Below are 72089 nucleotides of genomic sequence, written 5' to 3'. Positions count from 1 at the left end.
CTTACATGACGAGCTTGTCCATGGAAAATTTTGGTAAAACATGCGGTGGCTTCTCCATGTTGTACATCTGTATGAAGGTTCAAAGGGGTGAGGAATACCAATATACTATGTCGATCAATGCCTCCATTATTGCCTGTGACATGCAAGGTGGATCCTGCTCAAATATCATTTTGTACATCAGGGTGACAAAGTGGTCTAACAACTGTGTGATAACTCTACAAAAGTTGCATTCAGAGAACAATCTACAATAAGTGTGCACAAAGGTTTCTGAAGGTGTCCATGCCCACTTCAGGCCTGTGAACTACTGACAGGGACAAATTGCATCCAGAATGTAAGCGGACATGTATATCTCTGCTTATTGACCTTTGGGTGGATGTCAGGCTTTTGTCACCTGTTCCTTCAACCTGAGAGCCAACATGTCGGACCAATTGCATGGCCTTCCTTTGTTTGCCAGTTGGTCCAATGCAATCACCCAGGTCTACCGGAAGGTCTTTATGTTCCCTTGGCTGTATAAGCGGCATGCTAAGATGACCAAGTACTGATATGCCTTCCACAGTATCTTCATCTTGTAAACTTAGCTGGGCATTGTCCTGAAATTGGCTGGCTCTTTGACCCAACTCTTCAAGATATCTCTGAGTTTTTGTTGTTGCGTGTGTTGAAGGGTTTCTCCATTGTGATCACCGGCTGTGGCAAGTGATACATCTCCTGATAGTCCTTCGCCCTGAAGGTAGCAAGCTTTGTCCCACTGACACTGCTCAACATCATCATCTCAGGATCAGTGTGCGAGACAATCCAATGTATCATGTCCGCACATGGAAACGCGAGATACTTGCATGCAATCCAGTACAAGCCAGATTTTTGGACATTGACATAGACCCTGCGGTCTTCCAAATCTTCCTCAAATGTGCCTAAGAATGTATCGTTGAGGTCCCGCCATTTCATCTTGATGTCTCTGCCTATGAATAGCTTGGTGTCTTCGTAAATAGGCAAGCTCATAGACACTTGTTCAATTTCATCTCCAGTTTCACTTCCAGCGGTGTCCTTTGACCTTTCTCTCTTGGAGGCCATTGTACTTGTACTGCTGAGAGATGGACGAATACCTGCTATACCTGGAGACATAGCAACACTCATGGAAAGCAATCTGTCAGTTGAAAACTGTTAAACACATACACAGAAGAGGCAGAATATGAATGATAAACATTGAGTTGCATATATTATTTCCATGATATACATTTATAGTACATTGGAGTGACCGTTGGATTCCATATTCCAAGGTCTCTTGGACTTTGGTGGCTGTTCACATTCTACACCAACCCATAGAGGATTAGGTGTCCAACATTTCCCCCCATAATCCGAAGGTGTATATATGAGTCCAAGAAGAGAGTTGTAATACAAAATGTTCAAAAATGCATGGCAACACTAGGTTGAATGTGCTCTCTGAAATGTTGGTATAAGGGGTGTGCTTTAAGGATTACCACCAACACTAGAACACATTGCAATTCTTGGAACTCTTCCAAATCTAGTTTTAGTGCCTAGATTTACCTCAAGCTGAAAAGGTAGGATCCAAGGCCAACATCAAACCACACTCAGCCTAGTAGCTAGCCCTACCAGGTTAGGAGAGGGCTCTCTCCGGGTCAATCTCAGCAAATAATGATCTATGGGGCTTGAGATTACTGAAATATCTTCTGATTTTAGGCTAGATATATGTGCAAAAGATTTGATTTGATAAAATAGTGTTTTGTTGGCTCAAAGGGAAAGGCACATTTTGGGGTGCGGGGATTGAGGCTCAGTTCTGCAGAGATCTCAATGGGGCAAGGTAGGCAATCGTTTTGGCACTTAAATTTGAGTGAGATGGAAGGAGTAGATAGGTGAGGTGTTGAAGAGGGCAAGAGCAATCATGAATCCTCCCCAAACAGCTGAAAACATCAAATAACTAAAGCAAACTTCAAGTAGAGCACTGCACTTTCAATGAATTCTACTTACACTCTTGTTTGTTTAGTTCAGAAGAAATAGGATAGATCATGACATGCAATCACATAAACAAATTCACAATTACAAAGAGAATCACTGTACCAAGACACATTGCCATATGAACCCCAAAGAGTGCTGCAAATCCTGGTCTCAATTCCTTAGCCAAAATCAAAATATGAGTGTACAATGAAGCTCAATGCTTTCTCAAGAGTCCAAATTCTACCAAATTCAAACCCCTACACTATGAAATTCATAAAATATATACATTTTCTCATCCTTGTACTAAGGGATTGAGCTTAACCATTTTCTTCAAAATAGAATCAGATACATTAAACTTGGGCCGAATTTCTGAAAATAGGTGTTTAAGATGAACTCGTATCTCCTAAACCATAGCACCTGTTACAACACTAAAAGAATTTTTTGTAGATAAGGTCATTCTGGAGAAAAACCTCTCTCAAATTTGAGAAATTCGTTTCTAATTGCTCGTAATCTATTCCACAAAATCATCTCTAAAACAGAAAATCATTAAAAATTTAAATCTGTGAAAATGAGCTGTAAATATCTAGTCACATTTCCCAATCGATGACACCTGTGAATAAAATGAAAGATGTTTTTGTTATATGGCTCGTTCTTAACAAAAACCTCTTTTGGTTTCTCAAATTTACTCTCCATCTGTTGTAAAATGGCCCCGCACTAGAATGACTAAAACAGTAAAAAATATGAAAATTTTGCTTTGTTTAAATGTAGGCTCCAAATATCACTATATATCTCCCACATAGTAGCACCTGTGCATAAACTGAAGGAGGTTTTTGTTATTTGGTATGTGATGAACAAAAACCTCTTTCACTTTTGAAAAATTCCTAACCATTATTCCAGAAACTGATTTTGTACTAAACTTGTCATTGTGTGCAGCAACTGACCTCAAAACATGCATAACCAAGAATCACTCATTCATTTCTTCTAATCCAGGAACCAGTTACGAGAGTGTGATATACCGTTGGAAATATTTTTACAAGATTCTTCTGATGGACACACTTGTGACATGTTTTGTGCTGAACATCATGTGCAAAACATCTAACAAAATCAGACATAGTTAGAGCTCATGTTGATCCCTGGCGACAGGGTGCGAAGACTGGAACTAACATCTGGCATGAAGCTTCGGTCTTCTGCTAGAGGAAGTGCTCCTCATGTTTTGAAGAGGGAAACCTCAACCTTGAAAGGGAGGTCTCACCCCACATAAAAAGGTAGAACCTCAACATGAAAATGGAGGTATCAAATTGTGATGGTTTAAGGATGACCAACAACTCTGGAATGCTTAATGAAATTCCTGTAACTATTCCAAAACTGGCAAGAAGTTGAAGTCTTCTGCTAGAGGAAGTGTCCCCAATTCTTTTGAAGAGATGTCTCAACCTTGCATAGATGGTTTAAGGCTGATCATCAACTGAAGGCATGCTCAAGGCATCATTGTCTCTAGATACAACTCTGAATCTGGTATGGCGAGTTGTGGCTCAGGCTCACTTGATGTGGATTTGAAGCTTGTAGATGACCATCACTTCCCCCTTGTAAGATATAAGGTGAGACGATGGAGAAAACTCAACTGCAAGACCTTCTAATTTTCTAGAATAAGTTTTGACATATGACTGAAATATCTTCTTGGTTGTTGAAACCCATTGCCAAGAAGCGATCCATCCAAGATGAATCTTTGTTCTTACAGGAGGCTTGCTTTTGAAGCATCTATTTGAAAAATGACTGGTTTTATGACATTGCTTACATGGATGAAGATAAAAACAATGAACTTTCACATGGCCAACTCTATCACAATGTTGGCATTTAACAATCTGTTGTGGCTATTGTGGAAGAGGACCAGAATCTGAAATAGTTGAAGGTGAACTGTCATGAAGAAATACAACACTCTGAAACTAGATGGGTAATTTGGAATGTGAAAGGAAACCTCCTTATCATATCCAAGACCTCTTATTTTCTTGTTATGGACAAGCTCTTCCCAAGGTTTGATGATTGGCTTGGGAAGTGCAGGTTGAATTTTTGCTTTTGCATGCAATTTTGTTGCTTCAGTGGGCACTAGATCTTAATCAACTGTAACATTATTGTCTTAATATTTATGGGATTTTGTTTCAATGTTCTGATCAGAAACAAGTTCAGAATGATGAATCCAATGTTGTAATTCTTCTTGTTGTAGCTTTGTCTCAAGATGCAAAAACTCAATTTTGTCATGTGCATTTTGCAGACAAGTCTGAATTTTTGAGAGAGAGTCGTTATTGATTTGGAATGTGTCATCAGCTGTATATTGCATCAAATTTTTAAAGAAATCTAATACTTCATAAATTTTGGCCATTTAATCCAATTCAAGTAACATAATAGGAAATATGGTGTAACTAATGAAGGTTGTCTCCCTTAGTGCTTTCTCAATTTTCCTTAGTAAAAAACTCCCTTTTTTTAAAGCAAATTTAAGTACTTGAGTTCTATGGAAAGAAATACTTAGTCACTTGCAACTATCTAGCTATTTATCAAAAAAATAGAGTCAATTATAGTGTTGGACTATTTTCCCCCAATTTATAATTTAATGTTTTTCCATTCTGGACTGTGCTTAGTGGAGTGGAAGCCTTCAATTGTTTTCTTTACCAAATTGAAATGATTTCAACAATAGTAGTATGTCTATCATGAGAGAACAATTTCCCTAGTTATCCTTTGTATGAAACAATCTCGTACCCTTTGAAATAACTGCCATAATTTTCTTTGGCATGGAGATAGACTGCAATCGTAAGAATCAACATTTCTAGACAAAATAGACCCGTGTCTTTATTGAATTTTTGGTTTATTTCCCTTACTCACTATATTTCCATCTTATCTACTAATGAAATTGTCAATGCTCATTTTCTTTTCTTACCAGATCTTGCTTCTTGTTTCGGAATTTTTGTCATGAAATTCATAAAAGCTTAACTTCACACATTAATACCAAACCTTTTAAAACACCCGATGCATTTTATATAACTTCATATGCCATAAAATGTTCAATGTGCTAAATAAAATGCCTTTCAACACACATAAGAATTGAACGTAGTCATACTATTCAACACAGAACAAACTTGGAGGCACTAGACATGGGCTCGCATCCGACCAAAACGACCCTATTATCGATGCCACGAACGAGGAGATATCTCAATTCAGATTTCACCAACACATATAATCATATCGCATATCATGACAGAAGATTCCACTCTAGACTTTAAAATATCACAGAACTCGATCATTTCAGACCTTGTCTACTAAACAAATTCAAATTTGGTTTCAATTTCAACATCAGATTCCTACTCATTCAGAGTGGCATAGGCTCAATGGACATAGATAACACACATGCTTCAACACATTTCTATTCATTCCTCCATGACTTCAACTTCATGTATTTGTTAGCAATCATCCACGACCTTCACGCAGGGAATGGATAACATAGGAGTATTGAAAATGAAGTAGATGTATCACAAATGAACTGGATGAACCAATGTACATTCAACTAGGTCATATGAATGAGTGTTCATTCAATGATAGTGAAACTAGTAAGCTGACAAACCTGTAATAGTAGCAGGACTGAAGCAAAGGATTTCTAGGACAAAGAGAGCCAAATTTAGAACAGGTCTGAGAGACAGAGAAGATGGCCGACTTGGAGCTGATAGAGAGTGGCAAGGAAAGAAATGAAAACAATGGCAAGAGTTACAACAAAAACGTTGATTTTGGGAGTTGGCTCTGACGCCTGATAGGAGAAGCAGAATGATAGAGATCTAACAACGTAGGAAACACATAGTAGGAAATGCTGGAGTTTTTTTTTAGCGACAAAATTGCACCAATATCAGGCAGAGAGAGGGATAATGTGCCTCTTCTCTTAGAAAAGTTCTAAAAGGCACAAAACCGATAAGGAGGAGTGCTCAGATCTACAAAGGCTACAAAATAATGGCTCAAATTTGAGCAGGGTAAGAGAACTCTTGCTCTGATACCATGTTAAACACATACGTGGAGGAGGTAGAATATGAACGATAAACATTGAGTTGCATATATTATTGACATGATATGCATTTATAGTACAATGGAGTGACCATTGGATTCCATATTCCAAGGTCTCTTGGACTCTGGTGGTTGTTCACATTCCACACCAACCCATAGAGGATTGGTTGTCCAACAAAAACCAAAACAAATCTAAGGACTGACATGCAACACACTTGGGTGACTTGGCAGTAAATATTGCGCAATTTTCGCCGGGAGGCTGGGAGACTGACTGCCAAAATTGCACAAGGCACAGCCCGAGCTGTCAGGAGGCTGACTCACTACTGGAATTGTGCAACGCATATTCTATCCTGCCTATAGAGGACTGAAACTACGCATTACAAAGGCATGCAAGCCCAGAGACTGCATTGTGCAATTTTTTGGGTCAGCAGGGCACTACCTCCCAGAATTGCGCAATGTAAGCTTGGAGGTCAGTGCTGGCTAGTTTTGCGCAGTTTCTAGAGGGAAGGCAGAGCCTTCACTTCTATAAATTCGCATTTTTGTCCGGGCAAGACAAGGTCCGGGCCAAAGCAGCCCAGACCCGTCGATGGGAGACTGAAAACATGAAAAGGTTTGGATACATGGCGAGACTGAGTGTAAGAAAGAATGAATGATCATGCATGCAAACAGTGAATGCAATATTCAGAAAATGGGAACGCATGCATGTGTGTGAAACAAGTTGTCGCAATGGTGACCGTTAGTGCAAAATTGTGTCATGCATGCGACAATAGTGAGATGCAAATAAAAACTGAAACAATGCTTCTACAAGCTAACATACATTAAAACGATAGCAGGCATTCAACAAAACCAAGAAAACAACATTCATATAAAGCAAAATACAAAAAGTGACAGAAAAGCAGTAAATGACATGAAAAGAAGACTTACCCAGAAAAAGTTGAGCTGAATGTGCCAAAGACTCCTAGATGTGTTGTGGGATGTCAGAGCTCCAAGATCAATGTGAGGAATGAGCTCTACAACGTCAAATAAATAAGTTTGAGGCTTATGATGTGCATGCCACAAATCTAGGAAAAAATGATACTTGGAGGGAAATTTATAAAACGGTCTTTGCATGTAACTTCTAGCTGCTAAAAATAGATCCCTAAAATATAGGGATGCTTTTTACATGTTGTTTTTTGGTATTTCAGGAAAAGCAGGCCATGCATGCAAATCAGGATTACAAAGTCTCAGAGGGAATCGGTCAACCTGAAGGCACATGAAATAGTCTGCAAGACTGGGAAAAGGATTTGCACAGTTTCTGGTCTAAGCCGAGCTCGTTGTCCCTCAAGCATTGCACAATTTTTTGGGTCAGTAGGTCACTGCCTCACAAAATTGTGCAATTTCTAGGTTGAAGCCCAGTGTCGAGCTAGATTGCATAATTTTCTGAGGGAGGGATGTCTGGTAGGATTGCGCAATTATGGAGCCTAGCAGAATTGCGCAATTCTAGAGCCTAGTAGGCAACACAGTAGGATTACGCAATTTCTAGAGGGTAGGTTGGTTACCCTCCAAAATTGTGCAAATTTCTAAGTGAACATCCCAGCCAGAAAATTAACTAAGTCCGGAATGCCATCCTGCGAGTGCGATACAAACAAGATGACATGCATAGGCTGGAAAACCGTTGAAACTCAACTGAAGCCTATGCACTTGATAGTGCAAGACATGCTGCTAAGGATGCTTGGTAGGGAGGGTCCAAAACGAAGCTAAGGAAAAATTTTGGAGGGTGGTTGTAGCCGCTACAACACTTGGCGACACACTAGTAGAACTCCAACTCTCTGAATGGACCTTGTTTCATAAAAAGAAAGTCTAACTCCTCCTAAAGTATTGTTCGGTTCTTAGATCATCTTGGTGTCCACACTAGCTTGATTGAAAGATGTAGCATCCTCCATACTCTTGGTCAGTCAACACACATTCCAAGCCAAGTCAACATAGTTGTTTCGATTGGGATGAGGGGTATATTGGTACACAAGAAATATGATATTCAAAGTTTAAGTTTCATCTCTGGTGTTGTTCCACTGCTAGCATGCCTAGACAGTACCCCGGTGGAGTCACACAGGAACACAAGCATCGCTCCACTGCCAGTGAGCCTGGTCAGTAACCCAGTGGAGTTACTTGCATCACCTCTCTATGCAGGAATCCTTTCTCTTATTTCGCCTTCTCCACTTTTCATTTTTCAAAATTTTCACATTTTCATTTTTTCATTTTTTTATAACTACGCATAGTATTTATTCATTTCAGAGGCAAAAGATGGATCCCAACTTATTAAGAGCAGAAGAGGTTTTTCCTTCAGATAAGTATTTACTATATACCTATAACATGCTTGTTAAGGTTTTCTCCCTCACCTCACTCTACTTGACTGAGCTAACAAGGGTTAACCCAAAACAACCAGCTAGAGTAGGTGATACTAGTTAGCGCGCAAGTGTTGTGTTTTTATCAAGGTTCACTTCAAACAGAATGTATTTTCCATTGGTGTATCATGGACTGAAGACAACAAGTTCAACATAAAGAGACAGGATAGCAGATAACCAAGTATTGATAACTTCACAAGTCCTCTTGCACTTTACCCTCACTTGATTCAAGAGTCATACACGGTTTCATGCTAAACTAACCTACAAATGTAAATAAGAAAACAAACAACTAAAAGAGATAAAGTGCAAAAGAAAAATGTGAAAGCAAAGCGAGTAAGAAAAAAAACAAGCAAGCCAAAAAACACATGAGGTAAGAAGAAAACATGCATGCAAGCAAACAAGACAAGAAGCAAACACTACTCCTACTCCTAAGCTAACGGTGCATGGGCTTGATCACGTGAAGTGATATTTCCAATGCAGCTACTAGTGCATTGGTCAAACCATGTTGGTGAAGGCATGGTTCGCGAACAACACATTTGTGCGAACCAGCAAACATGAAAGATATAACATTGAAGACAAACACACTCCAATTTTAAATGTGCCCACAGAAAAGAAATGAGTGAAAAAACATGACATGCAATTTGTGGACTTACCATGGTGTTGTGCTACACTACATGCAGATGTTAAGCATACGCATTCTCTTGACTATGACATGTAATCAAACATGGAAAAGGTAGACCACTTACACTGCACAAGTGTGCTTGTTGTGTAATATTCCTCCAATGCAAGAGTGATGGGATCATGTGATTTGAGTGGAGGAAGTGAAATCTTTGTGTGGAATTGATCTTCAATGCATACAGATGAGTGATGAGGAGCCTTGGGTGTTTCAACAATTTCCTGACCAGAAGTGAAACCAACCTCAGGACAGCGAGGGCCTGACATAACCATCAACTCGAGATGAAGTGCCTCGACAGTCTATAGGGTTTCGACTTCGTCGATAGATAGATCATCATAAACGGGTGGCTTGTAAAGATCAACAATGATAGAACCAATGTTTTGATCGAATACGAGAGCGAACGAATCACGACAACCACGATCAAAAAAATCAATGATTTCGCCGACATCCTCATGATCAGATAAATCAAATAGAGAGGTAGATGAGAAGAAAGAATGTTCACCCTCTGCATTTCTGGAAAAAGAAGATGAAAAATCAAGTGGATTTTCAATGAATGATTTTTCCTCTCCACTGTCAAATGATGGACTGACATCAGGTGTGATTTTTGAATGATCGGCAGTAGATACATCCATGGATGGATTTACACCATGAAAATCAGAGTTAGCAAGATCACCAAAGATCTTAGGAAAAAGCAAAGGTGGCACAGACAGAAGCAGGTCATCCTTCATCGCGGGTTGATGTTCAGGTTCCCGTCATACTCACCATGAATGATAGTGCAGGTTGGTTGTGCAACACTAACTCCATCAATGGCTTAATCCTTGTTCACAATAGGTGTAGACTCTGGAATGGAAGAACGCAAGACATTGCAATTCGGAGGATCGGTAGGACACGAAGACAGAGGTTGTGGTAACAAATGCATGTGACAACCCATGGGCTTCACAACCAAATCTGCGTGAAAATTGAGAGAAGTGACGCTGGAAGGATGTGACAGTTGAACAGACGTGTGTGAATGTTATCCCACATCATTCTGTGGTGGTGGAGTTGTTTGATGAGGTGACGGCGGACATTCACCTGTGACAATGACTGTGTTTGTCTATGATTGCGCGGCTCCACCACTGAAGTATTTTGAGTGGGATTTGAACTTCAACTTCATCTTGGGCTTGACTGATTTGTTAAGTCAATATTTGAATCTATCCCAAAGATATTAAAACTTCATCTGGATTTTCAGAGCTTTAAACTGCAATACACGGAAGTGCTGCCAAAAAGCCATGGGTGATTCTTGCGGAGTCTTTCATTGTTTTAACAGATTTTTGGTCAAGAGGTTCATGATCAAAATGATGGAAATTAGATTCAATGAGATCACGGAACTGTTGAACTGAGTGCACGCAACCATGAGGCAGGTTGTGGCACCATCATTGTGGGGATTCATGAAGTTTGTGTGAAAGTAGCAAGCCAACCTTGACTTCATCGAACTCATCTGCATCCTCAAGGAATGCAAGGAAATCATGTAAGTACTCAGGCTAGGCCACTTCACCTTCACCATTGTACGTGAATTCTGACAAGAGATCATGAAACTCCCTCGTTATGTCAATAGGTTCAGCATGAGACAGACATCGTGGAGGGAGGAGTCTAATGATATCCATCAGAGACATGTGAAGATTCAAAATAGGATGTAAGGGCTCAGGTTGTCATCTGACCCTCCTTCTAGCACCAGAAATGTTAACGGTACTAGACCCGCCAACATGTCAAGGTGATCTCCCCGATAAGAAGTCCCAACTAGACCTCAGACCATTTGGTGTAGGAGTCCCAGTAGTGGGTCGTATGGTGTTGCCTTGACTGCAGTTCCATGCAAAAGCAAGCAGGATGTCCTTGTTGGTAAAAGGGTGTGACTAGCGCAGCAAGCCAAAGAAGATGCATGAAGGGTTCTAACACACGGAAGGTGGAATAAGTGTTCCCCTTGGAAACCTGTGGAAACACGCGGCTTGGAAGGGAACACACAAGTAAAGATACATCACCAGCTAGAAGGAAGGTGAACCAACGATCCAAATACATCTCAACAATATTCATACATACATCTATGGAAAGAGTCCATACATACATGCGTAAGAAAATAGCTACATATATCATTAGCATAACCAAGACAATAGAAATAAAATAACAACATATGCATGAAATGTATCGTCTCTATTATATTAAGAAAGTGAAAGTTCTAATCATACATACAACCATGTCCAACTAATAGTCCCGAAAACGGAACATTATAGTCACTGCCACCTGCTCCTCCAAAGAGATATACTAGCTCTGCCCTATGGAGAAGCCAAGGCTCGTTATAATAAAGTCCAAGATTTCTCTAAGATGCACCTATCGGAATCTTGGCTCCTAAAAGCCTGTCAAATGAGTTATGAGGTTCTATAAATAGCAAAGGGTGGGGTGACCCTTGACATTCTCCTTTGTGACTCTTCACCTACCCTCATGACTCATCAACTACTACATGACTGTTACATTCGACCATCGACACTTGGTCTTTCACTTTTGCAAGATGTTACATTACAATCTACACATGTACCCATGTGAGACAAAATAGGCTTAAGCAAGCCATGCAAGACACTACTAAGACTCAAACAACTGTGGTAAGACCAACTCTTTGACATCCTCGTGATGGTCGATGGTGGCGAACTGATGCCAAGCTTGGTAGTCTGTGATGGTGTCCATGTGCTCAATGGTGACATCCTACTGAAAGTGAATTCTCACCTCCGTTGCATCTGGGTACACTGATTTGACACCTCTGTCCAAGGCGTCTCATAACATGCGCATCATAGTCTTGAGTGCAATCAGACCAACAACATATTGATACATAGTGTATGCGCTGATCTCCAAGTCTGTGTTGGTGGCTACACACATCAACTCATCAAAGTACATGTCCAACTCTGTTCAAAATTGGTTCTTTGATTTCACCTCGGTGAGTGTGCCAATAGATGGGATCGCGTGCATGCACACAATGACATCCATGCTTCTGAACACTCGCGCATGTCAGGCCTGCAAACTGGTGATGAGCTGCAGGAGTTCCTCATAGTTCCAGATCTAACTCTGGATGTGTGCCTTCAACTCTACCGCCTTCAACTTCATCATATTTGGCAAATTAAATGGGGATCCTTTGTATCTCATTGTCCATGTCTACATGCGGTCAACAACAATGTGCAGATTTGACAATATGTGTGCTCTCCTAGCACAGCGTTGTTGCCAACCTTTGAGATGGACAACTACCTTATGCACAGTGCCCAATCTGGAATACAACATCTGCATGACTATTTCGAGGGACGATACTTCATCTAGTATCACTCTCTTCAACTCTGTTCTGGTGGATGATGTAACATGTTCTCCTCCCTGCTTAGCCACTTGTAACTCCTTGGCCATGCACTCGTTCTCGGCTATCAAGAATCAAACGCTTGAGATGGTGGCCTCGGCATATGCTCTAGTAGCATCAACCAATTCTGCTAAATGCGTGTGGACATCAGATACAATCACTCATTCTTCAAACTGTGCAATGGATGTGTGGACATCCGGAGTAGGAATTATGCGCGACTTCACAACTCTGTGTTGCGACTCATTGAAAGATATGTTGTGCATCTCTGCTTCCGGATTTTCTTCAAGGATCTCTGTGTCTCCTTAATTGCTTGGGACTTTCTCTTCTTCTAGATCTAGTGAAGCTGGTGGGGTGACCTCTTGGTTATGAGGCATGAGGTCAATATCCTATTTGGACTTTGGTTGTACCACATATGTATCCATCTACTCTAGCATCTGTTCCATCTCTTGAGATAAGTCCTGCTCCTGCAATTGCTCACCTTGTCTACTTTGTGCCAGCTACTCGAATGAGTCTATAACCTGTATGGGCACAGTTTCATCAATCTATGCATGTTGCACCTCCTGCTATCCCTATTGTGCTTCCTTCTCTCTTCTACGTAGCTCCTATTCTTCCTGGAGTTGCTGCTTCAACTCTTGCAACTCCTTTTTTGTTTCCTCCATCCTTCGTTTCTCTCTTTTCCTTTACGTGTTCCTCTTGTCGTTTTGTTGCCTCTTAGCCTCAATCTCCAAAGTTGCTTTCATCACAAGTGGATCTGCTTTGATCTTGCGGCTTTGTTCTGCCTCTTCACTATCGACAACCTTTCTCTTGCCTTTGTTGTGCACAGGTCTACTACCCTCTATTGTTGTTGATGATGGTGCTCTCTGAGATGTTGCTTTGCGCTACTTTTCTAACCACTCCATAGCTATGGAAACTAGTTCATTGAGCCTGGAGAAGTTGTGACAATATATCCATGGGTCTTCCTCAGGCCAATGACATTCCATGTGGATCCAAGGAGCAATGCGGGTCATATGGATTGAAATTTCTGGTGCCGAAAGTGACTCTTTTGAACTCTTCCATTTCAACATCAGCATTCTTGAGATTCCATATCTCGTACAACCCGATCTGCAAAGGAAGAGTGGGCCAAGGTGCCTTCTTCTTCCTGTGCAGTCTAGCTGACAACCCTATCGAGATGTGATATGACACTTCTTGCATGACGAGCTTGTCCATGGCAAACTTCGGTAAAACATGCGGAGGCTTCTCTGTGTTGTACATTCGTATGAAGGTTCCAAGGGGTGAGGTATACCAATCTGCTACGTCGATCAATGCCTCCATTGATGCCTACGACATGCAAGGTGGATCCTGCTCAAATATCATTTTGTACACCGAGGTGACAAAGTGGTCTGACAATTGTGTTATAACTCCAGGGAATTTGCATTCGATGAACAATCTGCAATAAGTGTGCACAAAGTTTTTTGAAGGTGTCCATACCCACTTTAGGCCTGGGACTAGTTGCATGGCCTTCCTTCATTAGCTAGTTGGTCCAACGCAATCACCCAGCTTTGTAGGAAGGTCGCGGTGTTCTCTTGGCTATATAAGCGAAATGAAAAGATGACCAAGTAGTGATATGCCTTTCATAGTATCTTCATCTTGTAAACCAGGCTGGTTGTTGTCCTGAACTTGGCTAGCTTTTTCACCTAAATCTTCAAGATATCTCTAGAGTTTTCACTATTGCGTGTGCTGGAGGGTTTCTCCATTTTGATCACCGGTTATGGGAAATTATACATCTCCTGATAGTCCTTCACCCTGAAGGTAGTTATCTTTGTCCCGCTGACACTTATCAACATCATCGTCTCAGGATCAGTGTGCAAGATAATCCAATGTATCATGTCCACGCATGGAAACGCGAGATACCTGCATGCAATTTGGTACAAGCCAAATTTGTGGACATTGACATAGACCCTGTGTTCTTCTAGATGTTCCTCAAATGTGCCTGCGAATGTATGGATGATGTACTACCATTTCATCTTGATGTCTCTGTCTATGAATAGCATGGTATCTTCGTAAACAGGCAAGCTCATAGACACTTGTTCAACTGCATCTCCAATTTCACTTCCAACGATGTCCTTTGACCCTGGTCTCTTGGAGGCCATTGTACCTATCCTGGTGAGAGTTGGATGAACACTTGCTATACCTGGAGACATAGTGAAACTCATGGAAAGTGATATATCATTTTAAAACCAAAATAAATCTAAGGACTAACATGCAACACACCTGGATGACTTGGCAATAAAAATTGTGCAATTTTCACTGGGAGGCTGGGAGATTGACTGCCAAAACTGCGCAAGGCACAGTCCAGGCTAGCAAGAGGCTAACTAACTACTGGAACTGCACAATGAAAATTCCATCATGCCTGCTGAGGACTGAAACTGCACAATGTGCATTTTCAGTCAGCAAGGGCATGCAAGCCTAGAGACTGCATTGCACAATTTTCTAGGTCAACAGGGCATTGCCATCAGAATTGCACAATGCAAGCCTAGAGGTTAACATTGGCTAGGTTTGTACAGTTTCTGAAGGGAAGGCAGAGCCTTCACTTCCAGAAATGTGCATTTATGTTGGGGCAAGGCAAGGTCTGGGCCAAAGCATCTCAGACCTATCAACAGGCAACTGAAAACATGAAAAGGTTTGGATGCATGGCGATACTGAGTGTAAGAAAGAGTAAATGATCATGCATGCAAATAGTGAATGCAAGATTCAAAAAATGGGAGCGCATGCATGTGTGTGAAATGAGTTGCCACAACGATGATTGTTAGTGCAAAACAGTGTCATGCATGCGAAAATAGTGAGATGCAAATAAAAACTGAAATGATGCTTCTATAAGCTAACATACATTAAAAAGACAACAGGCGTTCAACAAAACCAAGAAAATAACATTCATACAAAGCGAAATACAAAAAGCAATAGAAAAGCAGCAAATGAAATGAAAGGTAGACTTACCCGGAAAAAGTTGAGCTGAATGTGCCAAAGACTCCTAGATGTGTTGTGGGATGTTAGAGCTCCAAGACCAATGTGAGGAATGAGCTCTGGTTTGAGGCTTATGATGTGCATGCCACAATTCTAGGAAAAAGCAAAAGTTGGAGGGAAGTTTCTAAAACGATCTTTGCATGTAACCTCCAGCTGCTAAAAATAGATACCTAAAATTTAGGGATTCTTTTTTCATGTTGCTTTTTGTTATTTCGAGAAAAGCAAGCCATGCATGCAAATAAGGATTGCACAGTCCCAGAGGAAACTGGTCAACCTGAAGGCACATGCAGTAGTCTGCAAGCCTGCGAAAGGGATTTCCACAATTTCTGGGCTGAGCAGGACTAGTTGTCCCTCAGGCATTGCGCAATTTCTGGGGTGCGCAGGTCACTACCTCCCAGAATTGCACAATTTCTGGGTTGAAGCCTAGTGTTGGGCTCGATTGCACAATTTTATGAGGGAGGGTTGCCTAGAAGGATTGTGCAATTCTAGAGCCCAGCAGTAGCCCAATAGGATTGCACAATTTCTAGAGGGAAGGTTGGTTCCCTTCCAAAATTGCGCAATTTTCTGAGTGAACATATCAGCCAGAAAATTACCTAAGTCCAAAGTGTCGGCCTGTGGGTGGGATACAAACAAGTTGACATGAACAGGCTGGCAAGCCGCAAAAACTCAGTTGAAGCCTATGTACTTGACAGTGCAAGACATGCTACTAAGGATGGTTGGTAGGGAGGCTTCAAAATGAAGCTAAGGTAAAATTTTGGAGGGTGGTTGTAGCCACTACAATAGGATGAAATGCCTTTGCAACCTCAAGTGACTCTTGAGTCATTTGACAAGTGGAGCATGTATTTCATTGGGCCCATTGACCCAGCATCAGGTCAGAAAAAGTACATAATTGTATGCACTGACAATTTGATAAAGTGGGGTCAAACCAAGGTTATCAAGGCTGCAACAAAAGAGAAAGTGGTTGAGTTCTTAAGGGAGAATGTATTTTACAAGTTTGGGTACCCTAAAGAGGTAGTCATTGATCAAGGAGCTCAATTCACATCACACTTGATTGAAAATTTGTTGGGGGAGCATAAGATCAAACATAGGAAGTCAACTGCTTATCATCCTTGGGCCAATGGAGAAGTAGAAGTTACAAACAGAGCATTGGAAGGCATTCTCACCAAGGTTGTGAGAAACAGTAAAAAATATTGGGCTGACAGGCTAATGGAGGCCACTTGGGCCTATAATACAACCTAGAAGACAACCACTAGCTTCACCCCTTATGACTTGGTATATGGGAAGAAGGCTATGCTCTCCATTGAGTTTGAGTACAACAATTTGAGAATAGTAGGATAGATGGATTTGGATGTTACAAAGGCACAACAAGAGAGGCTACTCCAGCTCAATGGTTTAGATGAATTAAGGATGCAGGCCATCCTACACGCAGAAGTTTTTCAAGTACAAAGAAAGGTTTGGCATGAAAAAAACATCAAAGACAAATTTTTTCAAGAAGGAGATTGGGCTTTGCTCTATGACTCCAAGTTCAAGGACTTCACGGAAAAATTGATGACCAAGTGGTTGGGCCCATACTTGATAGAAAAGTGCCATGACAATGTGGTTGTGCAAATAAGGACCATTGGTGAAGAAGGTATCCCCTTACTTGTCAATTGTTACAGATTGAAAGCCTATAAAATACCTCTATCAAGGGAAGAGTTCATCAATACCATCATTAAGAAAGTGAATGTGCTTCGAAGTGTCTCAGCTTCTAGCTCACCAAATTCTTGAAGACTTTTTTTATTTTTATTTTTAATGAAAAAAGAAAAAACAATAAGGGACCTAGGAGAAAACCTCTATGAGGCACCTAAGGCCAACTTTTGGGTTAAAAACCTCCTTGAGATAGCCCAAGAGTGAAAAAGGAAAATAAAAAGATCCTTGGGTGAAAACCTCCCTTAAGGTGCTCAGGGCAGGCAAACAGGTTGAAAACCTCCTTTGAGGTGACCTGTGTGTCTTTCAAAAAAAAAATGAGAGAAAAAAAAAAGCAAAATTCCATGGCAAGGACCTCAAACCTTCCCACTAATAAATTATGTGATTTTTTGCAGGTTTTTAAAGGAAACAAAGGACTCAGAGTTCAAGGGATAGAAATCCAGCATCACCCCATTCTTCCTCCATTTACTTCATATCTCCTATGCCTACTATGTCTCCATCATTCATCCTCACTTCCAGGCATCAAAAACTAGTTTTTAAGCAATTTTATGACTTCTACAGGGTTTCCTATAGTTACTACATGAGTTTCCTGTAGTACTACAGGATGTCCTGAAACACTACAGCAATGAAGTCTCGATTGGAAAATAATTATGTAGGCTTGTTTGAGGTTGAAAGAAGGGACCATACACCTCACCACCTCTCACCCAACACCATCTCATGACCATACCAACCTCTGTGTCCATCAAAAACCCCTCAGAAAAAAATGAAAAAAAGAAGAAAAATAAGGTCCAAGGGACATGCAATCATTGGCCTCACTCACATACCACTCCATCTCCTCCAATGCCATCCTTCCACTCCTACATCACCACCCATCCCTCCTCCAAGTGAAAAAATGGCAAAAAAATGATGAAAAAGACAGCTACAGGATTTTCTATAGTAACTACAGGAAACCCTGTAGCAACCTATGTTATCACAACAACAGTTTCTCTATGCATTATCCTTCACCATCCATGCAAGTAAAGAGCTCTAGCACCCCTATAGACATTATGACACCACCTCTCACCCAACAATAGTAGCAGGAACCAAGCATCTACACACAACAACAAAGAAGACAACTACATCAGCTAGAAGAATCAACAGAAAAGGGACCAAGGAAAATCACTTACCTAAACAAAAAAAGAAGCACAGCAGAGTCACCCTCCAACATGCATCCACCAAGCAAAGGAAGGCACATGTATGACACCTCACCCAAATTCTTCCCTAAGTATGATATGATAAAAGTGTAGGAGTATGAAAAAGTTTGATTTTATAAGCTGGAGGTGGCTAGTTAACTTAGCCATCCTTAGCTCGAAAAAAAAAGTGAACTCCTAGTCATCTTGCCACATTACAATGTCACATCAAGGAGAATGAGTCAAAAATTTGGTCGAGTTAATTTGTGTGAGAGTGGGTGATGATTACGAGGGGAGGTTGCATGATAACCAATGGTGGGCCAATGGTCCCAAAGAGGAAATATCGTACACTTCCAGCCAATGCAGCGCTCCAAGGAATCGACCATAAAAAGAAAACATTCCAAACTCTCATGCACCATTTGTTCATTTTGAGATCAGAAAATATTGGGACCACCTTGGAAATCCATCGAGGAAGAAAAATTGTTTTAGCCACCCTACAGGAAACATAACTACAAGAATAACTACAGGAAATGCAAGAAGCTAAAGGAAGCTTTGGAAATTGACAGAGAACTCTGCAAGGGGATGCCTATGGTCCAGTTGTTCAGCAATTCTCCTCATCCAAAGAATCACATTGAAAGGTAGGTGTCCCATATCTCTTGTGTTTTGAATTGATAGCTAGGAAAGGAAAAAACTGAATTTTCTAAGTTATTACAATATGCCTATGGTTTTAGATAGAATTGTGTGAAGTTTAAAAGTTGTGTGGAGATAGAAATAAATTTCAGCCATCCAACAATATTCTAAACTCTTAGGCATGCTAGAAACACTAAGGATAGCCTACCAACCTCCCTACAGTCAGCTAACAAGAAAAGAGACATGACAGGAGGGTTTCACAGAAGGGAACCCACAGAGACATCCAGGATACACCTCCATCCCCCTATGATAGAAATATTTAGAAGGCATAGCTAGTTGGGATTCTTTGAGCTGCTCAGAGGATATGATGATGATGTAGCTCAATAATTTACCATGGCACTCAACTCTCAGGCTAGAACCAATGCTACTACTGTGGTAAGAGGACTTTCAATCACAAATACTCCTAAGATAATTAGCAGAATCACTACACTTCCTCAAGGAATGCAATGGAGAAAGGAGGATAAGGTTTCAATCACTTTTTCTAAGAAAAACTTCTTCTTAAGGGATGAAGAGACAATTGAGGACAAAAATGGGATAAGAAGGGAAATACTTCCATATCCCTGGAATGAGGTGAGTTATCATATTCTCAAATATGTTTCTTATGAAGGGAGACTCAGTATAATCTATGGCTACCAATTTAGACTCCTCCATGAGTTGAGATTTGGAGTGGAAATGCCCATTGCTAGAAGACTCAGTGTACCATACTTCTTGCTGCAATTAATAATAGACATGAGCCTAACGGTACAAGAGGAAAAAAATCAGCAATTTGGCACACCATGGACTTATTAAACTAATACTAGAGGATGCATTGAGCCAACTAAGAATCCCTATTCAATGGTCCACATTTAGAGACATGGATATAGGGGTTGTGATTGAAATAAAACCCCTTGAATATGATAGGGACAATACCTCTAGTGGTGAAGAGGAGGCAGAAGAAGATGAAGAAGAACCTAAAGAGGAAGAAGAAGAACCAGAGGAAGAAGAGGAGGCAGAAACAAATAAAACAGAGGAAGAAGAAACAAAAGAAGAAGAAGGAGAAGAGAAAAGTGAGGAGGAAGAATAGAAGGAAGAAGAAATCCCAGAGGAACATACCAAGGAAGGGGAGGAATCTCCAAGGTTGTCCCCTAAACCCACTGAGAAGGAGGCAATTGTTGCCTTGACTACCCTAAGCACACTTGTCAAGTCAAAAGGGAAAAGACAGAGGCTGACTCCCCTCTATTTCAAAACAAGGAGGAGCACCAGGATCAAATAATGGAAACCACAAACACCCACCAGCACTCCAATCATAATTGATGACTCACCAAAAGAGCAAGAAAAGCTAGTTTCCCTAGAAATAAAAGGTGAAGAGGGCACATCAAAACAAGCTTCCCCAAAGTCTCCCATCACCTATGTTAGGAGGCCTGTCACCAAGTCAGAATTAGAAAAGCAATACAAGGTACCTTTGACCCCATTTCAGAGAGGAAAAATCCTTCTACATTATCCTCAGACATTCCTATAGGAAAATTTGTCAGCTCTATAGGAAACACAAAAAAAGCTACAGGAAGGACAGTAGGGATAGAGGAAAGTCAAGGAAGAAGCAACACAAGTGCAGGAGGGGGCAACCAAAGACATCTGAGGGAGAGTTCCAAGAGCTACAGGAGCCTAGCCCATAGCCCAATCTAAGCTCTTATTACAAATTCATTGAGGGAGGTAGAGTAATACCATAGAAATTTTCCATCCCTCTCTTCTTTGAGCTTGAGAAAGAGAGAGGAAGGACACATCACTGGATGCAAATTGCCAAATCAAAGAAAGTAGAGGATGTGGGCCATATGGAAGAGAAACTCCTAGAGATGGGTAGGGAGTTGAGTAAAATGAGAGATAGGGAAGAAATTATGATATCTCAACTAGAGGAAGAAAACACATGGCTAAGGAGTCAGTTACATGAAAAGGAGAGCCAATTGGCCACCATGGCAAGCCTCTCCATGGAGGCACTCCAGTGCAGGATGCCACCAAAATCATATGCCTTATACCTCAAAGATCAATGGTTGTAATTTCAAATCAAGACACTAGCACAACAAGGGACTATGCCTTTCCAAGACTATAGACAGTTCATTGAAATATGTGACAAGAGCACCCTAGAGGATAAGGCCAAGATATTTGAATTCTACTTGCACAACTTGGCCTTAACAAACTTGAATGTGTGGGACCCCAATGCAAAGTTGGGGGACTTACAACTAATGGCCCTTGCATCATGGATGAGTCATAAGGAGGCCATAGCTAAATAGGTGAAGAGGGTGTTGGAAAGAGAAGAAAGGGAGGCCCTATAAATCAGAGTAGAATAGTTGAATTCAATGTTTATCATTAGCACCCACAACATCATCTCAAATGATCCCCAGCTTGCACCAAGATACCTAGCTACACAAGAACAAGCAATCACACATTTCGAGAACACCTTGATATTTCTAGGGAATGAAAGCCATCAAGCATGCTAGAGGAGATGGAGCACCCTAACATATAGCCTAAGAATTAAAGAGTATCATTCCCCAGAGAGGATGAGAGATGCACTAGAAAGGACCCCATTGTATAAGGATGCAATGCAGAGACTCAAAATCAATTGGATTGGTTTAAAACTCAGTCCACCGTTGTTGTTGGGTATGCTAGAAGGTCGAAAGGAGGAAGAGGAAAGAAATCAATGGGGAGAAATAGAGAAACATGTTGGGTTTTATCCATAAGAAGAAACTCCATCAACAGAGGACTGGGATGTTAGAGAGGCCATAAGAGCTATGAAAGATATGGAAATAGACTAAGTTTATCAGAGGATGAGAAACACTTTTAGTAGGGGGTGATGATGAGGCTCATCAATAGGTAAATCATATGGGCCTTCATGCCACTCTCTAGCTTATTAAGATCAACTTTTCTCACATTTATTTACATATTTTATTATATTTTTCTTAGTGAGAAGGATAAAGGTGAGATGTTATGTCATGTGGCATAATGTGCATTAATTGTAGGATTTGGAGCAGTTTTGGTCTAATTGAAGTGCAGGAAATCGAAGTAGACAAGCAAGAGGGACTTTAGGATATTTGGTCTCCCTCCTTAACTCCTAAATCACTTGAAGATCCCTCCACTAGATCTCATCAGCTCAGAGTTACAAGCACCCAAGCCCACCGAGTTCATTGGAAACCAAGCCAGTGATATTTGAAGACAAGTCAATCTTGTGTTTGGGAGCCAAGCCTCCCTAATTTTTAGGAATTTGTTGGTAGCTTCAGTTGTATAAATAAGAAGTCATACGGCCTCATTAGGATTCGAATTTTTATTATAGCTAAGAGGTAGTTCCAAGCTAATATTTTGTGACTGTTATTCTCATGTTATTTTTTACATTTTTATTATAATGAAAAGGGTTTCTTCGATCTAGCATTGAGTTGATTCAGAGGGTTGAAGCTCTTGGGTTAGGGCCCAACCATAGCAGTAGAGGTTCCTCTTTTTGTACATGTATTCTTAGATTAGAATCATAGATTAGTTGCTAAAGTTATCACTGCTTTTTTTAATTTACAAGTCTTTGAATGATTGGTTAGTTTTGCTTCCTTTAGTTGGAAAAGCATATAAGTGTTACAGTAGTGAAAGAAAATACTTTAGAAAAGCTTGTGACAGTGGCCTATTCCTCATCTCCCTCATGGGATCATGGTTTGCCACTCTCATAGCCCCAAAAATAGATTTATCATTTGGATATTACATAGCTTAAGATTTATTGTTGAGTAGATCATTGTTGATGATTTCTTAGAAGCATCTGCAATTGTCATTTTGGTTTCTTGAGTTTGTTGTATATTAGGGAACATTCCACTCCATAGATTTAAGCCATTTGCATTCAATAAATTAGTTGCTTAGATTCAACTCATCTTTTCCACATTTACATCAAGTTGTGCATAAATGAAGAAATGAATATGGTGTGTTGCAGGAGTTGTTGATCTACAGTGAGGAACTCATTCCACTAGCCTCATCTAAGTCTTCTCCACCTCTCGCCCAATCTTACCAACCACTAATTCATATTTCTATTTTGTAGCCACCATGGACAGTCACCTTGAGCAAATCCAACCATCCTAAAGAGTTGGGTTGATCCTTGGGTAGTGTGCACCTTCCCCGTACCTTATTCCACCATCATACATCTTCCCAACACTTCCTTTCACCTTCCCACAACTTTCAGCTAAGTTTCTTGTAGTAAATCAAGGCATCCTGTAGTAACTATAGGAAACCCTATAGCAGCTACAGGAAACCCTGTAGCAGCCTGTTTTAGACTGTTTTTGGCAGAAATGATGATCAGATCTTAGGGTAGGCCTTCAAATTGACTTCCATACCCCTCAATTCCATTTTGGAATATCTTTCACACACCTTCCTCCTCTGCAAAATATCGAATTATCAGCTTAGCATTTACATTTCTAAATTGAAAACCAAAAGACTCTTTTTTGAAATATTTAGCTAGTGCATGCATACATCAGCCATAGCAATGTTAGGATAATTTATGTGCCTACTTAGTCCATATAGATATATGATAGAATGCAAGGTTAAATTAGCTATTTTCTGCCAGTAATGTGTGTTAATTCTTAGCTAGGTAATTTCATGTCATTTCATAACACTTTCTGTTCAGCACTTTCATTTCCTTATAATAGGCAAGAATTTAATTTCTACATTAAAGATAGCTTTACATTCACTATCAGTAGTCAACCTCCTTCTAGTCAATAGAAGACTGGTTTGAGAAACCCTAGTGGTCTATCGCCCCAGTTGAGAAGTGACAAGAGTAGACTATTGCATCTGTTGTGCATATAGCACTGTCACCTCCAAGTTTTTACGAACCCTGGGTTAATAAGGTAAAGTGGGTCGCCCTAGGAGTTGTAGCATCCTTGTTGCAACACTAAGGCTCATCACATGTGTCTATACTTTTGGTGTATTTTTTCATTTATGTTTCTGGATGTATCTTATGTTGATGCTTTATGTATCTTGATTGTTATATATATGTGATGCATGCCAGTCTAGGATTTGATTAGCGATGTGATCAACTATATGATTTTGATCTCTTGGTATATGTGTAAATGTGATTTGATCAAAATATCTAGCTAACATTTGTGCATGTAGATATTTCCAAAAAAGACATGGATCACAGACTTGAAAATTCATGTTTAACTGCAATACTACGAGCAGGGAATCAAGGAATACATGCAAGAGACAGATACCTAGGTGGTGGACATCAGCCAAGAGGCCTATGATTGTTTTCGGGAAAAGTGTCTATTCAGAACGACCCTATCCCACAGGGTTGTGACAGTGACCTCAGAAACAAACAAGGAAAACTACTCTTGTATTCTTCTTTATGAACTATAAACGAAGATGATTAAGATGAACCGACCTGTGTCTTGCGCTAGTTGTTCGATCCAATCTATCCTCTCTTTGCCAGCTTCCACCGATCTGCTCCCTCACTTGCCCAGCGTCACCAAGTTCCTGCAAGTTCACAGAAGAGAGAAACTACACAAAGACATAGATTTATGTTCATAAAAAGCTTAGGATCAGATTTAAGCTAAACATACAAATATAACACACATCAGATATACAAGCATGTAGGAGAAACTCAAGTAGTTTTATTGATAAAACAAGAAGATCCAGGAGGAGTTACAACCGATGAGTCCTGATCTAGCATCAGCCTCCCAGCATAGAATCCCTTCTTCACCTCCAACAAAGCATAAATCACCCAATACTATGATATCAATCACAAAACCAACAGCAATTCTCTGCAATGTACAAAATTCCAGCCTCTAGATCTCTTGGTGAGGGATCCATATATAGATGTATGCAAAGAGGATGAGTCATCCCATGAGTTGATTAGTGGCTTCTCTCTATCAGTTCTTGCTTCCACTTGGAGACTGAGAGCCTCTTACTCATCACTGGTCGAATTCAGTGAGGCAAGTGTCATTGGAGAAGATTTTGGAAGCTTCCATTGTCTCTCCACCTCGCGGAATGACTCTGCCACTTGTCATTTCCCGCTCAACGCACCCTGGTAGTGCATTCAAGTGTGTTGCAACGCACCTAGCCAATGTATTTGGGTGCTTTGCAACGCGGCTAGCTAGTGGAGCATCTGAATTGATCCTGATTTGACTAGTTTTGAGCAGTTTCTGGTGGAGAACTTCTGGGAGAAGCTGTAATTTGTTGACCTTGTTTCTTTAGGAGCTGGAACAACATCTTTAGGGACTTAGGATCCCTTGGTTTATGGACATTTCATGCTTATAGCTGTAAGGCACAAAAATGTCTATAACAGTTGCCCCCTAAAGTATGAGGCCGTTTATCGGGTGAAATGCTTTATTAGGAGGATCCGAAGTTCTTCTAATGCTGGAGAGGAGACCTGTAATGAGATACAATACAATACATTATTTTCATACTGTTTTCATGATCTAGCTGAGGCGGGCATTCCCATGCTCAGCTTTATAAATTCATTTTCATGTACATAGGACAGACAATCGTCTGATGGTAGACTGATGATTCTGGTGAAGTCATCATCCTTTTGGTAGGATGATTATCTGTGCTGCAATGTTGTACATTTCAATGTCTTTATTTTTCCTGAATATATATTGCAGCCCGGATGGATGAAACTAGATCCGGGGTCTTCAATCTCGTCCGATCTTCACTCTAAGTACAAGTCGATCCATGTGAGAAATGTTTTGAAGTCGAACATGGAAAGACATCGCTTGATTACCAGTCAATGATGTAAACTGTTAACAAGCGCGAGAGGAATCACCGATAATGATAATGACCCTCAAGGTACTGCAGTACAATTCACGTGGTGTGAATAAAGGACTTGGCGTCGAACACCACGCAAAATCTTTCAGTCGAAGGTCATTGATGTATACCTGTCGCCGGAAGTGAGAAACTTGCCATTGAGGCATGCAAGCTTCAAAGTACTGAAGGGGTGTTCCTAGATCAACTTCTTGGATAATGAGCTGATGTCGACAAGAAGCGATCCGTCAAAGGAGGGCCTTAATGAATCCCACATCAATGACACGGAACGGAGCAAATGATTTTGATGGAGGTGAAAACGATCTGGTGACATACGGTTTAGTGTGGCGGTCATGAAAGAGTGAAATATAATGTATGGTAGTGGATGGGACACGGGTGACTTCTCTGGATGACTTCTCTTGAACATGTCGGCGACACTTATGTGATGGATTGGTAGCATTTACCCCAAATGTGGATGGTATGGCGTGACCATGGCGATGTGACCGGTGAATGAAACAACCCAACCCGACTCTGGCACGGAGTGGAAGTGTCATGTTCAAGAGCGACTTGCTACCAATAAAGTTTCTTTGAGTTTTCTTCCCAATTTTTCCCCAGTCATTTCTGACCAGTACCTCTTTATTTTTGTCAAGCTTGAGGAGGATAACATATGCTTGTTCTATAATTTTCCCTTCGGGCAAACCCATCGCTATGTTTTAACGAGCCTAGCGATAGTGAAACTCGTTCTCGTCTAAAGACAAGTTTGTCGCTATTAATCTTTTTAACGAGCCTAACGACAAAGATAACTCGGTACTTTTCCTTTTTAGGGAGTCTGAAAAGGTACGTAAAGATAACTCCAGAATTCCTTTTTCGTCATCTAATCCCTTAAGTCCGAAAAAGTATAAAATAATACAGAAGGGATGAATTTTCGATAGTTTTAACGAGCCGAACAAAACAAGCGCTCGATCTTTTTGTGCAATAATCCCTCAGGTCCAAAAAGATTAAAATCTAGAGGAGGGATAGCGCTTCCAGTCGCTTTAACGAGCTGGAAGGCCAAAACTCGGCAATCTTTTCATATTTTACGAGTCAGATGAAAAGAGCTTAAGGAAGACTCGTCTTTTGAGGAACGAGTGATAAAACGGGTAGCAGCTGATTCCAGGTAAGGTTTGGAATTTTCCAATCACGGCAGTGTCACAAGGATGGCTAGTGAAATCACTCTTCGCAGCTGTTCCTCAAAATGGGTAAACAATCAAATGGAGGTGAATGATCGGCCAAATGAAAAGTGGAGGTGACGGTGCAAACACGACCAAGGCTTTAATGGCTGAAAATGCTTCATTCATGGTGGTTATTTACCGGAGGATAGTTCATTTTTTAACGAGCTTAAACGTGGGTGGAAACACTTGCTCGATCTTATGTTTATTTTTTAACGAGCTTGAACTATGCGCTAAAACTGCTCGATCCGTGTTTTTTTTTTTTTTTTAACGAGCTTGAATCTTGTGGTAAACACTGCTCGATTAATCCAGTCATATGATAAGAATGTCTCATATAAGATGCCATTTTTTATGGAGCTTGCGCCTTACAAAGCTTTGCCCTGCATCCTTTCTTTATGCAAGTTAGGAAACGACTAATCCAAAAAACAGATAAATAATCGCTCTTTCGCTTGCATGCCAAAAGGTTTGCATGCCCCCAGGTATAAAATATGGTTTCAAGGTTACCCCTCAATTTGCAGACAAAACATTTGTTCCATCGGGAGAGGCCTACCTCTTACAAGTTACCCAAAGATTGCTCTATTCGCGGTGCAAACAAAACACTTCTTCGGCGATGTCTACCGAGATAAACAAGGGTGAGTGGCGAGATCAACCAACTCACATAACTTTGACAAAAGAATCTTATTCTAGAATAACCCCTCTTCCAATAACAGACGGGGTACAGACTAGTCATATTCTCCCGCGGAAACCTACTCTATACCCGAAGTTTTCCTTGCCGAAGCAAACCAGGACGCATGCCCCCTAGGTTTCAGTCATATCCCTCCGAATTACTCGCGCTCATCGGGAGGACGGACTGGGACTTGAGACATTTCTTGCGTGAAGAGACCATTTAGAGACGGTATATGACTATTTGCTATGCGTGATCCGAGAAATGAAAGCTGGTCCACGAGCTTGACCACTCTTCCTTCGTGCGGAAAACACATTACTCTAAAGAGTGAGGAGACGATGGCTCCCATGCAATAAATATAGTCTCGTCCAAGGAGTAGGTTATAATCCAAGGGTCCTTGAATGACCATGACATTCAGGCAAACTGTCTTCCCTCTCAATGTTATAGGCACATCAGGAAGGATCCCTAAAGGTCGACTGGTTCCTTTATCAAAGCCTGTCAGATTTCTCATTTCAGGAAACAGCGATGGCGAACCAAGCGCTTTCCAAGAAATAGAGGAAAGGATACTCACAGACGCCCCCTCATCTATGATGGTGCCAGCCATGACCATTCTGTATATTTGAACGATAATTCGGAATGGTATGCTTGCTGGCAAACGGGGTCTGCCTAGTTGGTTCGAGTCGAAGGATACAACTAGGTTGCTTGGAGGTGGGACCGAGTAGACGGCCGGGTATGGCTCTGACGAACTTCCTTCCTGCGATAAAGGAATGGGTGGATTGCCCCCGTGTTTGTCGGAGTCTGTGTTGATGAAGAGAATTTGGACAGTGTCATCCTTATCCTCTTCAGTGACTGTATCATTCGAAGATAAAACCTCTGAAGGCAAGACCGGGTCAACTACCGCCTCGACCTTTTAACTTTCGTCTGGTATGGATTCAGTTGGTTTATCCTCAATGATAGACGCTTCAGCTGACCACTTGAGTGGGCCAGCTGGGTTCTCAACTGGTGACGTACTCGGCAAGAGTTTTTTATATCCAAGAGGAAGTCGTAACGGTGAAACTGGACGATCATCCAAAACTCTTTTAGCCTCGTCTAAGAAGGGACAACGGTGGAGGGCATGGTCGCCTTCGCACAGTCTACAGGGAAATCTAGCTTTCCCTTTTTGTCCTGGGGCTTCACTTTCACTAGTTGACGGTGTGCTTTCAACATGATCTCCAGAGGTTGATGACACTGGATTGTGCAAACGAGGAGACCAGTCCCTTAGTATCCGGGGGATGCAACGACAATCTCTGTGAAAGTGGTCTCCTCTACAAATGACACATGGCGATTTAGGCCTGGTCAGTGCTGTGTGTGGATTTTCATTAGACGACACTCGTTTTCCCTTATTCGCCTTTGGCTCCTTCTTCTTTTTCTCTTTCTTCTTCTTTTCCTTCTTCTCCTTAGGAACTTGGCTTTTAGCTTTACCAGTCCCGTCAAGCGAAGAGGAAGGAAGAGAGGAAGAATTAGAGGAAGTAGAAGGTTGGTGGGTAACTCTGGACTCGTCTAACTGCTGATTCGACTGTTCAGGAATAGTGGTGTTCTGAACGACATTGGTTGAGAAGAGCCAAACTGGCAAGCCAATTGTCAGTCCTGGAAGCGACAATGTGGCCATATGGGGCACACCAACATCTCCCCAAGAGGAGAAGGGACTAGGATTTCCACCAAGGGGAATTCCTTGGTTGGTAGGCTCCATTTTCTCAACCTAAAGATCAACGCAGGAAAAAGGGTATGAATATTCCGTTTAAAATAAATTTTAACACGCTTTGACACAACTTTGTTTTTTCAGTTTTAAAGAGTCGAGAAAAAACAAAAGATGACTCTAGTCTCCTTCGATTTTTAATGAGCCTGAAGTGACAAGTGCTCAGATGGACCTTTTCCGTTAAGGAGTCTGAAAAGGAACGAAAGGGACTGCTCTGGAGATCTAGGTAGAGGGAGTGCCAAACCAATCGCAAAACCGCAGAATACTTTTTAGGGTACGGGTGGTCAATCTTCCCGAATGCTGTGTTCAGTGCATTGCGATCAGTAGGGCGGCTGACACGGTTTCCTATGGATAAAGGTTTTATGCCTATAGGGGTCTCCCAATATATACTCGACGGTACGTGGGAGCACAAGTCCGTACTGGCACTTATCGTCTCAAAGTGGAGGAATCACCCAACCAACAGTGAGGACCACAGTTACCAGGTTTTACGACGCCAGAATACGTCTCTAGCCTAGACCTCTAGATGTTGTGCGTTAAGTTACAAAGCGTTGTTAAGTTCATTGAATTTATTTTAGGTTGATCTTTCTTATGAAGTTTGCCTTTTGGGTTCACCACGAGATGTAGATGTAATTCCTAAAATGCAATCTAAAGATGATAAGCAAGCTTTTTATCTCTTTTCAGCAATGAAAATCCTAGCTACAAGGGGAAAAGAAAGACACAATCTTTTCTCAAAGAGCAAAGAGCACACTGTAAATGCACTTTTCCTAAATCAAGCCATACAAACTGTCAATATGTAAATGCACTTGTGCATGTATTTGTTTTTCACTTTCTTAATATTGATGCCTAAAAAGAAGGTTGTTGTATAAATTTGAATTCGATTTCAAGTGAAAAACACAAACAAGCTTCTTTTCGAAATCAAAAGGTAAAGACGATTACGACACTTTATGATTTTGAAGTAAACACTTGTTTCGACACTAGAAATTCACAAATTCAAGCCAAAGGCAAAAGTAAAAGCGTAATCAACTGTCAACAGCAAATATACTTTCTCCTAAGATCAAAACGACACTTACAACAGATCTAGATCTAAGGGCGACAGTATGACCAGTTTACTTTTGCAATGGGAAACTGTAAATGATGTAACAAATACACAAAAACAAATACAGTTTCTTTTATACAACTGAGGCGGAATTAAGGCAAAGAAAAGGGGATTTTAGACAGACAAACACACTGATCACAGGCTGCAAAAATTAGAGGCAAAATTGAAAAAATGAGCAAAGAACCTCAGTTAGGCAGGGCTAGGCTGTTCAACGCACTTGCTACACAGAGAAACTGAATTGCAACGCAGGTAGCCCTCTCGGGAACTGCGCTGAGATGCAGAGTCTCTTCACAGAGCCTGCGCTGAAGCAGAAACAAGAATTGTCTCCGGGTTCTGGGTCACGGTTTGCAGTTTAATCTATGGTTTTTGGCCGGGTAAAAGCAATCAATTGTGTACAATCAGAGGGTTGATTTACAAGAGGTTTGAGAGCTATCACAAAGGGTAATTAGATCATTTGTGAGTCAACTGTTCAGATCATAAACAGGCCCAGTGAATGGACTAGAGTAGCAGATGTCTACTTTGCATTTGTAAATGGAAAATGCAGTTCGATTCGCCACTCCTAAGTTTATGAGACGAACAACAATAGAAACACAAATAAACTAACTAGACACGATCCCCAGCGGAGTCGCCATTTTGTTTTCGGGAAAAGTGTCTATTCAGAACGACCCTATCCCACAGGGTTGTGACAGTGACCTCAGAAACAAACAAGGAAAACTACTCTTGTATTCTTCTTTATGAACTATAAACGAAGATGATTAAGATGAACCGACCTGTGTCTTGCGCTAGTTGTTCGATCCAATCTATCCTCTCTTTGCCAGCTTCCACTGATCTTCTCCCTCACTTGCCCAGCATCACCAAGTTCCTGCAAGTTCAAAGAAGAGAGAAACTACACAAAGACATAGATTTATGTTCATAAAAAGCTTAGGATCAGATTTAAGCTAAACATACAAATATAACACACATCAGATATACAAGCATGTAGGAGAAACTCAAGTAGTTTTATTGATAAAACAAGAAGATCTAGGAGGAGTTACAACCGATGAGTCCTGATCCAGCATCAGCCTCCCAGCATAGAATCCCTTCTTCACCTCCAACAAAGCATAAATCACCCAATACTCTGATCAATCACAAAACCAACAGCAATTCTTTGCAATGTACAAAATTCCAGCCTCTGGATCTCTTGGTGAGGGATCCATATATAGATGTATGCAAAGAGGATGAGTCATCCCATGAGTTGATTAGTGGCTTCTCTCTGTCAGTTCTTGCTTCCACTTGGAGACTGAGAGCCTCTTACTCATCACTGGTTGAATTCAGTGAGGCAAGTGTCATTGGAGAAGATTCTGGAAGCTTCTATTGTCTCTCCACCTCGCGGAATGACTCTGCCACTTGTCATTTCCCGCTCAACGCACCCTGGTAGTGCATTCAAGTGCGTTGCAACGCACCTAGCCAGTGTATTTGGGTGCTTTGCAACGCAGCTAGCTAGTGGAGCATCTGAATTGATCCTGATTTGACTAGTTTTGAGCAGTTTCTGGTGGAGAACTTCTGGGAGAAGCTGTAATTTGTTGACCTTGTTTCTTTAGGAGCTGGAACAACATCTTTAGGGACTTAGGATCCCTTGGTTTATGGACATTTCATGCTTATAGCTGTAAGGCACAAAAATGTCTATAACAATGATGGTGTCATATTTTGCTTTATTATTAGTGGCTGACCCAATACAAAGTCCATTTAAGAGACGAGGTGTCCGGTCAAGAGACTATATGTGCCATGCTACAAAAGCGAGATTTTGTGACCATCGAGATGCACCATCAGCAAACCTGTGGTGATAAGTTGGCGGAATATCCATCTATCTACATGTGATAAGAGAATGGTTTGTTTAGAATAAATCCATGATGGTTTGATCATCATAAAAAATAAGTCACTGTACATACATGTTTACACTAGCATTTTATGGATGAAATTTCTTGAGATAGAGACCATTGAAGGGATTTTTTAGGCAAGTCTTGTCAGGCTCTGATAGTATGTATGCCCCCTCGAGGAGGAAATTCTTGATGATGTATGGGCCCTTCCAAAGGGTTTCAAACTTTCCAGGTCCTACTACTTCTTGAGCGACATCGTAGCAGAGGACTAACTCCCCCTCGGTGAATGTCCGAGGGGTGATGTGGCAATCGAATGAGGCCTTTACCCTCTTTTACCAAGGATGGTTTTTTTGGAAAGGCATGCATTATAGAGGTATCATTCGTGCTATGAGAAGCTTTGGTAGATTTTACCTGTAGTGGTTTGGTACTAACCGAATAGATTGTATGAGAGGCGGTACTACTCATAGTATGGGATGTTGATGCCTCGTTGTTGTTGTGCACTAGAATATCCTGTGGGGGTATCCATCTCTGAGTCACGATCTTGGTACGGCATGGTTGGTTGGTATAGATTGGTTTTAGTGCTGCTCTTGCTGCACAAAACCATGGAAGGTATTGAAAATTCCTTGTGTGGTGGAATTGAGAGCATATGCGACAATAACATCGTGTGATTTTTTCTTGGTTGGAGAGGTGCTTGTGGGGGATGTGGGCCACTAAGCAGAAAATGTCATTGAACCTACTCAGTTCGCGACATTTATTGATCAAATGATTGGGTTTATCACATAGGGCACATGTGATGGGTGATTTTCTTTTCCAGGTGGTTTTGGGTTGCTTTTGGCTTGATCTGGCCTAGTGATGGTGATGGGAGGTGAAATGATGGGGCCTAGTTTTCTTGTCTGCCTTTTCTCCTCAAACACACATAAGATATCTAGGGGTCCTTCTTCACTAGGTGGGGGAGTGGGTTCTGTGGATTCTATATCTAAGTCCAATAGATCAGGGTTTTTGTTCATGAATTTATGTATGTAACTCAATGCTTTGCAAAATTTGGGAAGGTGTGGGAACCTCTTCGTATGATGGTTTTCCTCGCAGGTCGTGCATATATGTTGTTGGCATCTAGGTTTTATTTTTTGAACAACCTAAGTAAGCGGGTGGTTTTGGTAAAGTGTTTGCAATTATGGGAATAGGTTCATCATATGAGTAGGTTCATTACACATAGCACATGGTAAAGCAAAGGACAAGTGTTGCTACTTATGCTTCCTTCGTGTGTTGTAGGCAGGTTTTTCAGAGCATGAAGTTGCCTCTTCTTGAATGTAGAAGATGTTTTGGCATGTATTGTCCATTTGAGGGTTCGTTGGCACTATTGTCTCATTCATGTTGGTTTGAATGAGTGTTTTTAACATCTCTCGGTATCGAGGAATGTCAGGACAATAATGAGTATAGGCCCATGTTTCTCACATTTAGCGCATGCATGAATGGTATGATTTTTGCTACTTTTCGTGGAGTTGTGGTTGCTGATGTTTTGGTGGCATTCATGAGAGTTTTTCAATCATCTAATTTGGGGCATATGTGGGTTGGGTGCCTGAATTATTCACATAATGCACAAGGTTGTAGGGCCCTGGATAAGTTTGAGGACTCTCCTTTTTTACCATTTTGTTTATCCTTTCGGCCGGCCCCTATTGGTGTAGCTGTAGGATGGTTTCGAGTAAGGGTGGTTTCCTGAGGTGGACGTACAGGGATATTTCCTACCGAAATATGTCCTGTCTCAGCTAACATGGTCATGGGGACCAGATACCAAATGGGTATCATGAGAGCCATATTTAGTAATATAAGAGTTTCTATGGCCTGGTGCGAGACAAAGTGGGGTGGGGGGAATGAAAAGGGGGTTTACGTAATGGCGAGAGGTAAAGTAATGAAATTATTATTTGCAAGGGGTTTGGTATCCGAAACTGGTTCCGAGTTTTGGGTGGTGTTTGAAAAAATCATCATGCACACCAGTGCTCTGATATTTGGTACAAGCTCTTGTCTTATCGAAGGGTCTCCTGGGAATGTTCCTAGAAGGATTTATGGCTTAAAATGGCCTCGATTAAACTCAATGTAAGTAGTGATCACCTCATGGGAAGAAGAGACTAAGGGAAATACGCCATCTGGTGTGGGTAGGGTTTCCTTCTCATAGTATGTGAGTTGATCAATAGTAATGATCTTTCCATCGCGGGGGAACATCATTTTTCTTAACACTGATGAGGCAACTGTGAGAATTTCATACATGTAGCTTTGACCTAGTAGGATGTTGTAATCGAACTAGACATTAAGTACTTCAATGTCTATTAACACAGTTTTTCCAAACAACTTAACTGGCACGCTAGGGTATAAACCAATGGGGGTTGAAGGGCGTTTGTCGTATGCTCTGAGCATTATGTCAAAAGGCTTTAGTTCAAGGGATCCTAATTTTTGCCAAACGGATTTGGACATGATACATGTGGAATCCCCTTTGTCGATGATGCAACGATGGATGTTGATATTCTGGACTGAGACAGGGATTTGGAAAGTGACGGTTGAGGGTAGCCATGGAGTAGCTTTGTCCAAGTCAAAGACCATGAGGCGGGAATTAGATGGGTCGATTGCACCTAGAGCGAAAAGTAGGGCTTTCCGCTAGTTTTGGCATGTTTGCAGGATTTCAATCGCTGGCATAGTTGATGGTGATTGTGCTAAGTCCTTGACTATGTTGTAGCTATGTGTTGCTTTTGATTTGTATGCTATTGGTCGTAAGGGTCTTTTGAACATTTTCGGCATGACTTCTATAGAAGGTCGAGGGATGGTCAATGGCCCTATAGGTATTTCTGTAGCCGAGGTGGACGGATTGGGCTCTGGGGGAGCTTCATAAATTTGATTCCTTGTTTGCAAACAGATATCTTCCCCAATCATGAAAATGTTGTGATTAGGAGCGTTATGGAGGTTCCCACTAGATGGATGAGTTTTGGGAGTTTGTTGTTGGGTGTTAATGACTCTCATATGGGGGAAGGGGTCCATCATCACTACATCTTATTGACCACCTTGCCCCCTATTGTCTTGTATCCTTTTCAAAATAGGAAGTTGAGGAAATTTGTGGGTATAATGGTTGTATTCTCCACATATAGAACATGCATGATTAGTTCAAAGACTAGTGTTCTTACCCTATTTCTGTGTTATTGTTGGTTGTTCTCTGGTTTTAGTTCTGGTTGGGGTTATCCCTTCCCGGTGCCCATAGGGATTGTTGTTGATTGCTTCCCCCCCGCTTGGGTTCTCCCATTGGCTTTCTTTTTGGTTTTTTATTAGAAGTGTTGGAAGGATTAACTGAATTCATTTGTTCCTCTGATTATTGTTGTGAAGCGAGAGAAGGTTGCACTAGATTCATCTGTTCATTATTTTGCGTTAGCAGGATTTTCTGTTGTAGTGATGGGAAAGGAGAATATTGGTTTCCTTGTCCCTCGTTAACGTATTGACTAAGGGGAGTAGACGTCTTGTCTGTACTCCAAGAGGAGTATTAGTTTCCCTAGGGGGAGGATATGAGCCTCCTTGCAGGGTTTGGTATTGGCTAACCCTATTGAATATGTTTAGCATAGGTGTGGGTTGACCATTATAGTACCCTGTATGTTGAAATGGTGGTGTGTTGTGTGTAGCATTTTATGCTTGCCCATTGAACGCATACCCAGGGTTTTGGTAGTTGTTGCTGTGGTGATTTTGGGATAGGGACCCAATTAATCCGTCAGCACTATTGGATGTGCCTAGGATCTCTTTATAAGTTTGCAAGCATGGGACATATGGAAGCACATGATAAATGTACCCAGACTGGGTATAGATAAGCTCCAGTTGTTGGGCTTTACTAATGGTTTATTCCTTGATTTGCAGGGATGAATTTTCCAAGTCCTTAAAGATTTCATTTATGGGGGATGTTAGGGATATCTCCAGGAGGACTTTATCTTCAAACTTGGTTTTGCACAGGCTACGGCTTTTTCGCCATTCATGGAGATGGTCTGAGATGTGAGTAGCGGGTGTTTGTTTGATGTTGGTGAGGAGTTCCCGACCTGAATCATGGCAGACCAAGGGTTGGAAGAAGGTGAGTAAAGCAATAGCTAATGAGCTAAAGTTCTCGTGTGACACAAAGGACTAGTCCACATACCATTTTGCGGCAGACCCAATTAGGGTGCGTTGAAATAGTCGTAATATAATAGTATCTTATGTGATACTATTAGGTGAACACCACGGGTGAAATGTCATGACATGTTTTCATGCTTCTTCGCCCTGGTTTCCCTCGAACTTTGGAATGTCTGAAGGGAGCTTGGTGGGCATAGCTGGCCAATTTTGGCCATGGGCGATTAGGTCATTGCTTAGCTTGCTTAAATCCGGTAGGATTAGCAAGAATGAGATATTTTCATTACCTACCATCGTAAAATGATTCTGGACAACTATATGCAATGGAGTCCGCTATGGGGATATCACAAGGGAATTACCTTGATGGGTATCTTGAGGACTATCCGGAGGAGAGGTGTGTGCACTCCCAAAGGGGGTAGCGTGGGGGGACCTTTCTAGAGTGGTGAAGGGTGTACTTTTCCAAGGAGGAGTTCTAAGCAAAGATGCACCAATAAAGGAATACCCAATAATGGTGGTTGAGTGACGTCCTCTCCGCCTAAATGGTGGGAGTCCTTGAACACCTCCTAGCAACGGGGGGAGGTTTAAAAAACATCTAGATCAATGGGGAGCCGTGGATTCCCATATTGTGTCGATTTAGAGTGTGTGATACCTTTTCTATAGTGAGGGAAGGAGATAAATATCAATGCAATTGGATCACATACATAAAACAAAGTAAAAATATAAATGCTTTATTTTCCTTTAATTTAAACTATGTGATCAAGCAAACAAGAAAAAAGGTTTTTATTTATTATGTATGATAAAATGTCATATGTAGACTTAATCGTCCTGTCCACTTCCAAATTAACTGGGCCTTGCTGAGATATCTTCTAATGGGTCCTGGCGCAACATCCCAAAAGAATTGGTGACACCTTCCAGCAGCCAAATAATAAACCAAGGTAATGTTAATGAGGCTAAAGTGTTTCCTGCACCTTCACCTATAGGGAAAGTTTGCTCTATATTTGGTCACTAAGTACCTTTGTCCCACGTGAGCATTCGAGTCTTTAGCTTCTTGGTAGTCAGTTACCAGTACGAAGCACTAGATGGTTCGGGTAGCCCTAAAGAGTACCGCACGCACTGGACCTAAGCCGAACCCCCTCTAAATCAGGTCTCTTCCATGCTCGGGTATTCTTTTATGTGGGATGATTGAAGGATTTTAAGCTCCCTAGAAAGTCAACAACTATGTTTCAATGGTGTAACATGACCATGGCAGCTTATGGGATGCCACGGCGACTTCACTAAGGGACCAATACCATACCACATGGGTTCATATTGGGGGATATATATTGAAGAAAAATTGACTTAATATATTGGGGGTTATATAGGGGGTAAATGGTTTTTATATTGATGGGCATAAAAAATGGAGCTCAAAGTTAATGAAAAATATAAAGGGGTATAGAAAATGCTAATGAAAAAATTGATACCTAAAATATCTAGTGAAAGTAGGGGTTTTTTAAATTGGGGAGGTGTATTGGGTTCATATTGGTAGGGGGTTAAATAATGTGATTTTTAGAGGTATTTTCGGATTTTTTAGTATTCCATGAACTCATGCGATATGTCAGAGGTTCATTGAATGAAGCCCCCGTGTGGGATGCCTACCCCCAATGGTCCTAACTTGAACTATAAATTTTTTGGTGGCCCCTATGGGGAAATTTAATTGGTTCAAATTATGGTTGTTTTTAAGGAGTCTTATTTCACTTATGGCGTGATTTTGTAAGCCAAAATAGACTAAGTACCCAAAGCTCCAAAAACTGTAGGCTTTCTTGAGTACAAAGCATATGAAGGCTTAGTGGGTGATGCAAGTGGACATACAAAGTGTGATAAGATGTGGATATGTGATGATCCTTTTCAATATCCTTCTAATTACGTTAAGTGTTGGTTGTTCCTTGCGTGGAAAAAAGAAATATATTTGTGGATTATGGGCTACTTACTTTTTTCCTATTAAACTATGTGGAGTTTAATAAGGGAGATGGAAATTCAAATTTTTTCGAGAAGGTTTTCATATACAACCTTAGGTTCATCTAAGAGACACAAGGGAAGCAGAGATGACTTACTTTTTATAGTAACATTTTCTCCTAGTCCCAAAAAATGCTTTGGTAAGTAGAAATATTCGTGGATAATGGGCCACTTACTTCTTCACTAATTAAGCTATGTTATTTTCAGAAAATTTAAGCAAAATAGTTCGAAAAAAATATGTGGAATTTGGCCACTTCCTTTTATCCCTAGTTAAGAGATGTGGTTATTTGAAAATACATAAAGAAAAATACTCTAATTTCTTCACCAATTATGGTTCATAAAGCAACCAGAAGTATTAAACAGAAAATACTAAATGCAAAGGTGAAGCAATTTCACTAAAGGCTACCAATCACCTGAGAAAAGAGGAAAAATACAAGGTTTTTTGTGCTTTATCTTAACCACGCCGTTTTTGTAGACACTTATGCGCGCTTGCGTCTGTTAGATAAAAAGGCATGTGGTCCACGTCTGTCAGAGAAAAAGGTGTGTGGGCGATAAATAATAGAAAAATTTTCACTTCCACGGGCTTAGAACAGGTCCTAAGGGACTGTAAAAATTCCACAGAGGTGAAGAGTGCCTTGTAGGATGGTTGTGCAGAGAGGAGGTCCTACAAAAACAATCTCTATATTAATGAAAAGAGAGTAGTATGGTCATCATTCCTATTGTAGTGTTTTTGGAGCACAAGTGTACCAAAAGACACCCCCTTAGCAGTGGATTGTTCCCTGCAAAGGATCACAGTCAAAATTGGTGTTTTTAGTGGACAGACTTAAATAAACACAACATTGTAAATAGTGGAAACAATGCATACATAAACATAAACTAAATAAATAGGTACATAAACAAAACAATTCTCAAATGGAGCAAACACATCAATAATATATGGAAAAATCTCCCTTTATTAATTGTTGGTGGTAGAGGTTGAATACAATAGACGAATCTTAGACACTTGAAGAGAATTCTTTGAGCTATGGAGCTCAAAAATCCTCAGCAAGGGGGTTTCTTTCCTCAATCTCTTTGCAAGTTTCTCCTCTCTCTCAAAGAAGTGTGAAGACTCTCCAATGGTGGATTCCTCTTCTCTCACTAAGATGATGGGTTGCTTAGAAGCAATATGACCAACATGCTAGTGCTCTTCACTTCTTTGGCTTCAACAATGCAATGGTGGTTTGCTCAAATAGAAATTTGGCTAGCATAATAATGTCTCATACTTTGGTTCTCCCATGGCCTGTTTATATAGATTTTTTTTGAATCCTTCTTCCCTCTCTTGGTACATTTATGATAAAGACACATGAGTAGGACAAGAGGATTCCATTAAGGGCTGCATATCTCCAAGGCGACTCGAATTCAGTTGTACTGGACTGGACTCATGTCAGAGAATCAACCCCAAGTGTGTAAAGTGGTCTCGGATCGTTGAGTCATACTTTTCTGCAACAATGCGACTTTTGGAGGTTATGTCATGTGCGTGTGTTTATCAAAGAAATATATGCGCGGGCTTAATTTTTTTCCTTTATAAACTTTGGACCTTAGGAGAACTTTGATTTTTTTTAACTTCATAATGTATTCGGCTGGAAAAATGTCCACCTGTGCATTCTGCTAGACACTTTTAATGTCTTTTGTATTGTACTAACAAGTGTACAATTTTTTGATGTTAACAATATTGATTTCTATCTCACTAGTATTATGCAAAAAGTATAATACTCGAAATGTTGGAGTACTTTATGTTGGTCTGTCTATTTTTTTTTTTTTTTTTTTCAATTTTTATTTATGTGCTATTTCTAATTATTTAGATTTCATATTTGAATCCTTCTTTTTACTTGTAGGTCCTTATTATTATGAGTCTCATTTCCACCTATTTCTCAACCTCTCTTCCTTTTAACAACATGATTCCATATCAACAACCTAGCCTTATTTGTTTGCATAAATATAAATTTTCTTCAATTAACAATATTACCAGGGAATACCCCTTAGGGTGAAAGGTAGGCCACCCATTTTCACCTAAAGTGGGAGGATCTATGATCCTAAGTGAATGTCTTCTCGGGTTGTTGTTAGTTACCAGGACAATCTGAGAACCAAAATTCTTCTGGCGTCGTTGTTGAGGAACGAATTGTGAAGGTTTTGATTTTCCTGGTAACTAGATTAATAAGTTAAGTCTATGACCTGGTGGTGAACAAGTCATTGTTGTAGGCACCTTAAATTTTTTCAAGTATATATTTCTTTGTTTTGTTGTTCACCTGGTGACTCCTTTGTTGCTTAAATGGATTTTTTTTGTGGCTTCTATTTCTAAACAATTTTCTCCCCTTAATTTTTGTAATATACCAAGTTTTCCGAATCAAATGTCTGAGATAGATGTGTGGGATACTTACTTTCCTTTATTTCATGAATATGAGAGTGATGATCATGTTCAAAACCTCATAGAGTTCCATAACTGCATTCCAAAGATTGGGGTTAATCCTGAGGACATACTCATGAAACTATTCATGGTGTCGTTGGAGGGTAACACATGAAAATGGTATAGGAGGCTTCCTCCTGGTGGTATTTCATCTTTAAAGGATTTTCATACAATTTTCTATGAACATTATAGAATTATATATTCCTCTAACTCACTTCTTGAATATTGTTGCCATTCAAATGAGCTTTGTAGTAAATTTGATTTAGGGTTTCAACAAAGTGTATCTTGTGTTGATAATGAAGTTGAATGTCAACAAGTTGAATCTAATGATTCTAATGAAATGTGTTTACCCAATGAATCTTTAACTGAATAGAGAATTACATCTCATTTTGATTGCAAATAGAATCTTAAGGAAGCTAATGATTTAATCACTAATCTCAACTTTAGTTATTCTTTATTTTATTTCTCTAATCATTATATCGATAAAGTTTGTGAAGCAGGGAAAGTTGAGGAAGAAATTATGTCTATCACAACATCAATCTCATCCATTTGTGATTGTGCAGATCATATATCAATTCTCAAATACCTTTTTCAAACAAATGTACAGGTATGCGACATTGTTTTCAGCAGTTGTAATATCAATCTATATAGTGTTTATGTTGATTATTTTAAACTGTTTGTATATGATGTGTATGATGATGAAAAATTAACCTTTGATCACTATTTTGAAATAGGACATGGTTTAGATACAAATTTTGGTTTACATTCACAACCTGATTATAATACTTTCATACCGATACACATGAGGGTATAACTGATTCAACACCTCTCCATCTTCCTTACATTGAATTTGTTTATGATAATTGCATTATACAACATATAAACAATGCATACGACCTTAGAGATATTAATGTATTAAACTTTGTGGCCATTATTTTATTTTCAAACTTCATTTTAACTAATCCTACGACCACAAAGGATATTCATGAGGAAGAGACATACACAAATGATTTGTATGAACAAGTCACTAACATTGTAGGGTCTCAATCATTAGACATTCACTCAGGGTTACATGATTTCGTTGAACAATGGATAAGTGCATATTTTGAACAAATTGCTTCAACTTATCAATCAAACATATTTCCCGAAATCTTAGCAAATGAATTCTTCCCTTGCTTCTTTCAGCGATTGAGCACATTATTGTTCTTTATAAGTCTAAAGCCCAAAAAACAGGAACCATGCAACTGGTAAGCTTTTAACCTCCCTACAATGGATTTATGACTTCTTTGAAATTTTTTTCTATTAAAACACATATGTAAATAAACCATGTACACAAATAAAGTTTGGTTTACTTACGCTTCTTAGGTTTAGAATGAATAAAGATGAAATTCTTCACATCTTAAAAAATCATATATGATCATAAATAGAACGGAATATGGATCTATGAGTCCTTATTATACACCATATTAATGAGTTTAGAATACATATTTAAAGGCTTTTTTTATAAATGAAGCTTGAGGAGTAACTATCTTTCTAAAGGGCTCAAATCTCAATACCTCTAACATTCTCAACTTCATATCAAGCATTTTTTACCATAGTTTTTTTTTCATACTACTTACACATAAATCCAAGACTATTGCATTAATTCATAAGTACTGAACTATAAACATAAGGATTAGTTTTCATAAATATAATTGAAACTTTGGTAGAACTAATTAATCACAATCACAATCATGCATGATACCTTCCTCAATCACCATACTACCCTAGGGATAGGAACATATGTTTTCTTGGGTGGGGCATGCTAGTATCTTTGTTGGGGCTATAGACAGACATTGGTAATGGAGAACCATTGATTTAAAGTGGGTCAAATCCCTAGGTTCATCTAGTTTGTGCTTTTAATTTCACAAATATTTCCTCTGAGATTCGTTGTTGTTTTGTTTCACCTACATAAATTCACAGTATGAAAGGTAGTCTAAGAGTTAGGAAATTTTATCGGGGATCACTGTTAAGAACTGAATTGAGAAGAAATTGAATGGGTATATGGTGGGCCCCAGTATTGCAGCAATAATGCTGCAACTCCTGGAACTCCCTTCTTTAATTTTATCAACCCGGTAGTTCGTAACAAACTCAGAAGCAACAGTGCTGTATGCACAAGTACTAGCTCTTGCCGCAGCTGTCACTTGGTTAGCGGACACAAGTCCGCTAGGGGCTCAAGCCAACTTCTATGAGCTCTGAGAAGAAGATTTTTAACTGATGAATGGAAGCTAACTCGAAGGAAGCTAATCTATTTGCAGAAAGGAACTGAAAAGCTGAAAGCAAACGCAAACCCTAGCAAAACCTAATTTTACTAACTAGCTCTACTGATGCAAGAAAGAGGATGCAAGCTACTAAAAGCGATGCCATTGACTTCTAGGAAGGTAAAATGCATGTGTCTAAGATGCTTCGACAGTAACATCTGAAAAAAAAAAAAAAAAAAAAAAAAACAAAACAAAAACAAAACAAAACAAAACAAAAACAAAAAACAAAAAACAAAACAAAAAAAACAAAAACAAAAAAAACAAAAACAAAAACAAAAAAAACAAAAAACAAAAAAAAAAAAAACAAAAAAAAAAAACAAAAACAAAAACAAAAAAAAAAAAAAACAAAAACATCTTTTTGTATTTTTGAATAAGTTGTTAGAATTATCATGCATGTGCTTTTAACTAGTTTTGATTGTGCAGAGGTGGATTGGTGAGAGGAAATGCTTGGAGGAGGTCGGGAAGGTTTAGAGAGGGCCTAAGGGGTCCCTAACACCCTTCCAGGGAGTTTCACAAAGTTTGGCTATCAAGAAACCTCATTCGTGAGCTTCTACAGGAAGTCTGCAGGGGTTTTACAGGATGTTCTGGGATTTCTACACGATGTTTTGTAATTTTCTACAGGATGTTCAGAAATGGTATTTTTGAGGATGGATGGAGGAAGGAAGATGAAGGAGTGGGTATGGAGGTGAGATAGGGGTGTGAGGAGGTCCAGGACTTGGTGGATGGAGTTGAGGAAAGATGTAGATGGCTGGATTTGTTCAAGGAGGACTGAAGCAATGATGCACAAAAACTAGGGTTATGTGAGCAAATGGCAAATGTAAGGCAAGAAGCTGAGTTGAGGGATGGAGCATATGGGTCTGATGGAATATGGGCAGGTAGAGAAGTGGTACAGGTGCTCTGCAAGTTGTTTTTCCAACTGAACCAATGAAGACTTGTAAAATCAAAGACCTAGTTACGTTGACCTAATCTGATCTAGCTAACAGTAAAGAGAATGAACAGGAGTTTGAACTGCAATGAAGCCATGTATACTAACTTATGCAACTAAGCAAGCAAAAATCTAAACATGTAACCAACTTCTACAAATGAAAATCAAACACTAGTGATTAAATGGCAAAGCAAATTCAGTGTTTTTGTGGGCAGCAAGGTCACCTTGATCCCAGCTCCTGATCCCACTAAGGGAGAGGTGAAATCAGAGGTGTTTGATGGCCCTTTTTTGAAGCTTTTCCCTGTTAACAACCTATCAACTCAATCTGAACATCAAAATACTTTTTAATCATCAACAGTAACCTAAACAACAAAACAAAATTTAAATCTAAATAGCAGATTTTATTTTGAGAATGCAGCAAAAACACATAAAGGTAAACAAAGGGGGTACTGGGCACTTGAGATGGGCCCAACCCCAAGAGCTATAGCCTCCTAAGAGAGATTTAGAGCTGGTGCAAAGCTAGATTCATCTTTATTGATCAAAAGAAATGTTACAGTCCAAAAATTATCCACAAGGAAAACTTGAAAATGTGCTGAAATGCAGAGCTAACTTACTGCCTAAAAAATGACTAAAAGAATGACTAAAATCGAACTACAAACTAGCTAACTCCTGCCTACAAAGTGACTAACTGAAATGAGGCCCTAAGCCCTCTTATTTATACAAATTGAGGACCCCAACAGCCTTCCTAAACTTTAGGAACTCGGCTGCCAAAACTTGTAGTTAACAACACTTTTACTAGCACTTGCTCGGCTGCCCTTGTGATATTTGATTTGGTGGCCCTTGAACTCCGAGATGATGGTGGGAATTTGAGGTAAGGGCCCATAAATGAAGGGGACACCTTCATACAAATCCTCTTCCTTGTTATTCCATGAATTTGGCTGCCAAGTGCTCATTAAAACCTTTGATTTTGTCTCAAAATTGACTAAAAATCTGCACAAAGCACCCATTAGACTTGTTGGCATAATGACTAACTTAATTCACCCTATTAGCATAAATATAATCAAAAACATGCAATAAACTAATGAGAATGGTGGATTAAGTTGAATTAGGAGGTTGAATGAGCCCATATAATTATCCATTTTTGGGGCTCATCATCACCCCCCTATTGAAAGTGTTGCTCATCCTCTGAGCAACTAATCTATCTCCTCATCTTTGATGGCCCTGGTGGCCTCCCTGTCATGCCAAGCTTCTGAAGTGATGTCCTCTTCTCGGTCATGAAACCATGCTTTTCTCTCTGCTTCTTCCCACTGCCTGTGCTCCTTTTCCTAGAGAATTCTCAGCTTCCTGTAGAACTATCTCAGCATCCTGTAGAGAGGCCTTTGTGTCCAACATTTTCATTCTTTCTCTCTAGGTGGATGTCTTCGAGCTTCCCCGTTCATAAGTTATGGATGCCTTGGAGGGAGACCTCTCCTTTTGTGTAGCTGGGGTGTCCACAATCGTGATTGGTTCTTTTGATGATTTTTCCTTCTGTTGCCCTTTTTCCAGACTTCCTATAGAAAGTCCTGTGCTGACTGTTTTCTAGCTTCCTGTAGAAACGATTTGCTGGCTTCCTATAGAAATTGTCTTCACTGTTTTGGTCTGCTTGTTTGCGGGTGCCTTCCCTTTTAATTTTGTTGTGGTTGCCTTGGGTGTGCCCTCACTTGCTTGGACTTTTTCAGTCCTCTCTGCCCTGATTTGCAATCGTTTCTCCCTTGGTGTTCGTGCCATTGTTCCTCCCACAGCTTTAGGCTTTGCAACTTGGCCTTTTCCTCATTTCTCTTCTTGTTCTCTCTATGGCAGTCTGTCATGTGTTTCTTTTCCACTGGCTTTCTCTTCTAATGAGTGGTGGGGTAAGCTTTAAGGTCAGCCCTCTGAAATTTATAGTGGCCAGTATCTTGGATTTAGGTTGAAGGGACATTAAGAACTCTTCTGTGACCTCATCATCATGACCTTGAATTCTGTCACAGAAGGTCATCCAATTGGCATGGGTAAATAGGTCTACCACCTTGGGAGTTTCTCGCAATTTCCTGAAATCTGAGGGTTCCTTTCTAATAAACCCTCCTAGCATGGTGAAAATGCTCTGTTTTGGCTTGTGCTCTGATCAGAAGGGGAATTTTGTGTATGGTTTCCTCCCCAGAACTTTGAAGACAGTATCCCTCAGGTGTATATATTCCACTTTGCACCCATTCCCTGGTTATAATGTTGTTGCTGCCCACAACTCGACTGTCAAAAGGGAATTAAGCTCCCACAGACAGAGTGCAGAGCTTAATTTTCATCTCCAACCACATAAAAGTCAGATTCTTTATGCACAGGTTAGCCCTTACAGTGGTTTATCACTTCTACAAAAGGAATTTGTTAACAAGAACCGTGGAGGGGAATTTTGACACAAAATTGACTGAGAAATTTTGTGCTACACACAGGCAGCTGCTATTTGTTTTTTTTTTTTTTTGACTCACAGGAAGACTTGTTTCATACTTTCTTATTCAAAACAATTTAATTCACCGCCTTTCGAACGTATCATGCATGGAAGAGTGTTTTTTCAAGCCTACCTCTCTCAGAGCTCCAAACTCGATGAAGAAAATTTCGAGCTTCTCTGCTTCTGTTAGGATATGCCATACTTCCTGTAGAACGTCTTCCTGTAGAACTCCCCTGCACCTCTAAGTGAGCCTGATACGCTGGAGAATTGTTAACCAGGCCGCAAAGCTCAGTGGAGGATGACGGGTTAATCATTTTTTGGAATCGGAGGATGCATACTTCAATTGAGAATGTTGCAAGTGCAAGTTAACAGCAGTTTGTGAGTTTCAGCCGAGCGTTCGTTAATTGCTGCGTGATTTGTGGTGAGGTGGAAAAAATGTGCGTTGGCCCATGCAGACGGCAGTGCTAGCACGAAACATCCTGTGTCCTACCTGTGATCACTCCATCAATTATGTTGAAGGTCAAACAGTCACCATTACCTGTTTCCCAATTTCCTCTTGAGATGGCTCAGCGCACGTGTCTCATTCACCCACCGAGCGTTGTTGACTGGATGAGGGTGGCCAGTTAGCTGGCCACCAATTTCTTTAATCCCAACCATCTCATTGCTCATGCAGTTTCCAAATTACATTCATGCAATCAGAGGAATGAGTTTTAGTCACATACATGGAAGTCGAATGGTTGCTGTGAGGTGTTGTGGCCTTTCATTTGCTACATGCACTGGTTTCTGTGGTTGCATGGTGACTTGGTTGCTGATTCATGGCTATTTTTTCTTGTGTAGGTATCCTCTGGCCGAATCCATGCTGTAGGAGCTGGCTTCACGTTCAGATCTGCACCCTCAAGCTGCTAATGTCGAATTTTCACAGGACCGAAACTTGTTTTTTCCATTGCTCCCGAATGATAGATCAGATCGATCTGAAACTTGCTTAGCATGTTCCTATCATCATTATGCACCTCCCATAGCAAAATTGCGATCAATGGATGCACAAATTTCGAGAAAAACGGAAAATGGTTGAAGATTACAAAGATCAATTTCTCGGAAACCGTGCATCGGAATTAACTGAAACTACTTGGGTAGGCTACTATCACCCATGTGCATCTCCCCATGAAACAAGTTTTGAAACGGATTCACGGATATGGAGAAAATGCAAAAATGGTTGAAGGTGATGGAGGCTGATTTCTTGGAAACCGTGCACCAGAATTGGCTGAAATTGCTCGGGCATGTTTCCATCATCCCTATACAACTCCCCCTGTAACGATTTTACAAATGGATGCATGGTTTTCAAGCTAGGGAAAAAACAAATTCTGTTCTATGTATTTTTTCTTCAAAGCATTCTGCAAGTTTTTGCATGGTAAAAATATTGAGCTTGGGTTGTGATGCAGGCATGGAGATGATGGAGGAGGAGTTTGAAGATAACAGGAGAACTTCTAAACCCTTGAGAAAGCTAGCATGTTCGCCAAACTACCTTTTTGAAATCCATTTCTAGCTTCTTTAATTTCTACAGGAACTTCTTGTAGAAGCACAATGAGGTGGAAAAAATGATGGAGAAAGGTGAAGGATGGAAACAGGGGTGCTTGCAGGCCTAACCAACAAATTCCAACCATCATATTCCCTTTTAAAATTGAATTTGGTTCGTCCGAAGGTTCTACAAGATTTTTTAGAACTTCTTGTAGAAATGCCTGGAACTTCCTGTAGAAAAGCCTGGAACTTCCTGTAGAAAGCCAAATCTTGACTTGAATGTGACCAAATCCGAGGAGAGGTGAGTGGCCATGGAGGGAGTGTCTGAAGGGATGTCCTGGAGCCTGGCATGGACTCCTGTCCTCGTTTTGCGTGCCCCTCTCTTCCTGTAAATTATTCACTGCAACCTGCAATTTTTCACAGAGATTAGTCCTGCTTTCTTTTTTCTTTTTTCCTTTTTTATTTTTTCGTTTTTTTTTAAAACAACTAGGGCACCTCATGGAGGTTTTCACCCTAATTGCCTACCTTGGGCGCCTCCAAGGGAGGTTTTCACCCAGGGATCTTATTCTCTTTTTCTTTTCTCTTTTTTCTTCTTTTTTTTTTTCAACCCATTGACCGCCTCATGGAGGTTTTCAATCAATGAGCCAATCTAAGGCGCCTCCGAGGAGGTTTTCACCTTAGATTTTTCCTCTTATTTCCATTTTTTCATTTTTTTCTTTTTTCTTTTTTTCTTTTTTCTCTTTTTTCTACCCTACCCTACTTGAAAAACAAAATTCTTTTCAAGTATAAGAATACTTCCAATGGAGCCATGTGCACATCGAGATTAGAGACAAGATGATGTGGAGGCTTGAAATGCATCTTTGATAGCTATCCGGATTTCAGAGACCAAATGATTTGACTTTGAAGGGATCAAACATAGCTAAGGAAGAGAGTACTTCTGCAACTTAGTGACTGCCTGGAACCATGTCTCAATATAGCTTTGATATCCTTGGTCCTTTTGCTGATCTGGATCATTCTTCATGTCACCTTCTATCATGACCTTCTCATCTTCCTCTTTTTGCTGATTTTTCTCTTGACTGCATGGAGGATTTGATGGTAACCATGAGGGAGCTCTCTCGATCTCTGATTTTGATGCCTTCTCTTCATCAAGTGCAGCCCATGGTTCTCTGATATTTTCTTTTGAAGCTTCTTTTGCCTTTGGTCCTTCAATGTTGTCAATATAATCTCTTCTTTGCAACACTCTTCCTGAGCTATGGTGAAGATCATTGAGCTCAGGAGGAGTCATTTGGACATGTTGTGTCTCAGCATTGCAATTGTGTTGAGCTACTCCAATGTGCGGGTTTGGAAATGGTGGTATGGGCAGTTGAGTGGGGGTGTATTTTTGAGATGGATGTGGATGGGGTTGTGGTTGGGCAGGTGGTGGAGGGAAATTAGCAGGAGGAGAGTTGTACTGGGGCCTCCACCACTGATGAGTGCATTCCACTGAGGTTGTGGCTGAGCATAGGGGTGAAATGGATGAGTAGCTGGTTGGACATAATATGGAGATGGATCCGACCAAGGAGGGGGTGTGGACCAGGAAGGATGAGCAGGGGGACCCCAAGAAGGCATGAAAGTGCCTTGATAGGGGTCGTAATAGGTCTGGGATGTCCCTTGCATTCCTTGCTAGTAAGGTATGGGTCCATGTGGCCTCCTTTGGTTCATGAAATAGAGCGGTTCAGTGGCTCCTTTAGCCTTCTGATATGCAGCTTTAATTCCAAGCAAGGAAGGGCACTGATTCGTAGGATGGTATTCTTCACAAATGAAACACACTTCTAGGGAGTGCATTGGACATTTGTTCCTAGGATGCTTTCTAGTGCACCTAAGACAAAAGATGTCCAAAGCCCTCTTGGCTTCCTCTTGCTTCCTTTGTATCTGTAAGGTATCCAGTTGCATGGCAAGAAACTGCCTCATCTCGCTCTTGAAATCTTCCATCTGATTTGAAAATTCATTTTTGGATAAGGTACTGCTCCCAACATTTCTATTTGTAGCCATTTGCTCCAAAGGAATGTTTTCTTCTTCTTCTTCCCTTGAGGTTCTTCAAATATGTCTTGCGGTCCACCTAAGGGTTCTTTAATCACAACCATCAAAGAAGAGAGAAGGTTGGCTGTGTGAAGCAGTGGGGGTGTTGTGCAATCATTTTTCAGAATTATCTCTACTCCTACAAGGCATGAAAGGAATATTTTTGGTTGATTTTTGATTTTTTTTTTCTACTTGTACCTACAAGACTAAAATAGATTGAACCGCAACTAACTATCTTGCTGAAATGAAAATGCGGAATTGAAATGAAAGCAGGAAAGGACTAATCTATTTTGCTCAAATAAAATTGCAGGAACGAAATGCTAGTCTACACTTGCAGAATTGAAATTGCGGAATTGAAATGCTAATCTATGCTTGCAGAATTGAAATGCTAATCTATGAAAGCAAGAAAATCCTACTCTACTTTTGCGGAAATGAAATTGCAGAAGGGAAATGAAATAAACTACTTAGCAGAAGGTTGTAGTAGAAAATAGAAGAAAAGCAGCAATCACCAATACTCTGACGCTTCCCCGGCAACGGCGCCAAAAAGAGTGGTGGGCCCCAGTATTGCAGCAATAATGCTGCAACTCCTAGAACTCCCTTCTTTAATTTTATCAACCTGGTAGTTCGTAACAAACTTGGAAGCGATGGTGTTATATGCACAAGTACTAGCTCTTGCCGCAACGGTCAGTTGGTCAGCTGGCACAAGTCCGCTAGGGGCTCAAGCTAACTTCTATGAGCTCTAAGAAGAAGATTTTTAACTGATGGATGGAAGCTAACTCGAAGGAAGCTAATCTATTTGCAGAAAGGAACTGAAAAGCTAAAAGCAAATGCAAACCCTAGCAAACCCTAATTTTACCAGCTAGCTCTACTAATGCAAGAAAGAGGATGCAAGCTACTGAAAGCGATGCCATTGACTTCTAGGAAGGTAAAATGCATGTGTCTAAGCTACTTCGACAGTAACATCTGAAAAAAAAAAAAAAAAAAAAAAAAAAAAAAAAAAAAAAAAAATAAAAAAAAAATCTTTTTGTATTTTTGAATAAGTTGCTAGAATTATCATGCATGTGCTTTTAACTGGTTTTGACTATGCAGAGGTGGATTGGCGAAAGGAAGTGCTTGGAGGAGGTCAGGAAGATTCAGAGAGGGCCTACGGTGTCCCTAACACCCTTCCAGAGAGTTTCACAAAGTTTGGCTATCAAGAAACCTCATTCGTGAGCTTCTACAGGAAGTCTGCAGGGGTTCTACAGGATGTTCTGGGATTTCTACATCTACAGGATGTTCAGAAATGGGATTTTTGAGGATGGATGGAGGAAGGAAGATGAAGGAGTGGGTATGGAGGTGAGATAGGGGTGTGAGGAGGTCCGGGACTTGGTGGATGGAGTTGAGGAAAGATGTAGATGGCTGGATTTGTTCAAGGAGGACTGAAGCAATGATGCACAAAAATTAGGGTTATGTGAGCAAATGGAAAACGTAAGGCAAGAAGCTGAGTTGAGGGATGGAGCAGATGGGTTTGATAGAGTATGGGAAGGTAGAGAAGTGGTACAGGTGCTCTGCAAGTTGTTTTTCCAACTGAACTAACGAAGACTTGTAAAATCAAAGACCTAGTTACGTTGACCTAATCTGATCTAGCTGACAATAAAGAGAATGAACAGGAGTTTGAACTGCAATGAAACCATGTATACTAACTTATGCAACTAAGCAAGCAAAAAGCTGAACATGTAACCAACTTCTACAAATGAAAATCAAACACTAGTGATTGCATGGCAAAGCAAAGTCAGTGTTTTTGTGGGTAGCAAGGTCACCTTGATCCCAGCTCCTTATCCCACTAAGGGAGAGGTGAAATCAGAGGTGTTTGATGGCCCTTTTTTGAAGCTTTTTCCTGTTAACAACCTATCAACTCAATCTGAACATCAAAATCCTTTTTAATCATCAACATTAACCTAAACAACAAAACAAGATTTAAATCTAACTAGCAGATTTTATTTTGAGAATGCAGTAAAAACACATAAAGGTAAACAAAGGAGGTACTGAGCACTTGAGATGGGCCCAACCCCAAGAGCTACAGCCTCCTAAGAGAGATTTAGAGCTGGTGCAAAGCTGGATTCATCTTTATTGATCAAAATAAATGTACATTCCAAAAACTGTCCACAAGGAAAACTTGAAAATGTGCTGAAATGCAAAGCTAACTTACTGTCTAAAAAATGACTAAAAGAATGACTAAAATCGAACTACAAAATAGCTAACTCCTGCCTACAAAGTGACTAATTGAAATGAGGCCCTAAGCCCTCTTATTTATACAAATTGAGGACCCCAATAGCCCTCCTAAACTTTAGGAACTCGGCTGCCAAAACTTGTAGTTAACAGCACTTTTACTAGCACTTGCTCGGCTGCCCTTGTGATAATTGATTTGGTGGCCCTTGAACTCCGAGCTGATGGTGGAGAATTCGAGGTAAGGGCCCATAAATGAAGGGGACACCTTCCTACAAATCCTCTCCCTTGTTCTTCCACGAATTTGGCTGCCAAGTGCTCATTAAAACCTTTGATTTTGTCTCAAAATTGACTAAAAATCTGCACAAAGCATCCATTAGACTTGTTGACATAATGACTAACCCAATTCACCCTATTAGCATAAATATAATAAAAAACATGCAATAAACTAATGAGAATAGTGGATTAAGTCGAATTAGGAGGTTGAATGAGCCCATATAATTATCCATTTTTGGGGCTCATCAGTATACATATAATATGTGAATGTATTTTCTAGATTTAGGGTTTGTTAAAAACTCGTTGATTTCTTTGTTTGGGAATTTGTTCTAAATAAAAGTCACCTGTACAGAAGATTTACCATAATTTACGTAGGGTTTAGTTACATTTTAAAGAAGTTAACCAGGTTTTACTGTAGTAATTCGTGAAAAATACAAGGTATGTAAATGTTGTTTACTTGTGATTTTACCTCCATTATTTTGGAAGTGATTTAGGAAATAAGGTAAGGAAAACACATTTATTGCATTTACAATAAAAGTCTAACTCCTATTTTATGTTTCGCAGGTTATTAACTATGAAATGATTATAATCTACGTTAAATTACTTCTATGGAAGATTATATGAGGATATTGTTATAATTATTCAAGCCAAGAATGCGTGAAGTCTTCAAGTTCAATGTCAAAGGGGAAAAAACTAAAATTTTAAATCATCTTTAAGAAACAAAAACAAAAAAACTCTTTTCAAATAATAATTTTCAAAATTAAATTAAATTTTATTTGGCCAAGTAGTTAAAAGATAGTTATTGAAATAGTGATCAGAACTTTTGTATAAAAAGCCTTTATTTTCTCATTCAAAGGGATTAGCTTCAGGGGAAGTGACAAGACTTATGCTTTAGGATCTGATTACACTTGTTGTACAAATCGATCTACAGAGACTTTGGAGGTTCTAAACAGAGTTACCAATCAAACAGGTACTGAATCAAGTTCTCACTTTTTAGAGGTAGCAAAAGATCATCTGATTTTGAAAATTGTTTATTCAGAATACACCCTTTTTTTTGGAGCATATTTTTGACACTTTAAATTTTCTTATGTATCAAGTATGAACATTTTTTTTTAAATATTAGTTATTTTCATGTTGATTTTGAAAAGAGTTGATGCAACATCAACTCCCTTTTTTAGAACACTTATTGTTTACACTTTAATATTTTTTAATATATTAAGTGTGGATATTTTTTTTTAAATGTTGGTGATTTTCATGCAGATTTTGAAAAGCATCAACATTTTTTTAAGGCATCTTTTTGACAATTTAAATTTTCTTATGCCCTAAGTATGCACAATTTTTTTTTTAATGTTGATCATTTAACCATTTTTCGAGTTGTCTCAATCCTCTTCTTGTTTTTTGTCCTAAAATGTTTGTTTTTTTAAGGGGTTTCCAATGTTGTGTTTTTCATTTTTCTTTATATTATTTTTTTATAATGAATTTTTTTTTTTTTGCAAAGTTTAAAAAAAAATAATAACAACAATATTTTGAGGTTAGGATTTTTTATATATTTATATACTTTAATTAATACTACAATACACAAAAAATAATTGTCGCTAAAAAATAATACTTTTAAACACTCAACAAAAAATACACATTTTGCATATAGATGTAATTAAAAAAATGCATAACTTTTTTCGCTAAAAATGACATGTTAAAGAAAAGTTTTTTATGAAAATTTTGAATTAAAAAGTTGGAAAAATAGCAAATTTTATGAATTTTTTATAAATTTTATATCCAAAAATGATGACATTTGAATTTATTTTTTTCCAAAAAAATATGATTCAGATAAAATTTTGAATAAAATAACAAAAAAAGACAAAAAAAAAATTGTTTTAAAAAAACATACAATCTTAAAAAAAGGTTTATATATATATATATATATATATATATATATATATATAAACAAAATAAAAAAAAAAAATTAAAAACATTAAAAAAAATAAAATTAAAAAATTAAAATTAAAAAAAATACAATTACATTAAAAAATAAAAACATTAAAAAAATAAATTGAAAAAGAAATCATTAAAAACTATTAAAAAAAATTGTAACTAAAAATAAATAATAAATAAAAATACACAAGACCCACCCACATCACCTTGGGCCCTTTGGGCAGGGCTAAACAATTCTTGGAATTGGCCAGCCACGCCCAGGGGGCTCAAGGGGTCATAGGTGGGGCCTTTGTATTTTTTTTAGATGCTTTTTTTAATTTTGTTTTAAATTTTTCATGTATTTTTTTATTTTTATTATTTTTTTTACATTTTGTTTTTCAATTTTAACTTCTTCTTTTTTGTTAGATTTAAGACTTTTGTCATCCATACTACAAATGAGAATGTCTTTTGGATTAATCACATCATCAGGATTTGGTCAACGTTTTGAACCAGTTTATGTGGTCCATCCTCAAGACAAAGATGAAAAAAATCAAAATCAAACAATCCTACAGGAAAAATAACAAGGATGCATTATTTGAATTTCAATTTTCTAAATTAATTTCATTTACTTTTATTTTTATTTATTTATTTTTTTAATGATTTTTTATTTTATTGTTAATTTTTTAAATATTTTTTTGTTAAATTGTGTTTTAATGTTTTATTTATTTATTTATTTATTTTAATGTTTTTAAAATATATATATATATATATATATATATAAAATGTGTTTTTGGTGTTAAGTTTTTTTACTCATAACTTATGTTTTTGGGAAATATTTTCTTTAATTTTCTTTATGTTTTATTTTGTTTTAATTCAATTTTAATATAAATATCATTTTCTTAATTTTAAATAATTGAACTTTTAATATAATTTTTAATTTATTTATTTATTATTAAAAATATTAAACTTATTCTAATGAATTATCTAATACTTTATATACAATTTACACCCTATTGACTTTATTTAATTAATCCTATAATATTATTATAAATATATTTTAATTAATATATATATTTATATAAATAAATAATGGTTAATAGATATATTTAAATAAATAAATAATGACTAATTTCTAATAGCGAGTTTATAATTAAATATTATTTTAATTAATTTAATAACTAATCTCTAACGGCTAACTCTAAGCCCTAATGCATCCTTGCTATTTATTCTTTAGGATTGATTGATTTTTTCACCTTTGTCTTGAGGATGAACAACATTAATTGGTTCGAAACGTCAACCAAATCTTGATGATGTGATTAATCTGAAAAACATTTTCATTTGCAATATGGATCACAAAGTCTTAGATCTAAAATATTTTCTTGTTTTTTCATTTATTTTTTTATATTTTTTAATTTTTTGTGTTTTTTTGGTTTTTGTTTTTGTGAGTTAATTTCATTTATTTATTTTTTAACCTTTTTTCAACCTTTTTTCATTTTTGTACTTTTTTAATGTTTTAATTTTTCTTTTGTTTTGTATCCTTCTTTTTTATTTATTTATTATTTATTATTTTTTTTGTGTAACATCCATGTCGATCCTCGACTAGCAACCCGACCCCATTATATGTCAATTTGATAGTTTATTTTAAAGTTTTTGTTATAATGGATCAAGTCCACCCCCGTAATGTGTCAATTTTATGGTTGATTTTTAAGTTTCCAATGTAATGAGTCGAGTTCACCTACACTACATGTCAATTTGATGGTTGATTTTTATTTTTATTTGCAATGTGTCAATTTGTCTTAGGTTAAGATTTTAAAATAGCTATACTTTTAGCATTTAAAAAAAAAAGAAATTACTCTTGGTATAATGACACTTTCATTTGGGTGTTCATTTTTAAAAAAATAGTCATAAAATTTTTCCATAATGTCATGGTTGAAACATGTTAAGAACTTAAGGTTTGCTATAGTCATGATCTTCAGTTTTAATTCTATGGTTGAAAATTAGTTAAAATTTTAAGGTTTTTTCTGTGTCATGAAATTTTATCTTTAATGCTATGGTTGAAAACAGTTATAAGTAGTTTATCTTTAACACCATGGCTGGAATGGTTGGAATTTTAAGGATTTTAAGAGACATGATATTTTATCTTTAATGCCATGCCTGAAAATCATTGGAATTTTAAGATTTTTCGAAGTCATGATATTTGATCCTTAATATCATTGCTAAAAAATGTTGAAATTTTACTCCCAAAAAGAAAAGAGGTTATTCCAACATCAACATTTTTCGTTTTCAGGGTGTTTTTTGCTAAAAAAAAATTGGCTTTTATTGTCATTTTTTAAAAAATATTGAAAATTTATACAAAAAAAAATATTCCAACATCAACACTTTTCATTTTCGGGTTGGTTTTTCATGTTTTATTTGGGTTTTTTTTGCTAGAGTTCTCATTTGATTGATAACTTTGTTTCTAATATATGCATTTCTGAATAAAAATTTTATTTATGTCTTTGTTTCCTCTTATTTTCTTCGCGTGTTCTAATTTAAATGTGTGTTGTCCCTTGACTTGATCAACTTGCAACCTGCTGAAGATTTGTTTGATTCATATATTCTGATTGATATGCATACTATCTGGAACATATGAATTGGAGTATTTAATTGAATTGTTGTTTAATTGGATATGCTAGTGCATGACACTTCTAGTTGAATTACATTAATTCTTTTAAATAGTATATCAGTGCACATTTTCTATTTCATTTATGTTTTCTTTAGTTATCCTTACCAGTTTATTTTGAGAAAAATAGCAAATTACTAATTGAGTTGAGCATTTTTGGTTTGTTATTGCAATTAATGAACTCATTTCCTGCCAATATATACTATTGTGGATTGTATGATTTTCGTTATTTGTTTATGCATTGTTGAGAAGCAATATAATACATTATATTGATTTATATCACTGGTATTATGGCAAATTGTCTAATACTCGAAATTTTGGAGTACTTTATGTTGGTCTTTTTTTTTTTTCAATTTTTATTGATGTGTTATTGTTAATTATTTAGATTGCATATTTGAATCCTTCTTTTGACTTGCAGGTCCTTGTTATTATGAGTCTTCTTTTCACATATATCTCAACCTCTCTTCCTTTTAACAACACGCGTTCATATCAATAACCTAGCCTTATTTATTTGCTTAAATAAAAATTTTCTTCAATTAACAATATTACCAGGGAATATCCCCTATGGTGAAGGGGAGGTCAGCCTCTATCACGTAAAGAGGGAAGATCTATGATCCTCTGTGAATGTCTCATCAGGTTGTTGTCAGTTACTAGGACAATCTAAGAACCAACAATCTCCTTGGGTTAGGGCCCTACCCTAAGCCTCTAGTCTCTCTTTGTGTATTTTATACATGCATTACCTTTCATCGCAACATCTCTTTCTTTCTTGATAGAAATGTGCTTGTAAAAATTGCAAGTGCAGGTCTATCTACCACCTCTATTATGGGAAGTGTGGTTGAGGAATATGCATAAGCCAAAAACATATGGTTACTTTCCTTTACAATTATTAGATCTTAGACTAATGTTATTTTACATACTTTGTTTTCTGCATCTTAGGGATTAAATCAGATACTTCTTTAATATTTCATGAATGTAGATCACATACATGATACAAGCTAGATTTCATTTTGATGTAAATAAAATTTAAGTCATCTTTTCTTATTTAGTTTCATAAAATTCAACTCATAATTTCTTATTAAAGTTCCATTTTGTTGCAATTTGGTTACTAGTTTGGCATTCTTTTCAAGTTGAAAAAGGATTATTTTTTTGGTGTCCAAGTAGTACTATTGTCTTATAGGGTTAGCACAGTGATGCAGGAGCATCCAGCTCCGAGGAGACAGAAGGTGGTTGACTGTCTCATGGAGAGGACAAGAACAAGCAAAGAACACATGCATAGCTGGACAGGTTATCAAACTTGTCATTTGTTTTACTTTTCTTTATTATTTGTTTTATTTCCCAGAAGGTCGTTAGAGACCATAGAAATTGCAAAACTGTGAATTGTTTTAGTTTAGGAATTAATTAACAGTAAATTAGCATTTTAGTGAAAGAAACTGGTTGACAGTTGTAATAATTATGGTTAGACAGTTCAACTAGAAGTGGAAGCAGTTATGCTTCCCGGATGTTAAAAACAGAGGGAAAAAGATAGTGAAAAAAAACCCCTCGTGAGAAAGAAACACAGATACATTCCTTTGAAATAAAATTGTTTTTTTTAAGAACCACTGCTAAATTAATTCATCCGGTTGATATTATCTATGATTAACATCCATTGAAACAAGAGTACCGTAAGCATACAATTACAGTGAGCATATAATTGAAGATAGTAAGCTGTAACGAATAGAGCACGCACTGCTACAGGAGGCTATTTCCACACAGAAAGGAGGACCGACAACTGACATCGACAAAAGTGACCAGGTAATGAATATACAAGTTTTCATACCCTTTTTTACAAAACATATAATTGCTGGAAACGAAAGTACAGGGATTTCATTTAACTGAATTATTACAAATAAAGCGCATAACAGAGGTTTTCTGAGCATAAAACGCTCACCAAAACGAGTTTCATTTACAAACGAAACCGCTCCAAGCAAATAGACGCCACAAATAGGCTAACAGAATCGTAAACGACAGAGGATAATACAGTTCATTTGCAAACCCAAGTAACAGTGAATATTTACAGACAAGCATTAAATGACAGAGCAGAATATTGCTCGTCCATAACCCAGGTGACTGTAACTATTTACAGACGAGAACTTCAATTTCTTTACAAACTAACAAGCGAAACAAGGCCGGAAGGACCCTACCCGATATATAAGGCTTGAGGGTTTCGGGTTATCTCCAGCAAACGTAGGGAGTATAAACCCTCGGCGGCCAGACACCTGAAACAACCTGCAAGAATGAATGTGGACGCGGATTAGCACAAACCGAAGCGAGAAAAACAAATAAGAAGAAAGCCAGCAAATGAACGAGCCATAACCTATGGCTCTCACCTGAAGTTGTAAAGGCAGCATTGAAAAACCAACCGATACCCATAACCTGAAGAACAAGGGATGAATTTGTCAGAGCCTGAAACAGAAGTGAAGACAGAGTCTGGCATCGAACCAGAGCTTACCTCCGAGACAAGGTTGAAACGAAGTGGTTTACTGAAGCGTGGAGCCAAAGGGAGCCTGTCACAGAACCAGTCACAAGTTAAGAGTTTGTGGAATGAACCCATTTGACAGAAAACAATTAAAGAAACAGTAAATAAAATGCATGACGGTGTAAGGAACCAACGGCATGTCGCCCTCATAGGAATCCCAATGCGCAGAATAACGAGAGGCCGGAGGCACCAGAGTAACTCGACGCCAGAACGAAGAAGCTGTAAGCGCAAAAACCCTCCGCAGAGCAGAGCCGGGGTTTAACACAGTAAACAATGAAATGACCAACAAAACCGAGGATTAGTTTGACAAAAGGCGGGAGTGACTTGACGGACAGAACCCACAGGTGGAGTTTCACAACCGGTACCGCCGGTTAAAACCCTCCGAAAAATCTAGAGGCCTGTACATTCGCATTTACACCAACGTCAATCGCATTAACTATTGCACAGTGAAACAGCTACGTCACGTTGGAGGGCTGGGCCATCACAAAATCATCGTAAATTCATCTTACCATCATTAGCCTCTCTCTCCTCACATCACAATGCCCTCAAAACTCTACCACTAAAAGTACATTTATGGGGCATTGAAGGACACCGTGTACATTTGTTTTTATGCAAGATGGGCCTCTGAGAGATGATAAGATTGGAAAAAGATTCATATAGCCTCCATATAACTTCATCTACCCTTTCCCACCTTTAGATCACCTCTTCCACACTCAGAATGCTCATGGATCCAATCATGTAGTAAAACAAGGCAAGCAGCATCCTGTAGCACCGTGTAAACTCAACTAGATTTACTCCAAAGCTTGACTTTTGCCTCTTGACCTCGAATAATATCCCCTAGGATTTGAAACCATGATTGAGGGAGACAAAATACCAATAAGGAATTTACTTTTATTCGCTGCAACACATTTCTTCAATTAGGATTAGTGGATAGATTTCTATATTTAAAGCTATAGTGATGATTTTCTTGATTGCCTCATGAAATTCCTAATGAACTCTGTTACTAAAACTAATCTCTTTGGACAATGGTTAAATATTGAATTCATGCTCATTAATTTATGCAATATAGACTAGGATTTTTTCTCTTGGATTAATGCTTCTTTCAGGGTTTCAATTGCAAATCATTGTTATTTCCATTGCATAGATTAGGTTTCTTTTTCAATGCAACTTTGAAGTTATACAACTAGATTAGTGTTTCCATTCATTCAAGTAGCACATCATTTACATTTTGTAAGAAGATTAAATTTTCCATTTTTTCAAGTAATATAGCCTTTACATTCTTACAACTAGGGTTAGCATTTACATTTGAACAAGCAGATATGCATTCCTTTTACAAGTAGAATAATATTTCAATTTCTGCGACTAGAAAATAACTCACTTTTTATGCAATTTCCTTCCTTGGTTTAGTTGATAGAGTGATATTTGTATGTCTTGGTCTAGTTTGTCGCTTGAAGGTGACATGAGTATAACTTAACCTATTGTGCATATAACACTGTCACCTCTTAATTTTGTATGAACCACAGATTGATAATTAAAGTTGGTAGCCTTGGGAGTTCCAACACTCTTGTTGAAATAATGTGACTCATCAATGATGGCCATAGTGTATAACATGATGAATTACTAAGTGAAATATACCCCAACAACCCCCTAAAGCACAATCGAGGAGTATATTAATCAATGAGTACCAAACAATTTCAACCTTGTTAGGTACTCATATACAACAAAAATAAAGAGAAAGTGAGGAAAGAGGGAAAACCTATTTGGAAGTAAAAAAACCTCAAAATAAGAGGTGCGATATCAAAAATTTCATTTGCTAAGAAGTTGTGTCTTTCACTCCTAAGAGTTCTCATATAGCTATGAACCTTTGTTGAGTGAAAGTATTGGTGAAGATTTTTGTATTATATTTAGAAGAAGAATAGTATTTCATGTGTATGGCTCAAGTATGGATCAACTCTCTGAAGTAGTGCATGTGGACCTCGCTTGGTTTGTTGTCTTTGAACTAGGTTTCTACAAAACATGAGTGTACTCTAGTGATCACACCATATCATTGTACAAAGTTGAACTTGTACATAAAGCTCTATCAGAAAGTGAAACAACTAAATGGTATAAGTAATAATGTTCACTACACCCTTGTACTCTACCTTTGTCAATGAAAGAGAAAGTTGTTTGCTTCTTTCTCAACCAACATATGGGACTAAAACTAAGGTAGAGAACAAATATTGATGTGGACTTGCAATATGTGTTATCACTTGTTGAACTGATGATCTCAACTTTGGATCGAGGATCTTTTAAGGTGACTTGGATTGTAAAAACATTCAAGTGTGAATGATAAAACTTAAACCAACATAAGTATTAAATCAAGCATGAAGACTTTAAATGAAGTTTCAATTAAAAATAAAATTTATAAGATCGAGGCAAGAATAAAATAAGGACAAAACCAATTGATAACGAAGTTCGTCCAATTTGGACTACGTCTCGGGGTCCTACCTCCAAGGGAGTGGCCTCTTTATTATTCTCCCCAAAATTGCAATTACGATAACCCAAAATTCCTCCAAATCTTATTATAAATGAGCTCTTTGCTAACAAGAAGTGGCTATCAAAATGCCACCAAAAACTCCTTTGGTTGCTACCAAAAACATGCTCTCAAAACTTCAATTACATACAAAAATAAACATAGGCATGAACTCAATTAAAAGAATTCTAGCCCTTTATACTTCACAATTATAACGCTTGTGGCTTAATGGAAAATCTTTTGATTTATATAACATTGGGGTCTAGAGCCCCACATTATAACAATATGTTTTAGAATGGCATATCATTAAAACATAAACCATAACATATAACAAAATTCCACGTTGTCAAGTAATGTATTATCGACATAACATATGGTTGGCGTTTTTTATCATCATGGCATATGGTTAATCATATGTATTCCAATCACATATGGTGGTACGGTGCACAATGGCTTACCATGAACTGATGGTCTATATATTACAACACACCATATTAACTTGTGATCATATTATGTTCCTCCAACACAACGTATTTTTATAAAAAAAATTGGGTGTTATTGTTACATTGGTTGAAGGTTGTTAACCACATTCCAACTTCCTTTTCCTTTTTTGCCATAACCATTACCATAATTTAAATAAAAAAAAATTGTCGCCATATCATATGTTTTAATTATAGCTTGTTGGTTAAGTTTTTGCATTAACATTTCCTATGTCATGGTTTCAAACCCCACCAGTGCCAACTGTCAAGAAATATTTTACCACTAACTCAGGGCCACGTGGCGCCCTGCCATAGGGCCATGTGGTGCCCATTCATTGGGCCATGTGTCGCTCATCCAGTGGGAAACATGTCGATACCACCCTACCATGTCACTTTTTAATTGCCACATGTCAAACTCTGATCCACCTACCTCATCAATCCACGCATGATACGTGTCATCTCTAAGGTGTGCCACGTGTCACCTTTGAATTTAACATTTTCATGTTGTCGCAAAACTTCAAACTACGATAACTTTCGCATACAGAGTCGAATTGATGCGATTCAAGTTGCATTGGAATTATCTCATCGAGATATTCAACATGGTGTTATTTCCATAAAATTTTGGAGAAATTTAATTTTAGGCCTTTTTAGGATTGTCTCGAATCAATCCTCCCCACTAAGAATATTTTGGACCTCCAAAAGGTTATTAATCAGAAACTAAATTGGGAATTGCCTCCCCACTTGTCCAGTGTTCATCCACCTTGTTATGTGTATCTAGCTCATCACAAAAAGTTGCATAATAATAATGACAATTGAAACTATATTGTTAGCCATCTGCAATTTCCAACATCCTTATGCATGTGTTACTTCAGATATTGTCATTGTACAACACATTAGTAATATTAACATATACAAATATGTTAATAACAATTAAATAATGTATTTGATTCTCTTGATAGGTCCCCACGACAAATTCCCAAGATCTAGAACACATGCTTTATCCACCTTTACATATATGAGCAAAAAGGTCGTACTTGCATTGACAAGCCTCTCCAACTACCTCGTGATCACCAGTGAAGAATCATCCTTCATTTGATGAGCTCACACGATGTACTCTATTTCATCCTTGAAAAGGTGATATATGTTTTCCTTGCCATTGTATATAGCCTTCATGTTGAACAAATAAGGACTTCCAAGCACAATTCCACAAATATCCAATGGAACCACATTTAGTTCAACTTCATCCACAAATCTAGATGTAATAGCAAACTTAATCTTACACTTCTTAGTCACCTGTAGCTTAGTGTTGTTACATACCCATCCAAGTGGATAAGGTTTAAGATGCGGTGTTGTTACCAAATTCATCTTCTTAACAATTGCCTCGAATATCAGAGTATCTTGAGAACCGGTTTGAATCAAAGTATCTACTTTAATATGGTTAATTACCACCCTTATATGAAAGATTTAATTTCTCTTTCTTGCAAAGATAGAAGACAAAATAGAAGAACCAAAAACAACATGTGAAGACAATATATGTTTCCAACTTGTAGTTGTGATTTGTGCCTCATCACCAAAGTCTGATCCTAGATCTTATTGGACTATTGTTGTTAGTGTGAAATTTCTTGGAAGGTGAACCAAAAACACTTCACTTAAGTCACTAGGTGACAAGTGACCTAACAACAAGTTGATGGCTGCTAGCAATTCGGATTTGAAATAAAAATGGAAACCCTGCAACAAAAAGTATAAACGATCCAAAATAGAAAGCAGCAGTGAAAAATATCCAATGCAATAACCCAAATGGAAAGAATTTAATTGAACAAATATTTTATTAAAAACACCTGGTGAAGGAGATCTACAGATGGGTCTATAAGTCCCCCTCCATGGGATGGGTCCTTTGATGTCCTTGATGCTTCAGAAAATGATCTTCTCTCTCAATATGTGAAAAACCCAGACAAAATGTGGAGAACTCAAATGGGAGCTCAAAAGAAAAAAAACGATAATGGTGACGATGATTATGATCATGGTGAAGAATGAATGAAAAACCCTCCTATTTATAACAAATTATGGATTTAGTCTTGAAAATGGAGAATAATAAAATAATATCAACCAAATCAAGATCTAATCACTTGGAATACTTTATTATATTTATTGGAGAGAGAAAATATATTTTAAATGGTTAAATATCTTTATTTAGAAATAATTAACAAATAAAATGATTTATTAATTATTTTGTGAGAATTAAGAATGGTGTGAAATCAAAATAATTATTAAATAGTGATTTAATAATTTTTCTAATAACTTAAATAAGGAAAATTAAATAAATAGTGATTTATTTAAATATTCCTAAGGGATTTAGTCAACTATGACAAGGAATAATGATTTAATTAGTATTCATGGAGAAAATTAAATAAATAATGATTTATCTAATTTTTCTCATGGGTTTTTTTTATTTAAATCAAAAAATAATTTAATAAAAGTGGTTTACTAAATTATTTTTCACATTGAAAGTGATTTTACTATGGTAAAATTAAATCTACATGGTGTATTTCGATCCACCTAATTACAATAGCTAGGTGATAATTTTTTGGTGATAACATATTTCCCCCACACATATGAGTGTTAGGAGAAAATCATATGACTAAAATACGTTATCGATTACACTTCCACAAAACACCAAAAGGGGAGTCAAGAGAGAGATAACTGAAGAAAATCAAGGACAGAGAAATAATGGAGGGGGCGAGACCTACTGAACTGATAGAAGTCTCCTTTTATGTGGGAGTACATGATCTCAAATAAGGCGGGGGAGGCATAGCCACACCTGCCGAGATAACTTCGTATAAATAATAATGATAAGCCCAACAATGTGGGAGTGAGTTACAAAGCACATGATACACTGGTATCAATGGGCTAGAAAATAATACAATGGATCCCATATACATAATATGCCTGGAAAAACATAAGCCAGGACTAAATACAATAACATCTGAGTACATGAGATATAATGCCCCTCGAGATGACATGGTGAGCGGGGATCACAACCAAAGAAGCCATATTGAAAAGGAAAGGGCTCTGAATATCTGAATGGACCATTTGAAGGAGACATGCGTGTTGTGGGCATTGCAAAAGGGCGGAAACTCGACCCATCATGTAAGGACCTGCAGTTCCTAGGCACGCCCACCTGATGTGCGATCGATTTTGGTGATGAACAAAGGTTGGTGAAAAAGTGCGAAGTGCGAGTCCTTGACGAAGTGCGCGAAGGATATGTTATAATACACATGGAAGGAGGATGAGCGAAGGTTTATAGGCATGGAGAGCGAAGGCTCAACCCACGGGCCAGCCTCATATATTGTGGAGGATGTGCGTTGAAGTGTTGGTCGACCAACATAACGCAAGCAAACAAATGATATGTGAGGGCATTGGCAAGTCGGCTTGGGCAACCAAGACTTTCCCAATGCACCGTATAAATAACATGCGATGGAGTTTCATTTGGACAGCAATCGCTCAAGCTCAAGCGTTCGAGTCTTCTACAAAGAAGGGCAAAGGTTAAAGGGACGCAGCAAGAAGGTAAGGCGCAGGTCGTATGTGCCCAACCTTGGGCAATCTCATTAAGGTAGCACGAGATCTTGAAATGAAGGCAAAGGTGCAGTGCACGGTTAAAGCATCGGGCGCTTAGTTGGCACGGGTTCTTGGGGGGCTCAGGTGAGCGCCCGCCCGACGTGTGAAGATAAACATGAAGGTGGAGAACGGGACTTGGGTGAGGTCGCCCGCCCACCATGCCGAGGTAAACGAAGGGTGACTCGAGTGAGGTCACCCGTCCATCGGCACAAGGTTCGGTTGGGAAGTTTGGTAGGTAGCTCATGTGAGGGCGCGCCTGCCCAACTTGGCCAAAGGATCTTGGTTATCACACGGAGGTGTGAGAAGTTGTAATTTTGGCTAAGTATGAAACTTGGTGTTTCCCAAGTATACTTGTAAGCTTTGTAACATTGAAAGATTGTATAATATATTGTATTCGGGTAGACTCATTGTTCAAGGAGTTGCCCCTCCCTTTATACTGTGCAATTATGTTCTCTTGTATAATTGTTGATGATAATGTGTATGGGTGTTCATTGGTATAAAGGAAACATAATAATTACTTGGTTGAGAAACACAAACTAAGTAGGACAAGTGGTTAGGCGTAGTCCATGAACATAAGTATTGGTGAAAAGAAAGTGTTCGATGGTGCCGCACCTCGCCAAGAGTAGTTGAAAGACTACCGCCGGCCTAGGGGCATGACAGTTAGTATCGGAGCTAGCAGCTGATTCGAGTATTGAAGGTTGAAGTTGCTACACACCTACACTGAAGTGCATGTGGTATCAGAGCTCACGGTTGGAGCTGGTGAACGAAGTGACAGGTGAAGAGCTTGACAAGTGGTATTCAGGGTTGAAGAAGCTTGGAAGCTAGTGACAGTGAAGCAGGTACTTGCAAGTGAAGGAATCTGTTTCACATACAAGTGGAACAAGGGTTGGTTCAGGTTGGAGGCAACTTGGTGAAGTTGTTGGATGGTCGATACTCGATCACAAAGAAGGAAGAAGGAAGCAGAAATGGGAGATGAATCTCGTGTGGGATCGAGTGAATCTAGCCACATTGTAGCCGAGGCTTGGATAAACAAGATACTAGAGAGAGTGGAGGAATTGGAATCTTATCGGACTACAAAGATGGATCTAGTCGTGAAAGAGCTAGAGGATCATGTGCAGTTGAGGGAAGAGTTTGATGAACTCTGGACTCGGCATGAGTACATGAGCTTAAGTGTACACAACTTGAAAATGAATTCAAGGAGATTGGAGAAGCAAGGGACAAGGGTCTGGCAGAGATCGTGAACTTGCGGAAATATCTTGATGGTGCAAACGATGAGATCGCAATGTTGAAGAAGGTCGTGAGACATAACTCATGTGGAGGAGTGTCTTATGTGAAAGTCAAGAAACCGGAATCTTATGATGGTACAAGGAGTGCGAAGACTCTTGGTAACTTTCTATGGGATATGGAGCAATACTTGGAATGCTTAGGTCTATCTGATGATGAAACGAAGGTGAAAGTGGCTGCTCAATTCCTGACAAAAGATGCTAAGATGTGGTGGAGAAGGTGGATGGATCAGATTGCCAATGGCAGTGCTGATGACATTACTTCTTGGGATGATATGAAGAAAGCTTTGCAGGCTCATTTCAGTCCTCAAGATGAAACGTGGGAAGTAAGGATGAAAATTAAGTTCATAAAGTAGACAGGGAACCTACAGACATATCAGCGGGAGTTTGCAAGTGCGATTCTGGAACTTCCTGACATGGCGGAGAGGGACAAGGTGTTCAACTTCATTAAAACACTTGAGGAAGCTTTTGCTGCTATGGACAGGTTGGTGGAGCATTATGATGAGACTTCTAATGATAGGAAGAAGAAGTCCAATAATCCAAAAGAGAAGAAGAAAGATGAAGCTTCGAAGTCAGTTGAGAAGATGAAGAAGCCATTGAAGTGTTGGATTTGTGTTGACCCACATACGATGAAGAATTTCCCTTCTAGACCAAAAGTGGCTGCTATTGCACAATCTAATGCGAAGAAAGAAGAACCTTCTATGGGGATGATGCAGATTCTTGGTGTTGCTGCTGCTACAAAAGTGGTCTCTCAGAGAGATCCTGAAAGGAACAGCTTGGAGTATGTTCGGATGAAGATTGGAGGTATGGAGGTACTCACTATGGTAGATAGTGGAGCTACTCATAACTTCATGAGTGAAGATGTTGCGAGAAGAATTGGGCTGAAATTTGTACCAGTGAAGGCACAAATGAAGACGGTGAATTCTCCTCCTGATTCGGTTCTTGGTGTAGCTGAAAGAGTGGACACAACACTAGGTGAGTGGACCGGGAAAGTCGACTTCACTATAGTGCGGATTGATGACTATGAAGCTGTGTTGGGGATGGAATTCTTGAAACAATATGATGCTATGATTGTTCCACATTTGAAGAAGTTGTACATTTACGATGGAAGGGAAGATGTACCCATTGGTGTTCCAACCATTGGTGTGACAAAGCCTGATTGTAAACTGGCAGTGATGCAGATGGAGGATGAGAAGCGAATGGAAGACATGAGTAAGTGGTTGTCTACTGTTGAGGCAAAGCTTACCGAGCAGTCATTAGTCATCAGGACACTATTTGGTAGTATCTTGGATTTGTCAAGAAGGCTAGAAGTGGTTGAGGATGATGATGATGATGAGGAGGCTTATGTGAGGCCGAATTTCGGAGAGGAGGATCAGGTCACTTATCTACAGAGGATGGAGATATAGAATCCTGACAGATGGATTGAGATTATTAGTGAAGGTGAGCCTTCAGGCTCTACTCCCTCTACATCTTCTTAGATGACATAGAAGATGGAGCTCATTGTTAGCTGCTCATGACAGTGAGTCCTTAAACATGTTGAGCAAGTATGACAGATGGTGCAGGGATGGTTTGGCGTCAAGCATCATGACATGTTGCAGATGGGATGGAGTTTCCATGGACCTGAGCATGGAAGAGATTCTTGGTGAGTTCAAGATGTGGCAGAATCCGAGATAGACTGGTGAAGGCATAAGGATGTTCATTCTCATGGCTTGAGCGTGACAGTTGGATTAGCTATCCAACTAGTTCAAACATGGGGTCCAGAAGTGCACGGAGAGATGTTGGCATTAGGCAAGCAAGGATGACAGTTCACAGGATGGGACAACACATGTTGGAGATGGAAGTTCTACATATGTTGCAAGGATGTTTGCAGTATGTGGAGGAGTTGATATCATGGACCAAGGATGAGACAGTTATTGATGATGATCTTGGTGGATGGCTACCAGGATGGTATGTTGTCGAGGACGACAATGATTTCAGGTGGAGGAGGATGTAAGGACCTGCGGTTCCTAGGCACGCCCACCCGATGTGCGACCGAGTTCGGTGATGAACGAAGGTTGGTGAAAAGTGCGAAGTGCGAGTCCTTGACAAAGTGCACGAAGGATATGTTATAATACGCATGGAAGGAGGACGAGCAAAGGTTTATAGGCGTGGGGAGTGAAGGCTCAACCCACAGGCCAACCTCATATATTGTGGAGGATGTGCGTTGAAGTGTTGGCCGACCAACATAACGCAAGCAAACAAACGATATGTGAGGGCGTTGGCAAGTCGGCTTGGGCAGCCAAGACTTGCCCAATGCACCATATAAATAACATGCGATGGAGTTTCATTTGGACAGCAATCGCTCAAGCTCAAGCATTCGAGTCTTCTACGAAGAAGTGCGAAGGTTAAAGGGCCGCAGCAAGAAGGTAAGGTGCAGGTCGTATGCGCCCAACCTTGGGCAGCTCGTTAAGGTAGCACGAGATCTTGAAACGAAGGCGAAGGCGCGGTGCATGGGTAAAGCGCCGGGCACTTGGTTGGCACGGGTTCTTGGGTGGCTTGGGTGAGCGCCCGCCCGACGTGCGAAGATAAACATGAAGGTGGAGAAGGGGACTTGGGTGAGGTCGCCCACCCACCGTGCAGAGGTAAACGAAGGGTGACTCGGGTGAGGTCACCCACCCGTCGACATAAGGTTCGGTTGTGAAGTTTGGTAGGCAGCTCGTGTGAGGGCGCGCCCGCCCAACTTGGGCAAAGGATCTTGGTTATCACACGAAGGTGTGAGAAGTTGTAATTTTGGCTAAGTATGAAACTTGGTGTTTCCCAAGTATACTTGTAAGCTTTGTAACATTGAAAGATTGTATAATATAATGTATTCGGGCAGACTCAGTGTTCAGGGAGTTGCCCCTCCCTTTATACTGTGCAATTGTGTTCTCTTGTATAATTGCTGATGATAATGAATGTGTATGGGTGTTCATTGGTATAAAGGAAACATAATAATTACTTGGTTGAGAAACACAAACTAAGTAGGACAAGTGGTTAGGCGTAGTCCATAAACATAAGTATTGGTGAAAAGAAAGTGTTCGATGGTGCCGCACCTTGCCAAGAGCGGTTGAAAGACTACCACCTGCCTGGGGGCGTGACACATCACATATGCAAACTGCATCTGAGACTGGATCAACATTTGTCGTCATCTGGGTATGTGGGGGGATACCTAAAGGGCCACCCCCTCATGAGGTCTGGAACATCTCACACACACCTGGGAATCACTGGGACAATCGTCTGGATCATCGAACCGTCAAGTGTACAAATCTCAATGGTGTGATAAGGAGTTGATGTTGAGCACGTGAGAAACAACCAATTCAAAGGGTAATAATGAGTCCATTTGCTTGATCTGAGGTGTCAAACAAATATGGAAGTTAGAATCAAGGTACATCGCACTCTAGACCACTCTTCTGGAATAAATGTGATGAGGTTGACAGAAGAAGGCCCGCCAAAGTTAAGGCAATAAGGAATCCTTAACAAAGGCACGAGGGATCACAATAGAGTGACTGGTGGACTGACAGCAGGGATGATGATGGAATTAAATAATATGGGTGGCGGATGGATGACTTCCCTTTTTAGAGTATAATAATAAGGATGGTTGACCTAGCAGTGACTAACTTGATTCCTCAGAGGATGGTCGATGACTCAAATAGGGGTTTGACAAAGATGGAGGAGTATAACTAGAGGCCAAATATGAGTAAAATAGGAGGGATGTGACACGACGATGTATGAAATATTGTAATGGGACACAAAGGGATGCGAAATAGACTCCATAAATATAAGGGTGACTCATGTTTGATGCTTTGAACAAGGGTGACTCAATGATGTTTCCACATGGGAGAGACTCAAAGGGTATCATGAAAACATGAGTAAATGATGGTTACTCATGACGAAAATTGACATGTGAGTCAACTAGTGAAAAGGTAAAGTGGTACCAGAGTACGAGTGGCTCAAATGAAGAAATTTTGTTTTAAGAGGTGACAAAGTGAGACCTCATGGAAAAATGGCTTCCCGGTGAATTGTCAAAATTACCAAAAACAAAGAGAGACTCGGTGAGATATTTCCAACAGTGTTGACTGTTCATCAAAAGGATCTACGGTTAGGTTGCAATGGGTGACGAAAAAACTAGGGTTTTTCTATAAAAGGGCTTTTTGCCTCTAAATCAAATTCATTTCATAGTGATCTGTGGAGAATTTGGAAGGAGGAGAAGGCCCTAAATCTTTTGGAGATTGTAGCAGACAAACCAACTATTGGAATCAGGATATGCAAGTTGGAGGTAGGTGGCCTAATCTTACAAATCATTTTTGGTGGATTATATTTTTAGATTAGGGCTTTAGCTCTCTGTGGGGAACCCCTGCTCATCCTCACGGCTGCAATGCACTTTTGGGGGCCCGATCTACACTCTGGAGTACATAAATGGGGCCCACAAGTGTGTCCAGTGTAGTTTTGAGGGCAAAAACTATGTTTTGGGTTGAGAGTATGGGTAGGACTGGTGGTCTGCTGGAAGCTGAAGCTAAGCACTGCACATGAATGCCTTTGAATCTTTACTGAAAAAAAC

The sequence above is a fragment of the Pinus tabuliformis genome, chromosome Q (genome assembly GCF_031772625.1).
Source record: "Pinus tabuliformis cultivar Carrire ecotype Pingquan chromosome Q, CPIR1, whole genome shotgun sequence".
In the NCBI taxonomy this organism is placed as follows: domain Eukaryota; kingdom Viridiplantae; phylum Streptophyta; class Pinopsida; order Pinales; family Pinaceae; genus Pinus; species Pinus tabuliformis.
This window is presented reverse-complemented; position numbering follows the sequence as displayed.